Here is a 69,824-nt window from a genome sequence, read left to right as displayed (position 1 = left end):
GAGATCCCCCTGCCGCAGCCGCCCAAGTGCTGAGATCACAGGTAGGGCACCACAGCCAACTACAATTCTGAGTTTGAATCCTGTCCCATTGACTATCTTGGAGGCTTCTGGAAATACAGTTTAACCCTTTCCAAACCTCAGCTTTCTCATTGTGAAGTGGGACTGGGGCTCACCTCACAGGACTGGGGTAGGGACAAAGAGGCTGTGGGAGATATGGAGAAAACTTAGTTACCATTGCCTCTTCTTGCTTGCTCCCCTTTTCTTCCCAGCCCCCCTACTACAGGATGAGGCCCCTCGTGTTGTCTCACAGTTTGGCCAGCAGTAAGAGGTCACAGACTTAGCCTGTCACTCTTACTAGAGCAGAGGAAACCGAGGACAAAGAATGCGGATAAATTGTCCCAAGTCATACACTATATCAGACAGGCAGAAGGATGGAGAGAAAGGAGTTCAGGTGAGCAGGCAGGGAGGCCATGCTTGGCTCTGCTAGTCTCCAACCGGGTGACCCTAGACAAGTCACTTCCCTCCGCGAGTGGCTCTTTTCACATTTCTAAACCCAGAATTCTAGCCGTTGTCTCACAAGGTGGCTCTGAGGACAGACAAAAAACAGGTGGGCAGTTACTCAGTCCCCTGCCCCTGTTCCTCTCCCAGGAACCAATGCAATGGAACCAGCAGGAGATCAGCAAGGCTACTCCAGGGTGAACTGGGGCTTAGCTCAGCAGAAAAGCACTTCCCAGACAGCCCTGGGCGCCCTTCGCAATGCAACCGGAACAAAATGACAAGACACAAACAACAGCCAGGTGAGGTGGTGGGATCCTCTAAACCCAGCTCAGAGGACGACTGAGAGGGCTAGCCTGAGCTACAGAGAACTGAAGAACAGCCTGGGCCATACAGTGAAACCCTGTCTCAAAAACCCCAGCTAAATAAAAATTTCAGACTGCTCTGTAGTGCCTCCCTCCCTCCTCCCTTCGCAGCAGCCAGGTCGTAAGTCCCCTGCCTCTGCACCAGATCTCTTCCCTCATCCTGACTTGCTCGTGTGTGTGTGTGTGTGTGTGTGTGTGTGTGTGTGTGTGGTGTGTATGAAGTTTCCTGACAACTCCACTAAAGCCAGCCTGCAGATGGTACCGGCCCCTGTGAGAGGAAAGGGTCTAGTAGGTCTAAGAGTCGAGCTGGAGCGAGGTGGGAGAGCAGAGTGTATGTACCGTGAGGTGTACACATCTTCTACCGCCGAGGTTCTGTCAGAGACCAAGTGCGGTGACGGCGCTTGGGAAAAGGGGCTGATGCCGACGCCTGAAGACTGCGCAGCCAAGGCAAGGACGGACACCTGTCAGATGACCCTGCCAGCGGGACTGGGCCGCAAGTCCCCTCCAGGGGTGCATTAGCGTGCGCTCCCTCCACTTACCTGCTCGTAGTTGTCCTCGCAGTAGTTGGCCACCCGCAGCAGGGCGCTGTGGTTGCCCCGAAGAGCCTCCCGGCCCGTGGGGATATCAAACTCCTGCAGCTGCTGCAGCTCAGCCATGGCTCGGGCCTCGGTGGGGTTCCCTGGGGAGCCTGCTGGTTTTGAGCCTCACCCTGGCCCTGATTGGCCGCTCTGCCTTCCCTCCCTCTCACTGCTTTTGGTTTCCTCTGCGTGAGAGACCCAAACCTGCCTGCAAAGGGTAGGCATGCTCATTCCGGGACTAGAGGAAGTCAGACCCCGGGTCCCCGGCCTGGGCCTCCCTGTCCTCCTGCTCAGGAGAAGAGGGAAGCCACGGGTCTGTTTTGGGGGCTCAGCCTCCCAATCTCACCAGGCAAAGGAAGCCAAGGTCAGGGCATCTGTGATTGCTCCCTGGTCCTGGAGAGGAAGCTAGCCGATGGGGGGATGGGGTAATAGAGACAGGAGGAAGGGGCTGGCCTGCTATGGGGGGGGGTGGATTTTCCACTCATGGAAGAGGGGAGGAAAGGGCAGAGGGTGGGGGCTTCCTTGGGAAGCTTGGGGATGAGTCACCAAGGGATGGGGGAGTGGAGGGTGGATGGGCTATGGAGATAAGTCACACAGCAGTACAGCAACAATGGAAAACAGCCCATGCAGCAGCAAGAAGTATCAGGGTTAGACACCAGGAAGACATGTCTAGAGTTCCTGGAGTACTGTGGGCAAGCTTGTGAAGGGTCAGGTAGGAAGTCCTGTGACCCATGTTTGTGCCTGATGTGGGTAAGAGAAGATGAAATGGACCCAATGAGAAGTATGAGGGACTCAGATGAGCGACAGGGAGACCCTGGATGTGGGATGACACCATTCTAGATGGATGTGTGGGGTCTGAGGCATCACTGGTGGACAGAGTGCTGAGCGGGGCTTGTTGTATTAACAAGGCGTTGGATGGGTTGATGTTCTGTTCTTGGGGCGCCCAGCTGTGAGTGGGACTTGATCCTGAGGCAAAGATGGCCTCCTACAGCCGCTCCCCCTCCCAGTTTGTCATCCTCCCGGCAGAAGAGGAACCCTCACACTGACCACATTGGTTCCTTAACATTCCCTCAAGAGATCCCTTGCTATTGGACAAATGTCAGCCAGAGCAGGAGCTCGGCTTTGATAAACGTCACAGTAGTCAGGTAGCCCTGGGAGAGGCAGAGGGGGAAGAGCAGGTTGTTGGTGAGTGTTGGGAGCTGAAGACAAGGGAGTCCCGCACGCATGCCAGGGAGGGCTTGAGGCCGAGAAGACAGGACATGGCATGAGGGTGATACAGCCTCTGGATTCAAACAGTGGGCATTGGACGTGAGGGTATGTTTTTACGGAGCGAATGAAGACTGAGCCCACAGACCCTTGTAAGGTGTAATTATGGAACCCCCTAATGGAAGACACAGAGCTTCTGGATCCCTTTGGGGAGAAACAGGCTTGGAGCAGGCTCTGTGATGGAGAAAGACAGGCAAGGGGAGCATGCGGAGGGAGGCTGTGAGGCGGGCATGGTGCATGGTGTGGCGGGAGTCACCAAAGGAGAGCCGCTGATGTGGTCCAGGGCCTACAATGGAGTGGTCTGTTTTTCACTCGGTGGGTGGAACGCCAGTGCAGTGTCTGCGGAGGAAGAGTGAAGAACTGGGCGGATCAGGACTTACCACCCCAGCCCATGATCAGCTTAGGCATTAGCGATTAGGCTTTGCTGACCATCTGCTTTATCTGAAGATTTTCAGCTGATGAGGCACTAGGAGTTTCAAACACCATCGTGTCTGGTCCTGGACTGGTGATTTGGAGAGAGTGCTAACAGGTAAGGAGGCTTTGGGGGCACCGGTCTGGGAGCTAGTCTTAGTTAACTAAGGTTAAGCACCAGGCTGGTTCTCCTGGTTACCATGGCGCGATGATGGTAATGATACCATTGTCAGAAATAAAAATAGGAAATGTGCTCTGTCCAGTATGTACCAGACAGTATGACAATGTTTCCCATGTATTATTTTCTCATTTATTCCATGTGTGTGAGTGTTTTGCCTGCATGTATATATGTGTATCCCATGCATGCCTTGTTCTTACAGAGGTCAGAAGCGGGAGTTGGATCCCCTGGAACTAAGGTTATGGATGGTTGTGAGCCACCAGGTGGGTGCTGGGAATTGAATCCTTGTCCTCTGCGATGGCAAGAAGTGCTCTAAGATGCCGAGCCATCTCTCCAGCAACTGCCATGCAGTTTTCTTAGTTCTCACGGGCATAGGGGGGTTAGGGATGTAGATTGATTGATAAGATTCTTGCCTAGCATGCTCGAAGCCGGGTTCCATTCTCAGCAGCACACACTCCAAGTACTGTGGTGCTTGCCTATAATCCCAGAACTCAGGAGGTAAAGGCAGAAGAATCAGGAGTTCAAAGTCAGCCTCAGCTACATAGAGAGTTTGAGGCCAGCCTGGGCTACATGAGATGCTGTCTCAAAAGAATAAAAGCAGCATTACTATTATGTACTCATTTGTTGCTGGGGAAACTAAGATTCAGAAAAGCCAAGTGACTTGTCTTAGGTCATACAAGGAGAGAGCAGCAGAACTTGGGGTCACAGCTGGCCTCTCGTTGACCCATAGTCTTAATACGAGGCATACTGACAGTCCCTTGTCAGAACCTAGAGACTAAGCATCACCCGTTCAACTCTTCATCCCAAATTTCCCCACTCAAACTCCATTTTCCCCTTCCTTTTCTGTTTCCTCCTTAGAAAGGTTCTTTTCCAAGGGCAAAGACTGAGCTATCCCTATCTGACTGGTCACTTCTTCTAAGCCTTTGTTTAGACAGAACAAAGGGTGGAGGGAAATGTTAGCCAATGAGGGGCCTTGTTTGGGGGGTGTGGTCAGGAAGAGTGGCACTGGAGCCTGGAGGGGAAGTGCTGGTGACTGTCTGATCCTGTCAGGGCTCAGCTCTCCCTCTAGGGCAGGATGGCCCAGGATCTCAGTGAGAAAGAGCTGCTGAGGATGGAGGTGGAGCAGCTGAAGAAGGAAGTGAAGAACCCTCGCGATCCGGTGAGCCTCCCGCCACGCCTTCTCTCCGCTTCTTTCTCTTTCTGTTGGGAATTCAGAGGAGACACTAGGCCCAGGACTTATCTCTGTACTAGAAGACAGCTGGGGTCCCCCTCACATTCCTGGGCACAGAGGAGAGGCTGAGAGCTCTGGGGAGCCCAGTGTGTTCCGCCCTGTCTCCAGGCTGTGCTGGCCATGCATCCCGTCCAGGGACTCGTCCTCCTGCCCGCCTCTCTCTGCCCCCTTCTTCCTCTTTGACCTCAGCCCTACCATACCATTTTTCTAAGATTGCCAAGTCGTAGATTGTGAGACACACACAAGAGTTGTGACCCTGTTTTGTCATCTTACAGATTTCCAAGACAGGAAAGGAAATCAAGGATTACGTTCAGGCCCAAGCAGGGGCTGACCCTCTTCTCCAAGGCGTCCCAGAAGACAAGAATCCCTTCAAGGAGAGAGGCACTTGTGTGATAAGCTGATGGCCCAGAACACCCGCCCCCCTTTCTTCCTGTCCCTCCTCAGCCAGGCCCTAGTGTGCTGGGATACCCAGGCGACCAACGTTTACCTCCTCTTAGACTTAAAATGAGTAAAGATGCTGAAGAAAAAAATATACACGGAGTCCATTCTCAATCCTGCTTCCCACCCTGTCCTCCAACTGCCTTCTCCACCTTCCTGCCTTTGCTTATGGTAGGGCAAGGGATAGAGGGACACCGGGAGGGGCCGCCACTGGGCGGTGTGGCCAGGAAGAATGTAGAGTTGGAGGTATGGAGGATGACACCACCTGGAGAAAGTTTCACAGCTGAGCAGGTGGCCGGCACTGCCCTGAGACCCCAGAGGGCATGCGCGCCTCCTAGAAGGGCCCCACCCTTGACCTTTCTTCTCTTCCTCCCATGTAGTTTGGGCTAAAGATTGGGATGAGGGCTCCCCTGCCCCATGCCCTATCCCAATATCCTCTTCCTAGTTATTTAGACCACAGCATGGAGGAGAAGCTCAGATGGCTGAGTGCTTGCCTGGCATGCAGGAGACCCAGGGTTCTATCCCCAGCACCACATAAATCGGGCCTGGCACCTTGTCTGGTGTCAGCACTATGGAGTTCGAGGCAGGAAGATCAGAAATTCAAGGTCATACTTACTACATCAGAAGTTTGAAGCCATTCTAGGCTAGATAGGACCCTGTCTCAAAAAAGGAAACAAAATAAGAAGCAAAACAAAAAACTGCATTAGCTGGGGTGGCCTGAAGACAGAGAGATGTTTTGGAGGGTCTTGATTACATGGTTTATTTAATGTATTGAGTATTTGTTATGTTTTAGTGTGTTAGGTAATACAGCCAGAAGCATGAGCAAGACTAGTTGGTTCTTATTTTCATGGGATTTGGCAGAGAAAACCCGAAGAACTTGCAGAGACAAGGGCCATGCAGAAACACACAGCAGATGCAGGTTCAGGGCAGTGAAGAAGGTCAAGGTGACCACTAACAAGAGGGCGTAGCATAAAAGGGGTGATGCAAAGAGAGATCGTGGTAAAGACTTGAAAGGTCTTTGTGTGTGTGTGTGTGTGTGTGTGAGAGAGAGAGAGAGAGAGAGAGAGAGAGAGAGACAGAGACAGAGACAGAGACAGAGAAACAGAGAGACAGAGAGAGAGAGAGAGAGAGAGAGAACTCAGTGGTTAACAGTGAGTGCTTTTCTTGAAGAGGACTGATGCTTCCGGCCTCCAGGGATGAGCATGTACACACACAAACACACACACACAATATTAAAAATAACACATATACACAATTAAAAATAGATAGTAAGTAAAATATAAAGAAAAGGTTTAGAAGTATTGCTTCCGTGATTTAGGCATAGTGGCACATGCCTATAGTCTCAAGAACAGGGAAGCCGAGGAAAGAAGATCACAAGTTCAAGTCCAGCATGGGCTACATAGTACACTCCGGGCTAGCCTGAGCTACTCAGGGAAACCCTGTCTAAAAAGAAAGGAAATGTCTTCTTTCCCTTAGGGGTAAACAGAAGCCAAGGAAGGTATCTAAGCAGCCAAGGGATTGGCTCAATTAACACAAGATCAGCCAGGTCCTGCTCAGGCCTGAGAATATAATCACGGCACAACTCTGAGGCCTTATTAGCCAAGAGCTCTTGTATGAAAGAATCATAGACAAGCATTCATGGTACAGAATACTCCTTGAAATATAAGAGAGGTTTGTGGGATGCTACAGGAACCCCAAGAAGGGCTCCCTAATCCAGCTGAATGGGCACACTGAGTCCTGGGAGAGAGGATGGAAAGGGTCCCCAGGTGGAACTAATTCCCAGGAGAACTGAGTGCAGGCTTATGCTATGAGTAGATGAAGGTGATACTCCTGGGGAGAAGGAAACTGAAACAGAGGCACAGAAAGGAGAGAGAAAAGAACCATGGTTTGGTGCCTAGCATGATGGCATGAATTCCAACACTGGGAAAATTGATGTAGCTTGGTTTGAGGCCAGCTTGGGACACCTAGTGAGACTCTGACTCAAAAATTGTGTGTGTGTGTGTGTGTGTGTGTGTGTGTGTGTGTGTGTGAAGAGACACCATGACCAAGGCAACTCTTATAAAAAAAAAAAAGTAAGCCTTTAATTGGGGGCTTGCTTAGAGTTTCAGAGGTTAGTCCGTTATTATCATGGTGGGGAGCAGAGCTGCATGCATGGTGCTGGAGCAGCAGCTAAGAACTTTGTATTATGATACATGGGCAGTAGGCAAAGAGAGATTGGGCCTGGTGTGGACTTTTGAAACCTCAAACCCTACCCCGAGTGACACACTTCCTCCAATAAGGCTACACTTATTCCAACAAGGCCACGCCTCTTAATCCTTCTAATCCTTTCAAACAGTTCCACTCTCTGGTGACTAAGCATTCAAATATGGGAGCCTATGGGCTATTCTCATTCAAAAATTTTTTGGTGTTATGGTCTGCTTTCTTTTGAGACAGGATCTCACTATGTAGCTCTAGCTGACCTGGAACTTGCTATTTAGACCAAGTTGGCCTCAAACTCACAGAGACCTATCTGTTTCTGTCTCCTGAGTGCTGAGACTAAAGGCATGCACCCCCATGCCCAGCTGAACTGTGTTTTTAAAGTTTAGATGTATATGTTTTATGTATATGAGTATTTTGCTTGCATGTATGTGTATGTACCATGTAAATATCTATTGCCTGCCGAGGTCAGAAGAAAGCATCAGATTCCCTGGTATCAGGGTTATAGACTCGTGTGAGCCACCGTGTTGGTACGGGCACCAGCATGTGTCCTCTGCAAGAGCAGCAAGTGCTTTAACTGCTGTACCATCTCTTTAGCCCCAAGAACTATATTTTAAATAGACCAGCAGTTAGGTGTGAGCTGAATGCCAAGAGGAAGCCCCAGGTCCTTAGGATCCCCACTAGAGGTGGATTGCACGATCAGGAAGGTCTGATTTGTTGGGCTACACAACTTTACCTGCCGAGAGTGACTTACTGACTTTTTTTCTCTTGTTTGTTTGTTTACTTACTGGTGACCGAATCTTGCACAGTACCCCAGGCTGACCTTGAACTCACAGCCTCCACCTCCCAGTGCTCGCGACAGGTGAGAACCACCACACCTAGTAGAAATTTGTTCTTGATAAGATCAAAAGTGGAAAGAGAAGGTTGGAGAGGAAAGTAAGAGGTGATTGTTCCTTCAAGGGACAGGTGAAATAAACAACAGTGACCATAAGTAGGAGGGGGGTGGCCTGGAGAGTTTCTTTGGGAAATAACGTTTATAGATCTTGACATCTGATTGGTGGGAAGGAGAGCATGTATTTGTGAATGGCAGCTGCATTAGTCCAGGTGAGCTAAAGGAACGGAACCAATAGACCATGTATACACAATATAAGGGGATTTGCTAGATTGGCTTACAGGATAAAGGCTGGGCAATTCCAACAGTGTCCATCTGTATGGTAGAGAGGCTGAGAACTTTGTAGCTACTTGGTCCACAAAAGTTGGATGCCTCATTGCTGGAAGACCCGGAAGCTGTCTGGAGAGTCACTAGTTTTCATTTAGTCCACGCTGGAAGGCAGAAGAAGCTGGCGTTCAATGTTAGCAGAGGATGGCGTTGGCAGTAGACAATCCTCAGAAGGAAGAAACCAAGGCAGGCTTTTTCCTTAGACATCTTTATCCCTGGGCCACCATTTAGAAAGTGTTAGTTGCTCTGAGGGCAAATCATTCACCCAGTTAATACTGAACACTCTGCCAGAAACACCCCAAGGTGTGTCTCCAAGGAGATTCTACACCCCTCCAAGCTAAGAGGCAAAACCAAACATCAGGGACTGGGCAGAGGGTCCTGTGATTTTTTTAAGACATGTGCTGCTGAGGGTGGTGGCGCATGCACGCCTTTAACCCCACCACTCAGGGTCTCAGCGGCAGTGGCAAACGGATCCAGGACCATTCCAGGACAGCCAGGACTATTGCACAGAGAAATCCTGTCTCAAAAAAATAAACAGCAAAAACGAGCGTGTATACTACTACTCTTACTGAGAACCCAAGTTCAGATCCTAGCACCTCCATGAGGCAGTTAGCTCATAACCACCAGCTCTGGCTCCAGGAGATCTGAGATTCTCAATCTCTCTCTCTCCTCTCTCTCCAGATTAATATAGCTCTAGCTGTTCTAGAATTCACTAAGTAAACCAAGCTGGCCTTGAACTCACAGAGATACCCCTGCCTCTTCAGTGCTGGGATTAAAGGTGTGCCACCATGCCTGCCTGATTCTTATTTTAAAGAATAAGGAAGGGCTGGATAGATGGCTTTCTGGTTTAGAGCACTTACTGCTCTTTCAAAGAGCCCATGCAATTCTAGCACCCACATGCTGGCTCACAACTGTTTGTAACTCGGATTCCAGGAGACCTGACATTATTGGGCTAGGTTTTTTTGTTTTTAAATGATGTATTTATCTTTATTTTGTGTACACTGATGTTTTGCCTGCAAGTCTGTCTGTCTGTATGATAGTGTTGTATCTTCTGCATCTGGAATTAGACAGTTGTGAGCCGCCAAGTAGGTGCTGGGAATTGAACCCAGTAGCTAGGGTTTTGATCCCAGCAATAACTCTAACCCTTTTTGGCTGAGATTCCAGATGGAGGAATCATTTCTTTAGCTCGCCTTCGTTCAGACCCTCATGCCCCACATGCCCTCAGGAGGCTGTACTTACCTAACCACTCCGAGGTACATTAACAGTTACAGGATCCCCTGAACCCTAAGTCCTTGACCCAACACTCTTTTCTATCTGGGGTTTGTCTGCTTGCTCTCCCTCTCTCTCTCTCTCTCTCCCTCCCTCCCTCCCTCCCTCTCTCTCTCTCTCTCTCTCTTCTTCTTCTTTTCTTCTCCTCCTCCTTTGTTTTGTTTGTTTGTTTGTTTCAAGACAATGTTTCTCTGTGTATCCCTGGTTGTCCTGGAATTAACACTGTCAACCAGGTTGGCTTCAAACGCACAGAGATTTGTCTGCCTCTGCCTCCTGAGTGCTGGGATTAAAGGTGTGTGCCACCACTGGCCTGGCTTGTTTTACTGAGATATTCTCACTAGGTAGCCCAGGTTATGCGTAAACACCAGATCCTCCTGCCCCAGCTTCTTGAATGTGGGATTGACTACAAGTGTACACACTATAGCCAACTTCTGCTTCCATAATACCATAATGAATATCAGCTGTCTGAGCACAAAACGCAGCTTCCACTCAGAGGAAGTATGGTGCTGGGTTCTGGCAACAGCACTCCTTCCTCTTGAGCCCAAGCCTCATGTGAGCAGGTTAAGAGAACAAGAATGGGCTTGGGGGGGGTGCACACCTTTGATCCCAGCACTTGGGAGACAGAAACAGGCGGATGTCTGTGAGTTCGAGGCCAGCCTGGTCTACAGAGCTAGTTCCAAGACAGGCTCTAAAGTTACAGAGAAACCCTGTCTCAAAAAAAAAAAAAAAAAAAAAAAAAAAAAAAAAAAAAGGGAGAGGGGGAGATGGCTCATCAGTAAAGCGCTCCCTCTGCAAGTACAAAGCCATGTTTTTAAGAAGGCAGGCAGGAGAAAGCAAGGCATGAGGTGGCATGGTAGCCCATGCCTTTAGTTCCAGCAACCAGGAGGCAGAAGGCCAGCCTGGTCCACATAGTGAATTCCAGGACAGCCAGGGCTTGATAGTGAGACCCTGTCTCAGAGAGGGAGTAGGGTTGGGGAGGCAGAGACAAGTGGACCTGTACTGACTTGCTGACTGCTGAATTCTAAACCAGTGTGAGACCCTGTCTCAAAAAAGAAGAGAAAAAGATGAAAGACATTTGGCTTACACACAGAAAGAGAATGATCATGATCTTTTTTTTTCTTTTTTTGGTTTTTCGAGACAGGGTTTCTCTGTGGCTTTGGAGCCTGTCCTGGAACTAGCTCTTGTAGACCAGGCTGGCCTTGAATTCACAGAGATCCACCTGCCTCTGCCTCCCGAGTGCTGGGATTAAAGGCGGGTGCCACCACTGCCTGGCTGAGCATAACCATTTTGTGAGCGGGTCTCTGGTGGCATTTACACCACCCTTCCCATCTCGAGCTCATAGATCTCCAAGGGTTGGACCCCTGAAATGAGAGCCCTGAGAGGTACCATTGGTTCTTCAGAGTGCACCAGGCAGTTTTCCCAATGGAACCTAGGTTAGGTTTGGTTTGGTTTTGATTTTTGAAACAGCCCTGGCTGTTCTGGAACTCACTCTGTAGACCAGGCTGGCCCTTGAACTCACAGAAATTCGCCTGCCTCTGCTTCCCAAGTGCTGGGATTAAAGGCGTGCACCACCACCCCCTTACGCCCCCAGCACAGTTTCCCCTCCCTCTACTCCTTCCAGTTCCCACCCCACCTTGATGGTTTCATTTTGAAATATCATTGGATTTTTATAAAAGTTGCAGAATTGCGAAAACAGAATTCCCCTATGACCTTACCCAAGTTGCCCAATTGTAATCTCTTATATGACCATGGCATTTATTAAAATGAAGAAATTAAGAAATGGGTGTGGTGGTACAAGCCTGTAACCCAGCATTCGTGAGAAAGAGGCAGGAGAATTACCAACAAATTCCAGGCCAGCACATTCTATACACAGTGAGTCTCAGGCAAGCCAGGGCTACACAGTGAGACACTGTCTCAAACAGACAAACAATAGGGGCTGAGAAAAGGGACTTCAATGAGTCAAGATACCGGCTGCCAAGCTTAACAACCTCAGTTGGATCCCCAGGAGCTGGAAGAAGAGAATCAACACTTGAGAGCTTTGCTCTGACATCCACAGAAAGGCCTTGAAATGAGTGCACACACACCACACAACACAAACAACCAAAAACTAAGAAAGCATTAGTACAATGCTATTAAGTAAACTCAAGACCTCGCTTGGATTTCTCCAGGGTTTTCACTAACGTCAGCTCCAGGATTCATCTTAAGTTTATTGCCTTTCTTTTTAACTGGGAAGAGTTATTATTATTATTATTATTATTTTGTTAAAGACAGCATGGTCTAAGACATCATGGCTGTCTAGAAGTCTCTCCATGATCCACAGGTATTGGAGAATACAACCCAACCCCTAAGTCATTGCCTATTTTAGCGGGACAAGCCACTAGAGACCCATCTAATGTCTTCAATCTCTGGGCTCACCGCAAAGGGTCTAACCTCAATATCTTATTAGATCTATTCATCTTCAGCTGCTATGCTCCATGACCTTGACCACCTGACCAAAACCTTAATCAAGTCCCAGGCCACCCTGAGAATGGCGGCCCGGAGAAAGGAAAAGCAGTATGATGCAGCCAGTCTCCGAGCAGTGTGGTTAGGAGATGCGCATGCATCTTTCTCTGAGAGTCCCCTAGGCATCTACTCTCACCCTCTGTGCCCTAGTCATATCATTAAGGCTGGTAGCTATCTTCCTGAGGGGAGGAGATTGCTCAAGAGGGCTGTGAATGTTTGAAAGAAGAAGGCCAGAAATGGAGTTTGGAGGCACCCAGAAAACTCGCCCAGGCCAGAGGAGGAGGGGCAGTGAAGGGGTCAGAGAAGCAAGAGTGCTCCACGAGAGTGCTCCACGAGAGTGCTCCACGAGAGTGCTCCGCAGAGACCAGGTGATTGCAGTTCAGAGGGTTCTGGGCTGGGGAGAAGGCATACTCTTGTTTTCTTTTTGAGACAGGATCTAATGTATCCTGAGTTGGTCTCTAAGTCACTAAGAAGCAGAGAATGGCCTTTAATTTCTGATCGTGTTGATCCTCCTTCCTCAGCTCCTCAAGTGTTAAGATTATAGGTTTGTAACAGGCCGTGGGCCGTGCTAATTCCTAACTACACTAACTCACCATGACTGTAAAACTCTCAAGCACTCCTCTGAAAAGGTTTTGTTCCCTCCCTCTGCCACACCCTAAGTTAAAGACCCTTTGCCTTAGGCTAGCCACCCAAGACTCCAGCTTCCTGGGGAGCTCTCCTGCCCAAGGCTTTCCCTGTCTCTAGTGCACTCTCTATATTGTTTCCTTCTCTTAAAGCCCTTCTTCTTTACTCTGGTGATTTTTTTGTTTGTTTTTTTCTAAACAAGGTTTCTGTATAGCCCTGGTTGCCCTGGAGCTTGCTTTATAGGGCAGGATACCCAGGAACGCAACTCAGAGACCCGCCTGCCTCTGCCTCCCAAGTGCTGGAATTAAAGGCATGCGCCGCCATGCCTGTCTTGTTTAGAATTTGAGCCAGCTTTGTCAGTACTTATCCCAAGTTGTTCTGAAACTTGTTATATAGTCTAGACTGGTCTCTAACTCACTGTCCTCCTGCCTCAGCCTTCCAGGGGTCAGGATTAGGGTTTCAATTTTAATATTTCCGTCAAAATTGCAGTCCCGACCTGTGAGATGATCCAGCAGATTAAAGTCCTTGCTGCACAGGCCTGATTGCCCAAGTTCAATCCCCCAAACCCATGGTGGAAGGAGAGAAGCGACGCCTGAGAGCTGTCCTCTAACCTCTGCCAGAGCTCCTCCTTACGCATGCACGCACACGGCATGCCCCCACCCTTACGCATGCACGCACACGGCATGCCCCCACATGATAATATACAGTGAGGTTTTTTTTTTTTTCTTTCAATTTTACATGTGTAAATGTCTTGCTTATATGTACTGTGTTCGGTGTCTGTTGCCTGAGGAGGCCAGAAGAGGGTATTGAATTCTCTGGAACTGAAGTTACAATAGATGGTTGTTAGTTTCTTTTGGGGGTGCTGGGAATAGAACCTGGGTCATCCTCTGCAAGAGCAGCAAGCCCTCTTAACTGATGTTTCTCCAGCTCCAATTAAATGGTTTTGGCGCCCTCTCCCTCTTCCTCTCCCCTCCCCCTCCCCCTCCCTCTCCTCCCTCTCTCCCTCTCCCTCTCTCTCCTCTTGACTACTGGAGGGCAGGGGTCAAACCTCGCTTTATCTCATTGACCTCAGAGGATGCTGGCACACAGCATGAAAGGAGTCTGTGTTCTGCAATTCACAGGTTTACTGTGTGCCAGACAATGTTGTAAGAGCTGCACACAATTATCTTTTTCCGCAAATGGAAACCAAGACAGGTAAGGGACTGCCTTGGGAAGGTAGGCTCCCAAAAGCAACTCTGCTGGTGCCAGGGTGCTGCCCTTCTGCTGGTGACTCAAGGGGACAACATGCTCCAGAAGGTAGTCTGTAGCACCCTTCAGAAAATAAGAGTCCATCCTCTCTCTCTAATTGGGAAGAAAATCTTGAGAAGGGGACTTCCCAGACTCCTGTGAGAAAGAGACGGTTTTCCCCAAAGCTCCAGAGGCTAGGAGAGAGGAGGATGGAGTCAGAGAACTGGAGAAAAAGAACAGAAAAAGACTGATGGGGAATGCTAGTCAAAACCAATGTTTTAAAAACAACATACACTGGGATCGGAGAGCTTGCTCCGTGGTTTAAGAGTACGTGCTACTGTTGACTGTCGAGGATCTAAGTTCAATTCCCAGCACCTGTATCAGGTGGCTCATAACCACCTGTAATTCCAGTTCCAGGGAGCTGATGCCCTCTGGCCCCTAAAGGGCACTTTCATACAAGTACACATAAACTCATATAGGTATCACACATAAATAAAATAAATGATTAAATCTTAAACATAAAACACCTAGAAAAATGTCAGAATGTTTGCTTACATGTTAAGGGTAAGTATCTTTCTTTGGCTTGCTTGTTTTTTTCCTGAGACAGGTAGGGCCAGTCTGACCTTGAGTTCACTACAGAATCTCCACCCCACCCCACCCCACCCCAGGGCTGGAGTAGCAAGCAGGCAGCACCACCCCTGGGTCATCTCTATCTCTTTAAATTAGATTTACTCATTTTATCTTATGTATAAATGTTTTGCCTGCATGCATGCCTGTGCACCTCATGAATGCTTGGTGCACCTAGGTGGGTCAGAAGAGGGCATTGATGTGGGTGCTGGGAATCGAACCCAGATCCCCTGAAAGAGGAACGGGTACTCTTAACCACTGAGCCATCTTTCCAGTCCAGGTCCCAAATAACCACACATAAAATTCTTTTTGTTTGTTTGTTTTGTTTTTTCTAGAACAGGGTTTTTTTCTGTGTAGCTTTGGAACCTGTCCTGGAACTAACTCTGTAGACCAGGCTGGCTTTAAACTCACAGAGATCCGCCTGTCTCTGCCTCCCGAGTGCCTGAGATTTAAAGGCGTGCACCACGACTGCCCTGTACATGCAGACTTCTAATTATGAAAGCCTGGCCTATAGCTTAGGTTTGTTTCTAACTAGCTCTTATAGTTTAAATTAACCCATTTCTATTAATCTATCTGCTGCCACAAGGATCATGGCTGTTACCTCTCCTGTATGTCTTGCTTGTTCTGTACCTGGTTGACAACTCCTCGTGATTCCTCCCTTCTTCCCAGGGTCCTCTCTGCCCCCAAAATCCTGCCTAACTACTGGCCATTCAGTTTTTTTTATTAAGCCGATCACAATGACAATCCTTACGTAGTGTAATCAAATACCTCACAACATTTCCTTTTCTTTCTTTTTTGGTTTTTTGAGACAGGGTTTCCCTGTATAAACCAGGCTAGCCTTGAAGTCATAGAAATCCTCCTGCTTCTGCCTCCCAAGTGCTGGGATTAAAAGCGTGTGTCACCATTGCCCAGCTCAGATCATGTTTTTTAAACTTATATTTCAGTGTGTGTGTGTACTAGTTTATGAGGCCAAAAGATGTTATCCGACTGACAGTCTTAGTACCAATGAAAAAACAAACAACAAAAAACAGGATGGGGGGTGGGTACCCTGGAAACCCAGATTTGAAAGCTCTCTGAACAGCAAAGCTCTGAGGTGGAAGTGAGGATTCACTGTAGACGGAAGCCGAGAAAGCCTGACTCTGTGCATAGCTCCATCTCTAAGTACCCTGGACCATCTCCAGGCACCAGAAGTCCTGTTGATGGACAGCACCAAATGCTAGATGTTTTTCCTAATTGCTCCCCCTGACTTCCACCCATAAATTCTCATTCTCTGCCTCTGCCACGAGCCAGACTAGAAAAATACATTAAAGAGCTGTCTGTGCTAAGTTTTCCCTCCTTGCGCTAGTGTTTGAGCTTCTAGAACGCTGCTATCCTTGGTTGTCTTTTTAGAAGTTAGCATTGTTGAACATAGCAGAAGAGCGGGCAGAGACAAGGAAACTCTTCTCCCTCTCCCCTCGCTCTCTCACATCACGTGCGTGCGCGTGTTCCTGATGAGCTGGGTGGAGGTGACCGTGTGTCAAGGTGTGTGTGGAGGTCAGAGGACAACCTCGGGACTCAGTTCTCTCTCTCCTCTGCAGCCAGGGTAGAACTCAGGTCACCAGGCTCGGATGGTAATGACTCCACTCACGAGCCAGCTCTCTGGCCTCTTTCTTTCTCTGACAGAATATCATGAAGTTCTAGGCAGTCTCGACCTTGCTGTATAGTTTGGGATGACCTGAACTTCTGATCTTGCTGTTCCTACCTTTCCAGTACTGGGATTACAGGCAAGTGACGATACACCTTGCTGGGGTTTTCCTGTTTGTTTTACGAATTCTCAAAACCCTGACAGACAGAAGGTACCGCTGATATTCTTTTACCAAAGGGGCTTAGAACATTCAAATGGATCACCCAGATATATCTAGCCAATATCAATGCGTTTATCCAGGTCTTTGTATGACAACCAGATGTAAACTGGTCTTGAAAATGCAGCCTCTTGTCTAGTAAAAGCAAACCAGATTGCTGGATAGGTTTTTGTTTTAGACAAAGTCTTTTAAAATTATTTATTTGTTCGTTTATTATTATTAAGTTAGTTATTCTGAGACAGGGCGTTTCTACATATCCCTGCTCTCCTGGAACTCACCACGCAGACCGGCATTGTCTTCCGGTGGTTGTGTGGTATCCAATTGAGTTCTTTAATGATCTGCCACATCTTCTGATACGTATTAGCTGTTTTTGGGTTTCCAAAGCGAGGGCCCCCCTCAACTCTTAGGCAATTTTCCTCTTGATTTTGCGGTTTAAAAATGTGTGTGGGTGTGGATGTGAATGTGGAAGCCATTCACATGAGGTTAGTCTCAGGGGCAGTTCCTCAGGCATCTTTTCACAGGTTCTCTTGTTGGCTGGCCAGCGAGCCCCAGAGACCCTCCTGTCTCTGCGTCCCCAGGAGGGCACTATAAACAAGTGCCACTGGGTCCATCTTCTGACGTGTGTTTCGGGGACGGAACTCAGGTCCTCACTGTTGCATGCAAACCCTTTTCCAGCTGAGCCATCTCTCTAGCCCACGGTTTTGCTGTTTTTCTGCAGGCAGTTTTCTTACAGGTTTTTTTTATAATTTATATTTAGTTATTTAGATTTATCACTTACGCATTACACATACAAATCCCTGTTCTGTGGCTACCTTTTTTCTCTCATTATGCCAGGCCATTGAGTGTCTTGCATACTTTACCCCTGAGCAAAACACCCAGAATGTCCTCTTTCTTACTGGTATCTTCTGATAAGGGCACAGAGTAGCACGCTCATCTTGGGAAGTATAACACTCTTGTGTCTTTAATTAAGGCTTTGTTTGAACTGAGAGATGTTCGTATTCCCCTATGTTGCCACCCAAGGCTTCACTGCCTTCTCCAATTAACGTGGGATTTACGGCTATGCTTGGTGTACATTAGAGAGGAATCCGATTTCATATTTTTCCATAGAAACACAATGGCCAATGTCAAGTAGGTCCTTTTCCCTACTCTGATGTACCAATTATTATTATTATTTACATTTTCTTTTGGTAACACCGTTGTTATATATATATATTTCTTCAGTGTACAGTTGGCAAGCAGGTTAATTCTCTGATGGCACAAGTCCTTCCTCCTCTCGCGCCTAGATAATTTTTGAGGCTGAGATGGCTCATTCAAACTGATCCATTCAGGCGTCTTAAAGAGTGCGTGGGTCGGGTCGGGAAAAGGCGTACTGAGAATTAATAGGAAAGCCAAACGAGGCTCCTTTTTGTTTCTATGGCATCCTCCCAAGGGTGGGAACTTAATAGCCACCGTGCCAATCACTCTGTAGGGAGACCATAATGCGTCAGCAGGCTCCCTCGTCACTTACCCTACAGGGAAAAACATCTCGAAATCTAGGTATGAATCCAAAGAAGATAACAACCAATGCACTATTGCCTTTTCCCGCAGGTCCCACGCACACGCGCGCAATGCTGCAGAATTCCTATCCTGCGCTTGGAAAAACCACCCCGTGGACGGTGAGAAACGGTTCCTGACAAATGTCTAATTGAAAAACGAACCTCGCTAGTGTAGCAGCGCTAAACCAAGAACAAAACAAAACACGGTCTCTGACCCCAAAAGCTTTACCCCTCCGGGTACCACTCGCTTGTGGCCAATCAGAGGTCCCCTGGAGTCATTTGCCCGCCCCTTAGCCCTGTCCGGCCACTTCATTCGCAGCTCACAAAGCAATCCCGCCGCGCGTTCTGCCACAGTAGCCAATAAGCGATATACGGGGCGGGGCCTCCGGATGCACCGAGTGAGGCCGTACCCCGCCAGAAGCGCCTCGGGAGCCTTCGGGTTCTTTCGGTTTTCCCTTCAGGGTAAAGTTCTGTTTAGTCTTCCATCAACACATTTACTTTTCCGCCTGACTCGGCGCGCGTGCGCAGTGCCACCCGGCCCAGGCTGCTCCTGAAATGTAAGCGTGTTGAACCCGGGGAGGGAAGCTGGACGGCCGTCCTGCAGGTCAGTGCATCCTCAGCCCAGCCTCGAGCAGGTCGCTATTTCCTGCAGGCCCCAAAACAGGGATTCGAAGGCCAAAAATGATGTCCAGTGAGGTCCCACCGAGATTTGAACTCGGATCGCTGGATTCAAAGTCCAGAGTGCTAACCATTACACCATGGGACCCGCTGGCGGCTTTAGGCGCCCGGCAGCCTTCTCAAGCCACATGACGTTGGGCAACTTTTCCTAAGCTTCGCTACAGTTGATTTGGGACCCTGGCCCAGGGCCACCATGGCGGGCGGACGCGGAACCACCGAGATTCCCGTGTCCCTACGAGTTCCAAACGTTCCTGGGCCCCGAGGCGTCACTGCTTCCGGTGCTTCTCCAGGGGTCCCGGCCCTCGCCCGCAAGTCCTGGGAGACGGCGAGTTGTCGGGTCGGAGCGAGTCTGGAGAAAGCAGGCGCCCCGGACTCCGGGCAGGAGGCTCGGCTCGCTCACGCAGCCTGCGTTGTCTAATGTGTTTCTATTAGGAGGCGTGCGGCGTGGACGCTCTGGCCCAGCGGGGAAGGACGCGGACTGGCACGTGGTGGCACGGCCGTTCAAACCCCGGACGCACTGGGAGGCTGAGCCCGGGCTACCGGAGAGGTCCCCCAAGCTGGGGGCCGCAGCCCCCGGCGCGCGCCAAGTTGCCGGGGCGCTTCCAGTCCTGCACTTCCGCGTGCGCTTCTAAAGCCCGGGCTGCCGAACCTTCCAGAATTTGGATCCTTAGAAAGATCCATCCAGTCGGATCTTTAACAACAGACACCCCCCACCCCCCCACCCCCCAAAAAAGACACTTCTCCGGGCTGTCTCGCGTTTCACTGACTCGAAATGTGTTTCTGCAGGACAGTCGAGCAGTAGTTTACGCGTAATTTGACTCAGCAATTTCACCATCCGGACGTTATCCTACCGGGCATCCATCAGTACCAGGATTTGCGTTCAAGAAGGTTCCTGACTATATATTTATTATAAATACAGTGAGAATTGACAAAATAAACAATGGAGATTCCCTAAGTGCTCCACAAGCGTTTAAGAAATAACTGTGTGCCGGGCACAGGAGTCCGTGTTCTCTCTGATAAGCACTAAGGAACCAGCAATGTTAAACACACAGGGTTGTTTATCTCTTCAATGAGAGTGATGTATAACCTATTTCCACCTAGCAGCCTGGCGACCTTTATCATTAGTGTGTTTTTCTCAATCTGTAGAAACAAGTTTTGTCTGTTTGTTTTTGTTTTTTCAAGACAGGGTTTGTTGTGTAACAGCCCTGGCTGTCCTGGCATTCACGCCACCATAGACCAGTCTGCTTCCCAAGTGCTGGGAGTAAGGGCCTTCACCGCTATAGAAACTGTCTTTACGGAAGATGTCACATGTACTTTACAAAGAGTTTCAGTGTAGTTGTGTCTTAAACTTTGCTGTGCACACATTTTTGAGTTAATTGTGCACCTAGGATTAAGTTAATTATCACCAGGAAAGTTTTCACCAAATTGTGCTGTGCTTAAACGTGCCTACAATAAACTCCTTGGTGTCAGACTCTCAAAGTTTGAACCAGCACTGGGTTACTGAGTTGTGTTAAATTGTACTACCTTCCTGCCTCCTGTGGATCATTACTCTGCTGGCCTTGATGGGGACACACACACTGCAGACTTGTATTGAGACGAAAGGCAAACCAAACAAATACTTAAGATGCCATCCATGTATGTGTAAACAGAAGAGTTACACACTAGGGCAATCTATTTGCTGTGTGACCTTGTATCAGTCAGGGGCCCCTAGACCAACAATGTATATAATGAATATTTGTGTACGTATACATACACTCACACATATGTAAAGGGGATTTATAGAATGACTTGCAGCCTTTGGTCCAGCTACTCCAACAGTGGCTGACTGAAATGAGTTCATTGGTCAGAAGCAATACTGTGTGGAATACCATGACAGTGGATAAGGCACTCTGTAAGTCCATGGATGGTGGTTTTGACAGAAGCATTACATGCAGGAAAGGCAAACCCATAACCAAATAAGTGTCTACTCTGGTACGTGTGGATCCAATGTAGTCAACCTGCCACCAGGTCACTAGCTGTATGTACTCCTGGGGAGTGGTGCCATATCTGAGGCTTGCCGCTGGTCTCTGTCATTGGCAGACCTGGCACTCAGCCGGATCTGTAGCCAGGTCAGCTTTAGTGAGTAGACGCTTCCAGCAGAAGGTGTGGTCCAGATTAAAGGCGTGTCTTCACGCATCAAGACCTGGATTAGAAGTGGATCTTCCTACTTCAAATTAAGCAAAAATCCCTCACAGGTGTGCCCTCCATTTTTGGATCTCAGTTAATTTCAGATTTATTCACGTTGACAAACACGGGCATGTCTTACTTTCTTAAGGAATCCAGTGTTTTGCAAGTCAGTGACAGCTGAACTGTGCCCCAAGGCAGACACACTTACTCTCCAGGCTCAGGATGTGTGTGTGTGTGTCTGTCTGTCCATCTGTCTGTCTTTATTTAGCTTGGTCAGATGGACTTAGGATCCAGAGACAGACACACAAAGCAAAAACTTTAGAATTGGATCCAATTCTGGCCCTGACAGCCATCGACCTCAGTGCAGTAAGGCACTGTGCTGTATCCACTGGCCCCCCCAAGTGACCTGTCGAGCAAACTGACCTTGCTGGCTTCCTGGTTGGCTCAGTCCCCGGGCGTCTTGACGACCTTCCTGTGCCTGTTTTGTCCACCCACTTGAGTGCTGTGAGTTATCCACTATCCTGCTAAGTACCTCTTCGGTATAATGTATGATTTTCTTCACCCCTGCATGTCATCAAGAACATGGTTAGCCCAAGTCCAAAAAGCTCTGTTGGTGACAGTTGGACAGCTTGTCTCTGAGGAGTGAATGCATAAAAACTTTTCCAGCTGGGTGGTGGTGGCACGTGCCTTTAATCCCAGCACTTAGGAGGCAGAGACAAGCAGATCTCTGAATTGGAGGCCAGCCTGGTCTACAGGGGGAGTTTCAGGGCAGCCAGGGCTATACAGAGAAGCCCTGTCTTAAAAAAATAAGTAAATGGAAAAGAATAAAGCTTTAACTCTTGCATATTATCAGAAGACACACTAAAGATTGTCCATTTTGAGAAATAAATCAATACAGGCCTTTAATCTCAGTTCTCTGGGAGGACAGGCAGGATGATCTCTGTTCCAGGACAGCTAGAACTACATAGAGACCTGCTCCCTGCGTTCCCCCGCCAAAGTTTCTGACTCATACAGGACAGCCTGGTCTACAAATAGACAGAACCAAACAGTGAAACCCTATCTCAAAGAGAGAGAGAGAGAGAGAGAGAGAGAGAGAGAGAGAGAGAGAGGAAAAAAGGAAAAAGGAATATAAAATCGTCAGGGAATTTAGAGGGGAAGTTTAATGTGCTACTGGTACATTTTAGGTGGTAGTAGAGAGCTAAAACGTTTATTTTCAGTAAAATTATGAATAGGGAATGGACTGTTTAAGTCAGCACACCACTTCTTTTTTCCCAGCATGCACAGAGGCTACTAGGTAACCAGGCAATCTACTTAAACAATCAGGGAGAAGCTGGTGGCTCTTGATCAGATAGCAGGTAGCCAGATGCTGAGGTTCACAGGCCTAGGTCTGGAGTTTTGCTCTAGGCAGTAGAAACAAAGAAGGAACCCAGGCCTCTAAATTATCAGCTCCAGGGTATGCTGTTATCAGCAGTTCTGTTCACCTGCCTTGTGGGGTAAAACCAGAGCAGCAGCTTGGGCAGGTAGTAATTCTATGTCCTTGGAGATCTGTGAATATTTTAAATGCTCTATGCCTGGACCCTAAACACTGACCAAATGCCTGCTGCTAAAGATAGTTGCTGGAAGGCAGATCTCTGCGCTTACCTAGGAGAGAGGAATGAAGGCCTGGCAGTGGAAAACTGTTCTGAACTGGGGAATTAATTCCCAAATATGTAGCAGAGAGGGAGTTAGCTGTGCCAAAAATGTACAGCAAAGGACAGCCACTTTATTCACAAAACAATGACGCCAAAAAGTCTTGCTTTTTGGTTTAGCCCTTATCAGATCCCTTGTTTCTGATAAGTTGCTCTTGAAAAGATGCTGAGTGAGCAATTACTGTATAATGTTGTGGCTAATAGCAGTCTTGACTGTTTCTCTTCTGGAGAGAAACAGTCTCTCCAGGATCTTCTCGATCTTGAAGAAGAGAAGAGATTTGAACATGCTGATGATAACCCCAATTAGATTTTGGAGCAATTAGGATTTCAGATTTTTAATTTACAGATGTTCAACCTTGTATTATTATCCAGCAGAATCAAAATTTTAGCTCATGATACAACTGAGATGTGCGGGAATTGCACATCTCTTATTTTATATTTACTATAACTTATCGCCTCTTTCTTCTTCAGACCCTTGTCCTTGTTAAAACCGGTTCTGACCGGTCCAAACCGAATAAAACCTGTTCAGAATGGTTCAAACCAGATTAAACCGGTTGAGACCGGTTCAAACCGGATTATAAATCAGATAAGACGGTTCAAACTGCTTCTGACCGGTTAAAACCGGATCAGACCGGTTCAAACCGGTTCAGGCCGGTTGAAACTGGTTCAGACTGGTTGAAACCGGATCAGACCAGTTCAAACCGGTTCAGGCCAGCTCAAACCGGTTCTGACCGGCTCAAACTGGTTCAAACCGGTTCAGACCAGCTCAAACCGGATATTAAACTGGTTCTGACCAGTTCAACCAGGTCCGACCGGTTTCGACCAGTTTTGAAACAGGTTTCAAACCGGTTCAGACCAGCTCAAACCGGATATAAACCGGTTCTGACCAGCTCAAACCGGTTCACACCAGTAGAAACCGGATCAGACCGGTTCAGGCGGGCTCAAACCGGTTCTGACCGGTTCAAACCAGTCCAGACCAGCTCAAACTGGTTCACACCGGTTCCGACCGGTCACTACCGGTTCAAACCGGTTCAGGCGAGCACAAACTGGTTCAGACCGGTTCCGACCGGTTCAAACTGGCTCAAACTGGTTCGGAACGGGTCCAACCTGATCAAACCAGTTCCGACCAGTTGAAACAGGTTCAAACTGGTTCAAACCGGATTAAACCGGTTCAGACCGGTTGAAACCGGATCAGACCGGTTCGAACCGGTTCTGACCGGCTCAAACTGGTTCAAACCGGTCCAGACCGGCTCAAACTGGTTCAAACCGGTCCAGACCGGCTCAAACCAGTTCTGACCAGTTCAAACCGGTCGAAACTGGATCAGACCGGTTCAAACCGGTTCAGGCCGGCTGAAACCAGTTCTGACCGGTTCGGACTGGCTCAAACTGGTCCGGAACAGTTCCAACCTGATCAAACCGGTTCCGACCAGTTGAAGCAGGTTCAAACTGGTTCAGACCTTTCAAACCGGATTAAACCGGTTCTGACCAGTTCAAACCGGTTCAGACCGGCTGAAACCGGATCAGACCGGTTCAGACCAGCTGAAACCAGATCAGACCGGTTCGAACCGGTTCTGACCGGCTCAAACTGATTCAAACTGGTCCAGACTGGCTCAAACCGGTCGAAACCAGTTCTGACCGGTTCAAACTGGTTCAGGCCGGCTGAAACCGGTTCTGACCGGTTCAGACCGGCTCAAACTGGCTCAAACTGGTTCGGAACGGTTCCAACCTGATCAAACCGGTTCCGACCGGTTGAAACAGGTTCAAACTGGTTCTGACCAGTTCAAACCGGATTAAACCGGTTCTGACCAGCTCAAACCGGTTCACACCAGTAGAAACCGGATCAGACCGGTTCAAACCGGTTCAGACCGGTTGAGGCCGGGTTCAGACTGGTTCGAACCGGTTCAGACCGCTCGAAACCGGTTCAGACCGGTTCAGGCCGGCTCAAACCGGTTCTGACCGGCTCAAACCAGTTCTGACCGGCTCAAACTGGTTCAAACCGGTCCAGACCGGCTCAAACCAGATTAAACTGGTTCTGACCAGTTCAGACCGGTTCCGACCAGATCAAACCGGTTCCGACCAGTTGAAACAAGTTCAAACTGGTTCAGACCGGTTCAAACCGGATTAAACCGGCTCTGACCGGTTCAAACCGGTTCAGGCCGGCTGAAACCGGATCAGACCGGTTCTGACCGCCTCCCTCTCAAACTGGTTCGAACGGTCCTAGACCGGCTCAAACCGGATTAAACTGGTTCTGACCAGTTCAGACCGGTTTCCGGCCGGATCAAACCGGTTCCGACCAGTTGAAACAGGTTCAAACTGGTTCAGACCGGTTAAAACCGGATTCAACCGGTTCTGACCAGTTCCAACAGGTTCAAAACCGGTTCAGACCGGCTAGAGCCGGCTCCAAACCGGTTCTGACAGGCTCAAACCGGTTTAAACTGGTTCAGACGGCTCAAACCGGACCTAAACAGGTTTCTGACCAGTTCCAACAGGTTCAAACCGGATCAAACCGGTCCCAAACCGGTTCAGGACCGGTTCAAAACGGATCAAACAGGTTCTGACCAGTTCACGCTAGAGTAAGCCAGTTCAGGCCGATTCAAACCGGTTCTGGCCGGTTCAAACCGGATTAAACCGGTTTCACCGGTTCAAACCAGTTCAGACCAGCTCAAACCGGTTCTGATCGGTTCGAGCCGGGTCTGACCGGTTCAAACCGGCACAAACCGGTTCATGCTGACTGGTTCAAACTGGATTTAAACTGGTTCTGACTAGTTCAAACCGGTTCTGACCGGATTATAAACCACCTCAGACCAGTTCTGACTGGTTCAAACCGGATTAAGCCTGCTCAGACTGGTTCTGACCGGTTCAAACCGGATTAAACCAGTTCAGACCAGCTCAAACCGGATTAAACTGGTTCAGACTGTTTCTGACTGGCTCAAACCTGATTAAACCGGTGCAGACCGGTTCAAACCAGTTCTGGCTGGCTCTAACCGAATTAAACCAGTCCAGACCGAGCTTGCCTGGGGTTACAGACCATCAGTCTTGCCTTGCTTTGCATGCCCGGCCCCCTTCATTCTCCCCTTTGGTGTTTGGTTATATATATTATTTATTATATATATAAAGTGTATATAATATTCTGTCTTTGTGTATGTCTGCAGGCCAGAGGAGGGCACCAGACCCCTTTGCAGATGGTTGTGAGCCACCATGTGGTTGCTGGGAATTGAACTCAGGACCTTTGGAAGAGCAGGCAGTGCTCTTAACCTCTGAGCCATCTCTCCAGCCCCTGATGTTTGGTTTTCTATGGACCAACCCTGAGCAATAATTACCTCAGGAAGTAAAAAAAAAAGAAAGTGTGTCAGAGTGTCCAAAATTTGACTCAAGGATAAATTGGAGTAAATGTAAATTTATAATTAGCATTATATTCATGATTTAGAAGTTATTTTTATTCTAGAATATTCTATATTTCACATTTGTTTTAATATTCCATTAAATAAAAATACAGAAATTATAATAAACAAGTATCCTATTTTAAGTCAAGGTTTCAACGTTTAAAATCAAGTCGGAAATGGTTGGCTCCCACCTGATGTTGCAGCACTGACAGGTGGAGGCAGGAGGATTGCCATGACCTAGAGAGTGAGTTCTAGGCCAGGCCATCTCAACAAAGTAAGATCGGAATAACTTGGTTAACATTTATGCATTCAGTCATCCAATCATTTATTATTTTAAATTTTTTTTGTCTTGTGTGCATATGTGTGCCCGAGTGTATGCACGTGCCCCATGTGTGTGCAGGAGCTTTGGGGGTCAGAAGAGGTTTCCAATCCCCTGGAACTGGAGTTACTGGAGTTAGAGACAGTCGTGAGTATTCACGTGGTGCTGGGAAACCAAACTGAGGTCCTCTGCAAGAGCAGGGAATCACTCTTAAAGCACTGAGATCTCTCCAGCCCCCTATTCATTCATTCATTCATTCATTCAAAGACAAGGCTTTCATGTGGCCCAGGCTGGCCTTAATCCTCTTACCTCCACCTCTTGAGTTCTGGTATTACAACTGTGCACCAAAACACCTGGCTTTGTATAACATTATTTTAATTCGACTGATTGAAAAATTAAGTGATTGCATTCCCAGCAACCACATGTGGCTTCCCAACCATCTGTAATGAGATCAGGCGCCCTCTTCTGGCCCTCAGGCATGCATTGCAGGCAGAACACTATACATAATAAAAAATAAAATCTTTAAAAAAAGTTTTCTTGTCTATGGAACAATGCCCACCATCGTGTTAGTAGCTGCTTGTGATTAGCTGAAGCTGAGTTTTGTTTTCATCTGACATAGGAATGTACCAGAAATGGCTCAAGTTAAAGTTTTACCTGCGTGTGGGGGCGATGCAAGTGTATGGCTGTCTACCTTTACAGCTGATTTGCTCAAGAACCTTTCAGGTCAATATTCTTTATATATACAAAACAGTTTTTTATTGATTCTCTTTGGAAATGTCATATCATGCACCCTAATCCCACTTGCCTCCTCGTCCCTCCATATCCTTCCCCCACCCCACAACTTTCTCCCCAACCCCCAAACAAATTACAAACAAAACAACACAAACAAAATGCCCACCTCACTCACTCCTCTTTCCAACACATCCCAGTGGGTGCTTTGGTGTGTCGGGCAGCATATACCCTTTCATCCAGTCAGCCCCACCCACAAAAGAGTCATTGCCTCTGGCACACCCTCATCACTAAATCCTCTCGGATATCCTGCTGTTGCTCCGAGTCATGGAGATTCCACATGACAAGTCCCTTCATGTCACAGATGCGGTCTTAGGGTGGGCCAACCCAAGGCCCAGGACATGGGTCTGGATGATACCTGAGCAGGTTGGCCTGGGCCACTGGGACCGCCCACCTCAGGTGAAGGGCAGGACCAGCTCTCCTAGGCCTATGCTATCCTGGTCAGCACATGGTGTGGGGTGGGGCAGGGCCAGCTCTCCTGCTGCAGTGTCCAGGGAGGGGCAGGTCAGTTATCCTGCAGGGTCAGTGAGGGGCAGCGCCAGCTCAACCTGGCCCTTGGATTTTGACACACATGGTTCCTATAACCCCCTGTGGGAAGAAGGGCCATGGACACCATCACAGACACCCCCCTCCAAACTGCCCCAGGAACGTGGACCCAGACATGGCCCTTGTGGCAGCACAGGCCCTTGGACACCAACATGGTCTCAGGTGGCTGTCCAGACCCTGGGTATCCATACAACTCTTGGTGGCAACAGGGGTCACAGACACCAACTCAACCCCGAGTGCTGTTATTAAAGGTGTATGCTGTTATCTACTTTTATTTTTACATTTATTTATGGTATGAGGGAAGGGGGCGGGGCAGACGCCCATGGAAGTCAGTGGACAATTATGTCAGAGTCATTTCTCCCCTTCTGCCATGTGGGTCTCAAGGACTCAAACTCAGGTTGTCAGTCTCCGCAGCAAGTGCTCCACCCACTGAGCCATCCCGATGCCTTTAGCAGCCCTTCCCTTGATGGGGGGGTATCAATCAACATCTCTCTCATCACAAGGCTCAGATGAGTGAAGTGAGTGGTTCACTGTGCAGGCACTTCGTGCATGGGAGGGCATCCCGTGCTCATTAACTGTTAGGTCATCTCCGCTGCCCTGACCAGGGACGGCCCATTTCTAATGCCTCTGAACTGAAAGACGCAGTGACTGAGCTATCCACATCTCCTCACTCCAGCTCCCTGCACCTCTCATCAGGTGTCTCTCTTTGGTGTCCTTAGGGGCCAGTCCTACAATTTTTGTTGCCCATATCCAATCCGTTTTGTTTATTAAATTTCCAGTTCCTTGCATCTTTAAGTGGAACACTGAAGATGGTTCTTGAAGTAGTGGAGAGCTAGCTTGAATTGGACCTGAGCGTTGGTGTTGGCCCGGTATGTGCTGTAAGACTTCTCCATGGCGGCCATCTCTGGATCCTTGTCCGGTGACCGTGATTGATGCTGTACAGTCACCTCTGGGCACGAGCCCACCAACAGGCTCCCCAGCCCATCAATGAAGAACTCTGCCAAGAGAGGAGGATGGGAGACAAAGGGAGCTGCAGTCAGCCAGCCAGGCTTTCCCACCCACGCTTGAGGAGGGCACCTGGTTCCTAACCATAGGGAAGCTGGGCACCGTGTGGAGCCACACACTCGGCTCCAGGGATTCCCAGGGTTGGAAGAAGAAAGAGATAACCTGGTTTCTCAGTTAGGAGTGTGGGCAGAGGTTCCACGGGGTTCCATTAAATGGTCCTGTGGGCTCTGGAGTGGAAGGGGGAAGGAGGGCGCAGTCGCCAGGTGCAGTTTTAGGTGACAACAACTTTCTGGGAGAATGGGAGGCAGGGTCGGCAAAAGTAAAGGACAGCCTTGGGAAAAAGGAAGTGGGGTGTCTCAAATGGGCAGAGGCAGCCTAGGGGAGACCCTGAGAGGTGAGGGACGCAGAGACCGTGAGTTCCATAGTCTGGGGCGAAAGGGGAAGGAGATCCCTGGTGCAGCGAGAAGGGCTTTCCAAGGAGAACCCCCTCCTCCACTCCCTGCACCACCCCTTCCAAGCCTCCCACCTGAGTGAGCCACTCGTTGCAGGCGGGGATCAAAACCAACTCTTCGGAGTTGTTCTGTGTGAGCCAAGAAGAAGTTTACAACGCCGCTGGTCACCACGCATTTGGGGAAGCCATCAAGGGCCTGGAAATGTCCCTGCCTCTGGTGAAGACAGTCCCCGTTCTCACTCTGTTCCAACAACAGCCTGAACTGGAATGAATTTCCCTGCACGCTGCCGCCCACCTAGTCAGCAAACAGAAGCCGGGGTCTGAGCAGGGTCAGGAAGCATCCTTCTAGGAAGGACTCCCTCCAATAGAATAGATGGTGTACTCTATGGATCTCACCTCCAAAGGACCTTCAGTGGCTCTGCCATGTGACCACAGCTCTTCTCATACTGCTGCTGGGTCCTTTGGATCACTGAATCCCCATCTCCACACGCAGGCATGCACACATATATACACACTTGCTTTGTAGCTGAGGCTGGCCATCAACTCCCATCATACTGCTTCCACCTCCCACGGGGATCACAGGCATGCGCCATCACACACAGCTAATATTTTTATTTAGGGTTTATTGTTGTTGTCTTTGAGATAGGATCTTACTCTGTAGATGAGGCTAGCCTCGAACTCACAGAGATCCTCCTGCCTCTGCCTCCCAGTATTGGGATTAAAGGCGTGCACTACCATGCCCAATTGTATTTTTATATTTAAAACAAGTGTTGTGGTGGGTGGAGAGAGCTTGGAGATTAAGAGCACTTGTTCTTGCAGAGGATCTGAGTTCTGTTCCTATCCAGCACCCACATGGCCGCTCCCACCCATCTGTAACTCCAGTTCCAGGGGGTCCAACACCCTCTTCTGGCCTTTGTGGGTACCAGGCATGCTCATGGTGCACAGATATAGATGCAGGCAAAACAACTCTACACATAAAATAAAAATAAATAAATCTTTAAAAATAATTAAAATGTCATGACCGAACAAGAAGACCGTTCCCTTAAACCTCATGCAGTCCAAGAAAGGAATCAGAAATGACGCATGAACATGCGCTTTTACAAACAGAACAGTTGGGAGGGTCTTTTGTGTGGGGCACAAAATTTGCTCAGAGACCACTGAGTAGTTGCTCTTATATTTCTGGTTGTGAGCCGAGCCTTTAAGGGCTGAGCCATCCCCTGGCTGTGAGCCCCTCTCCTGCCTCACCCTGACTCTGCACTCCCACTCTCCCCCCCCTCCCCCCGCCCTCCTCATGACTGCACGGCGGCCATCTTACCACGTCCAGTTCCGTTTTCTCCAGGACATCCACCAGGACCTCAATCTTGGTCTTGTTGTCGAAGAGAAAGTCGTCATCCACCCAGAGGACATACTTAGTCGTCACCTGTGAGATGGCCAGGTTCCTACCAGCAAACCAGCCCTGCGGGTGGCATGGGGTTCGGATCAGCAATTGCCACCTGGGGGTGGGACTTTCTGAATTCCTGCCAGCCAGGCTGCCTCCCACCACGGGGGAAGTTGGAATCTGTGGGGATTCCGTAGGTCATAGGTCAGACAAGGCTGACACCTGCTGGGGCCAAGGGTGCCTCGGAGAAAGAGCGGGACAGTGACTTCCTGGATTCAGAGACTGAGACAAAGAGTGGGGAGACCCCTTTGGTCCAGGGGCCTCTGGGAATAGATTTTTCACCTTTTTCACCTTAGTTCTCTTCTATCTCCTGGGAGATGCTGGTTTGGGGAGCATCTGCTATCAGTGGTATCCTTCCCTTTTCTATCCTTGGGGGAAGATGGGAGGGAAAAGGGGAGGAGAGTAAGCAGGCCAGGTGAGGGGGAGAGCCTAGCTTGAGCTCAGTCATAGGGAACAAAAGTCTGCTGTTTCCCTCAACACCACAATCAGATGCCAGCTCCTGTAAGTCACTCATAAGAACCCTGTCAATTTTACACCAAATCGGCATGAAGATGGAATAAACTAACAGTTCATTAATGTGGAAAATGAGATTGCTCCAGTTTCCCTCTGCACCTGAACAGCAGGAGCCCAGACCCCTCTTCCCACAGGACTCTGCTCCCTAGAGAAGACCACGGAAGCAGCTGAATCTGGGGTCCTCCTGTTCTGGGAGCTAGGTACACCCAGTGTGAGGGGAACATACCTTCCCGAAGGGCATGGAGTAATACTCCACGTAGTCATCTTTAATTTTCAGGGGCACCTTGCTGTCATCAGCCACAATCACAGTTAAATCCGGGTAATATTTTCGAATACTCTGCAGCAGGATCATAAGCTTGTGGGGACGGAGGAAAGTCTTGGTGGCAATGGTCACCAGGTTCCTGAGCTTCCTCTCTAGAGAAAAATTTAAAAGTGGATGCTGGAACCTGATGCTGGATTTGCTCTCTGCAGATGGATTTTGTTTTGTTTTCTGCTGGGCCAGGGACTGAACCCAGAGTCTCATGCATGCTAAGCAAGTGTTCAACTACTGAGCTACACTCCAGTCATCTGATGGCTTCTTTCTCCTCTGACTGGTCAGAGTTGGGAACCTCAGGCATTCTGTACACAGGGCGTGCTTAATTAGAATTTGTCAGCTGCACTGGGAAATAAAGACGTTATAATGTATAATGGCGTTCTTTCTTCAGACCTCCAGCTCCCAAATAATGACACAGAGACTTTTTATTAATTATGAAAGCTTGGCCTTAGCTTAGGCTGTTCCCAACTAGTATAACTTAAATTAACCTGTTCCTTTTCACCTACATTCTGCCACATGGCTTGTTACCTCGCCCCAGGCTTGGACATCCAACTTCCCCTGCAAACAGCTGGTGAGTCCCCCGCCACTCTGATTCTTCCCCCAAGTTCCTTTCCCTAGAAGTCCTGCCTATCCCCTCCTGCTTAGCTGTCTGCCATTCAGCTCTTTATCAAACCAATCAGAAGGTGTCTTATGCAGGTGAGGTAAAATGGCGCCACACAGGCCAGGCGGTGGTGGCACACACCTTTAATCCCAGCACTCGGGAGGCAGAGACAGGCAGAACTCTGTGAGTCCAAGGCCAGCCTGGTCTACAGACAGGCTCCAGGACAGGGTCCAAAGCTACAGAGATACTAATCACTAGGAATTCCGACTCACACCTGCAATCCCAGGATTCAGAGGCAGAGACTGGAGGATGGCGAGGTCCAGACCAGCCTTGACTATGTAACAATACCCAATCTCACAAAACAAAGAGCAGAATCACTAAAAGAATGAATGTTTACAGATGCAACATTTAAAAAAAAATCAGGGCTGGAATGATGGTTTGGTGGACAAAGCACCTGTTGTACAAACATGAGTTTGTGAGTTCAAATCCCCAGCATCTGTGTACTGCGAGGTTCTATAGCCACATCTGTAACTCCAGTGTTCCTGAGGTGAGATGGGGGTGGAGACAGGAGAGTCTCTGGGAGGCTGAGGGCCAGGTGATTTGGTGAATGCAAGTAGCGAACCAAAAAAGAGAGCCTACCTCAAAGAAGGTGGAAGGCAAGGACAGCACCTGAGATTGTTCTCTCAACTTCATACTCCCACTCTGGTATGAGTGCACTGCATCACACACAAACACACACAATCTCTAATTGCCTGCCATCTCACCACTAACAAGGCTGAGTCCAGAAGATGACCAGGCTAGCCTGGAACACGGAAGGAAGGGGTGAAACTATGACTCCATTGGTGGAGCACCTGCCTGACACACCCAAAGTTCTGGGTCTGATCCCTCGTAAGTGAGCGTGGTGGCGCAGGTACAAGATTCCAGCCCTTGGGGAAATGAGGCAGGGCGCTCAGAAGTTCAGTAATTCTCTTTCTCAACTATATCCACAGTTTGAGCTCACCATGGGCCACATGAGACCTTGTCTCAAAAAAGGGTGGCGTTCTTAAGAGCACACACTGTTCTTGTAGGGGACCAGAATTTGGTTCCCAGCATCCATGTCGGGTGGATCACAACCACCTACACCTCCAGCTCTAAGGCGATTCAACCTCTGGCCTTTGTGGGCACCCATACACAAGAGCATGTGTGCACACACACAATTAAAAATAATAAAAAATGAATTATAAAGAAAAAGTGTCTTCTGTCTTAGGTACTTTTCTATGTGAAGAGACACCATGACCAGGGCAGCTTACACATGAATCATTTAGTTGAGGGCTTGCAGTTTCGGAAGGTGAGCCCATGACTGTGGTGGCTTGAATGTAATGGCCCCATAAGCTTATAAGGAGTGGCACTATTGAGAGGTGTGTCTTTGTTGGAGAAAGTGTGTCGCTGTGGGGTGGGCTTTGAGATCTCATATATTTGAGATCTCATATATGCTCAAGCTGTGTCTACTATCTCAGTTCACTTCCTGTTGCCTGCACAAGATGTAGAATTCTCAGCTGCCTCTCCAGCACCATGTCTGCCTGAATGCTGCCATGTCCCACCATGATGGTATGGACTGAACCTCTGAACTGTAAGCCAGCCAATTAAATGTTTTCCTTTATAAGAGTTGCTGTGGTCATGGTGTCTCTACACTGCAATAGAAACCCTAAGACAATGACCGTAATAACCGAGAGTGAGACAGCAAGCAGGCAGGCATGGCACTTTAGAGTCACTGAGAGCTTACATCTCATTCACAAGTGGAAGCAGAAAAAGCAAGTCTGGGTCTGGCATGGACTTTTGAAGCCTCAAGGCCCACCCTCAGGGACACACCTCCTCCAACAAGGCCACACCTCCTAATCCTTCCTAAACAGTTCCACCAACTGGGGACCAGGCTTTCAAATACATGAGTCCATGGGAGCCCTTGTCATTCCAAGCACCACACCCTCTGAACTTCACTGAGCCTGATGCAATCCTAGACCCCCAAGGACAAGAGCCTTACCTGGTCCAGGGTCATACAACTTGGGTACATTAGGTTGGTTGATGGTCACTGGAAACCTGGCCACTGAGGACTTGGACTCCAAACTCACTGGAAGGAAAAAAGAGGTAAGAGCCTGGGCAGTGTGGAATCTGACAAGATTCTGCTGCCCTGAGGAAGCCAAGGAGGCCAGCAGCTGCAGGGGAGTCCTGGTTGGGAGGAGACTGAGGACCCATGCAGCAGGCTGGGCATCTTGGCTCCTGCCTGTGCATTCCTGGCACAGCCTGCTATAAGGACAGCTGCTGGAACAGGCTGGAGAGTCAAGGATCTGGATTAAGTTTGATTAACCATGGCCTATCTGAAATAAGTTCCTCCCCCAGCTTCTCCGGTGACAAAAACCAGGACAGTTATACCCACTGCACCAAATGGCACAGAGGCATTTTCTGAAGGGAAATGCTTTAAAATCCGGAGGTGGAGAGAATGCGCCCTGCAGCTATGGAGAATAACCTGGGACATCTAATCCTCCCAATCCCAACTCCCAAGTGCTGGGGTTTTAGGCATGGCACCCCATGCCCGATTTTATGTGGTGCTGGGGATTGAACCCAGGGTTATGTGTGTGCAGGGCAAGTAAGTCTTCTACCAACTAAGCAAAGCTGTTACTTGTTCATATTGCATTTCCCCCTGCTACTGTGCTATGTCCGCTACTTAAAAAATAAAAAAAAGATACTTTTAACTGACGCAAATAGAAACAGAGGTTGTCTTGAGGGTGGCAAGATTTGTTCTCTCAGTAGTTCTGCAATGGTGGGATGTGGAGAGGGACGGGGAACTGGGCACATTCTCTCTTTCCGTGAGTGTTCAGGACAAAATATCCATGCACAGGCTGGTTGGGCTGGGGCCTCTTCCACAGAAGCTGAGGCAGCTTCAGAAGTTGCAAAGAGGTCACCAAAATGGGGCTGGAGAGATGGCTGCTCTTCCAAATGTCCTGAGTTCAATTTCTAGCAGCCATCTATGATGAGATCTGCTGCCCTCTTCTGGGTGTGCAAACATACATGCAGGCAAATGTAGTATAAATTAAATAAATAAATAAATAAACAAACAAATAAATAAATAATCAGCAGGTAAAGTTGCTTGTGCCAAATCTGGTGACCCGGGCTTGCTCCCTAGGACTCATGCAGTGGAAGGAGACACCAGCTCCTGCAAGGTGTCCTCTGACTTTCTCTGACTTCCATGTGGCCTCTATGATGTGTCCATGCCCCCAATAAACAACTGAATGGAATTTAAATAAATAAATATAAAAGCTGCAGAGAATGACTAACAGAACTAGATAAGGCTAGCCAGGTATAGGGATGCCTGTCATCCTAGCATTATGCAGGCTGAGGTAGAGGAATTGATTATTTGAGACTAGCCTGGGATATGCAACAAGATTCTCCCTCTTAGACAGATAAAATAAAATATAAGCTTAGTGTGGTGGTACACACAGGGAAAGACAGTCTGGAGTTCAAGACCAACCAGCCACAACTACATAAGAGTTTGGGATATCCTGGGCTACATGAGAGCCTGTCTCAAGAAACAGCAGGACTAGTGATGTCCTGGCAGTCCTGGCTTCGATCCCCAGCATCTCATAAACCTTACTTGGAGGTGCATGCCTATCATCCCAGCATGCAGACGTTCAGAGTCTGATGTTAGCCTGAGATCTCTGAGACCATGTGTCAAGCAAAACAAAATACAGAAAGAATCAGATGGTGCTAAGGTTTGGTTCACATAGCATAGGTATAGGCCACTGTGGTGACACTGTGGGGAGCTGGGGTCTGATGGGAAGTCCCTGTGGCCTTTAAGGTAACAGCAGGGCCTACTTCCCATTGCTTCTGTTTCTGTTCACTTCTTTTTTTTTTTTTTTTTTTTTTTTTGGTTTTTCGAGACAGTTTCTCTGTGGCTTTTGGAACCTGTCCTGGAACTAGCTCTTGTAGACCAGGCTGGCCTCGAACTCACAGAGATCCATCTGCCTCTGCTTCCCGAGTGCTGGGATTAAAGGCGTGCGCCAACACTGCCCGGCTCTGTTCACTTCTTAGCTGTGAGCCGAGAGGCTCTTCTCTATCATACAGCCCTGCCATACTACGCTGCCTCACCCCTGGCAAAAGGGTTCGCCAGGGACGGAAGCCTCCAAACCTGGGGCCGGAGGAACCCTTTCCTCCTCGTTGTTACCTCAGGTGACAGGACGCTGACTTGGCGCCTGCCCTGTGCGAGATGAGCAGTGTCAAGGACGATTCTCAAGTCCCTCCATGGCGTCAGTGGCAACAGGGGGACACTACTGGGTGCTGCTGGGTGCTGTAAACAGGAAGGGGAGTAACTAGGCTTTCCAGCCAGCCGTGTTCTGTGTTATCCCCCATGGGTTTCTCCACTCTGGGTGCTCTGTGTGTCTAGGCTTGGAATCTGGTGCACAGGGAGAATATCTGCAATTGGAAGAGAGGCTCTCACCCATGTCCACCTTGCGGAGCTGGTACACCGTGCTGGTGTACGTCACATGCTGAAGGATGAATTTCAGGAGTGTCCGGTCACCGGTGGAAATGGTCAGCCGCTTCTGGCCTCTGCCCTGTACCACACTGTTTGGGACGTCGGCAAGGGTGTTTAGTGTCCCCAGAGAAGCTCTCAGGGTGACCTGGGGGTGGCATTAAGAGTGCTCATATTATTGTGCAGCTGTTGGTTACCTCTATCCATCTCTTCGTCCTGTCCAGTGAAACTTTATACCCATCAGACTGTAACTCCTTAGTCTCAACCCTGAAGTCCAAAATTTCATTTGCAGGAAAGGCAAGTACCCAGGACGGCCAGCAGGGGGCAGAGCACCCAGAGTGGAGAAATTCATCAGAGGATGGCACAGAACACGGCTGGCTGGAAAGGAGTAGACTCTTCAGCTAAGGCTCTCTTCCTCACACCCAACACCTAGAGACTCATGGATTTAAAGGACTCATTCCTGCAAACCTCTTTATCTTTGGGTTTATGGAACACTGCTCTTCAAGAGTCTTCTTCTAGGTTATTTCTTCCTCCTCCTCCTCCCTCTGAGGTCTCAATATGTTGCCCGGTAGCTCTAAAGATTGCTCTGCCTCCTGCCACTTCGTCCCTAGCAGCTGGAACTACAGACGGGGGCCACTTTGCCTTGCTCCCCTGCTACCGTTACTGATGTCTGTTTGTCAGTCACTCTTCTTCCCCCTCCGTCTGACATCCAATAGTTTTCCAGGACTTGGTTCTGAGTCTTTTTCTCTTATTGTAGCACAGTTCCCTGCCCGAGGATTTTTATCCATCATCAAACAGAAACCATCAATTTTCAAGTGGTTTCAAAGTGTTTATCTCAGCACAGTTTGGTGGCATGGGTCTTCAGTCCCAGGCTCTGATGTCTGTGAGACTAAAGAATCCTGGTCTGCAGAGCGAATTCCAGGCCAGTCAGGGTGAGGTAGTGACTGACCTTGTCTCAAAAAGGGGCGGGGGGCTGGAGAGATGGCTCAGAGGTTAAGAGCATTGCCTGCTCTTCCAAAGGTCCTGAGTTCAATTCCCAGCAACCACATGGTGGCTCACAACCATCTGTAATGAGATCTGGTGCCCTCTTCTGGCCTTCAGGCATACATGCAGAAAGAATATTTATACATAATAAATACATAAATACATACACACATACATACATACATACATACATACAAAATGTCTGTGTCTGACTCATCCTGCTGCCTTCACCGTTTGCCCTGTGTGGTGGTTTGAATAGGACCGGCTCCCAAAGGTTCATATGTTTGAATACTTAGTCCTCAGTTGGTGGAACTGTTTGGGACGGATTAGGAGGTGTGTCGGTGCTGAAGGAGGTGTGTCACAGAGGCTGGCTTTGAGACTTCAAACGTCTCCTTCCATCCCCAGTGTGCTCTCTGCCTCTTGCCTTCGGTCTGAGATGCAGCTCTCAGCTGTTCCCGCCACCGTGTTTTCTTCCCCATCATGGACTCTAACCCTCTGGAACTGTAATCCCAATTAAAAAGCTTTTATAGCCGGGCAGTGGTGGCACACACCTTAAATCCCAGTGCTTGGGAGGCAGAGGCAGGCAGCTCTCTGATTTTGAGGCCAGCCTGGTCTACAGGGTGAGTTCCAGGATAATCAGAGATACACACAGAGAAACCCTGTCTTGAAACAAACAAACAAACAAAAAGCTTCTGTAAGTTGCTTTGGTCATGGTGTTTTATAACAGCAACAGAAAAGAAACAAAGACAGAAATTGGTACCAGATTCATGGGATATTGCTGTGACAGACCTGATCATATTTTTGGAGCAATGTGGGAGATTTGGGGACATTAGACTAAGAAAGTGGTTAAGTGCTATAAGCTGAGCTTAATGGGCCATTCTAGTAGGATCTTGAAAGACAGCAATGCTGGCAGCTATGCGGACTATGGAGGTTTCAGAGGGGAACAATATCAGCAACCGGGTTAGACATCATCCTTGTGATAATTTGGTAAAATCTCCTTTCGCTTTCATCCTAAGAACTTGCCTGAAGCTAAGTCTAAATGTAACGGACTAATTTCTTCTGCAGGGGAAATTTCAAGACAGCCTGTTGTTGACTCTGCCATGTGGTTCTTAGTAACCACTCTTAAGCAGGCCTACAATGAGGATGAGCATGGGGGGCAAAAAGAAATACAAAGTGTACAGTTTACAGAGAAAAAGAGCAAGGCAGCAAGCAGCGTCCTTCCTTCCGTGGCTTCTGCTTCCCAGGTTCCTGCTTTCTGTCCCTGCCTTGACTGTGGTGATGCACTGTGATGTGGAACCTAAGCTCAAACAAGACCTTTTCTCCCCAAGATGCTTTTGGTTGTGGTGTTTAGCACAGCAATACAAACCCTAGCCAAGACACCCTGCTGGGAAGGCTCGCATGCAGCTCAGACTTAGTATAGTAAAAACTAAACCACTGAGCTGGAGAGATAGGTCAGCTGTACAATCATGGGGACCAGAATATGGGGTCCAGTGCCCATATAACAAGACGGGCGTTCTGCGAAAGCCTGTAACTCCAGCTCTGAGAGATCAGACGGCTTTTCTGGCCTCCGTGCGTATGTGCACGTGAGCATGCACACTAACACACACACACGAAATACTAGCCAGGCATGGTGACTTAGGTTCAATTCTCAGCACAAATCAAACAAACAAGACCTGGCTAAATTGTTCCGTTACTAATAGAAACCGCTGTTGTAATGCCATCACCCCCTCATCCTGGTGTAGAAGGCACTAGCTTCCATTCCAGCTCTCAGGTGCCCAGAGTGGCTTGTTTGTTTGTTTGTTTTTCGAGACAGGGTTTCTCTGTGTAGCCTTGGCTGTACTAGACCTCCGAGTGCTGGGATTAAAGGTGTGGGCTAACACACACACACACACACACACACACACACACACATACACACACATGCACGCACGCCCGCACGTTAAGGCCATTCCTGCTGTGCTACACTCCTTTCACCTGCAGCCCGCCTGGGAGCAAGTCCTGCCCATTAGCTCCACCTGAAGATGGGGGGAGGGCAGCAGGCCTCTCTCCGTGCCCACAGCTTTTTTCTCTGATTGCCTGCAATAGCCAGGTATCTTTGTAGGAAACCCAATGGGTTATGTCACTCCTACTGAAAACTCCAGCCAATCAACAGATAATTCTCTGAGAAGCAAGTCTGTAGGCCACGAGGCAAGGAAGCATGCAGCCATGCCCACACCAGAACCAGGCACGGAGAAGCACGTGATGGGAGTGGCTAGAGGCGTGGCTCAGGGGCGGAGCATTTGCCCTGCGCCTGTAAGGGCCCGGATTCCATCCCTAGTGCGCTCATGAAGAATCAATCAGTGATGAGAAAAATGACAAGGATAGGATGGGAGGGCATGTACGGGGGACAGAGGAGGCCTCTGGGAACACAGAGCAGCTCATTCACCCCCCACACACACCCACACCCTCCATTCAGTCTGTGGGGTTGGAGGATGCAGATCTCACCGCTGAGCTGAGAAGGCACAGTGGGTAAGAATACTCCTTGTATAAGTATCAGAACCTAAATTCTGAGTGCCCAGTTCCCACATAAAAAAGTCAGGCAACCCCAGTAACAGAAGATGGGTCACAGGGACGTGCTGGCTGTGAGCTCCCCCAGAGTCTCAAGGCCCTAGCGGAGGACGATGTGCTTCTCTGGCCTCCATACGTTTCTCTGTGTACGTATGTCTGCACACACGCTCCAAGCCTCGTGTCCCAGGACCCGTTTGCAGGTTCTGCACCTGCATCTGTCACCCATCAGACATCCCGTCCTAACCTCAACCCAGAGCTACACTGAGAGGAGAGGGAAGCAGGGCATCCCGCGCTTTTTTTTTTTCGAGACAGGGTTTCTCTGCGTTTCTCTGCAGCTTTAGAGCCTGTCCTGGAGCTAGCTCTTGTAGACCAGGCTGGTCTCGAACTCACAGAGATCTGCCTGCCTCTGCCTCCCGAGTGCTGGGATTAAAGGCGTGCGCCACCACCGCTTTTGTTGCCAGAGGTCACACAGGCAGCAGCTTCCTTCTCCTAAAGCAAAAACAGGCACGGCGGTTCTGAGCTTTGTGTAGCTTTGGAAGCCCTCCCCGCGGCCACTCCAGTGACTGCAACGCCCCTGCACAATGCCCCCATGTCCCACTTTGTATTCGTGTGGATACACGACAGGGGCTGGCTGAAGACTGAGACGGGTCATCGTTGTGAGACAGTTGCCAAAATTGCTGGGATGGGAACTCTTACCTCATAGACCGAGGCTTCTGGCCCTTCATACTGGAGGCCTAAAAGACACAGGAAAGACAAGAAAAAAAAATATCTGTGAGGACACTGACAGGGGACACTGACAGAGGACACTGACTCTCCCTCGTACACCCCTCTACCTCCGACTCCAGCATATCTGGAGATCCCACTAGTGTCATTCTCTATCCGACAGTTGGCCTGCACAGCCCCCATTCCCAAGGCTGTGCGAGGGCTCCACGGTCCCAAACCCACATGGGTCCTAGGCTTTCAGCGCCCGTCCTCAGCTTTGGGTTCTGTGAACTCAAACAGCCCCTTCCAGATGCCCCTGCTAGCGAAGGGGAAGCAACAGTGGAGACAATGAATGACCCTTAGGTGGATCTGGGAATAGTCGTCATCTCAGAGACAGAAGCACAACTTGCCAGGACGTGGGAGGGAAGATGTGATGACTAAAGTCAATTACCAACCTGACAGAATCTCGAATCCCGTGGGAGAAGGGCATCTGGGCCTGTGTGTGAGGTCAGGAGCAGACCCGCCCACTGTGGGTGGCACCATTCCCTAGGCAGGGGATTACGGGTTGTGGGAATGGATAAGCCCAACACTAATGTGCATGTGTCTGATGCCCTCTTCTACTGACGGCTAGCTTCAAGCTCCTGATGCCTTGATTTCCCCACATTGACAGTCTGTAAACTGGAACTATTATGTAAGATAAACCTTCCCCACTGACTTGATATTGTCAGGGTATTTTAGCAAAGCAACGGGGAAATAGACTAAGACAAGGGAGTGAGTGGTAAATGGGTATAAGATTTCAGTGTGTGTAGGGTATGTATTGCAGGTAGGGTGCTTGCCTAGCATGCACAAGGCCTTGGGTTTGACCCTCAGCCCCACACAACCCTGGGTATGGTGGGTGTGGTACACTCCCAGTACTAAGGTAGTAGAGGAAGGACGGTCAGGAGTTCAAGGCCATTGGCTTCTACAGTGACGGCAAGGATTTGGAGGCTCAGGAGACTCTGTCTCATACACAAACATGTACCTGAGCACAGTGCTCAGCCCTAAAGGAGACGACTCTACCCTGTCCCCTCTGAGAATCAGGAAACATCAGAGAAGCGTGGATAAGAAACCCGAGGGTCAGAAGGTGGGGAGCAGTGCCGTAGAAAGCCATAGAAAGCCGTAGAAAGCTGTCCTCTGGATATGCTGTGGCCTTTTCTGTCGTGAACTCACAGCACAAGACCAGGCCCATTGTGGAGGGAGGAAGAGCTCATGAGGCCACACCCCTGCGAGAGGCGATGTCGGCAGTCAAAGGCTAGAGAAGGGGAGAGTTTCCTCAGCGGTATAGCTGCTAGTAAGCTGCTGGCCCCACACTCATGCAAGCAAGCCTAATAAAACTCATTGGATCATATGTACTTATTTTTAATTTTTTAATTAGATATTTTTAATTTTATATGTGTGAGTGTATTTTGTCTACATGTGTGTATATGAAGGATTTTTGGCTGTTTGTTTTGGTGTTGGTTTTTTGAGACAAGGTTTCTCTGTGGAGCTCTGGCTGTCCTGGATCTTGCTCTGTAGACCAGGCTGACCTGAAACTCACGGAGATCCACCTGCCTCTGCCACCCGGGTGCTGGGACTAAAGGCATGGGCCACCACTATCCAGTTTGTCAGGATATTTTATCTGAGTAACAGGAAAAACAAATGAACAAACGAGCAAACAATGAAACGACACCCTCCAAGGTTTCCAAACTCTCTGCAGGGGGCACCACTTACTCCCTGAAACTACCAAGTGCACCAGGGCATTTAATATTATTCCATTAAGAGTAAAAACACAGAGCAAACAGGCTGGAGAGATGGCTCGGCAGTTAAGAGCACTTGCGACACAATCCAAGGACCTGAATGCAGGTCCCAGCTGAATATTAATTCTACACACGCCTGTTATCCTAGATCTGAGGGGCGCAGAGACAGGAGGACTACTGGGACTTGCTGACTTCCAGCCTAGCAGAGAATTATGAACTCCAGAAAACCTGCCTCAAGAGGAAACGGCAAAAGCAACAGGGGTACCAGTCACGGTCTTCTGGTCTCCATATGCATCTACATGTATTCACATACGTGTATACTCACACAGACACGCATAGATGCGTAAATAACAGATATTTTCAAACAAACAAACAAACAACACTACATGTACTGGCTTTTTGGGAACCTATTCTCTTTGGGTGGATACCTTGATCAGCCCAGATATAGGGAGGAGGCTCTTGGGCCTTCCCCAAAGTAATGTGCCTTACCCTCTCTGAGGATTGGATGGGGGTGGGGTGGGAGGGTATGTGGAGGGAATGGGAAGAGCCGAGGGAGTGGGAACTTGGATTGGTATGTATAATGAGAAAAGATAGTTTGTTTCTTTTTTAAAAAAATAAATTTAAAAAATCTTTAAAAATAAACAAATATAAAATAAATAGATATTATTATTAATTATTATTATTGGTTTTTCGAGACAGGGTTTCCCTGTAGTTCCTAGAGCCTGTCCTGGAACTAGCTCTTGTAGACCAGGCTGGCCTCGAACTCACAAATCCTCCTGCCTCTGCCTCCCGAATACACTGTGATCATTATGAAAGCCCCCATTGTTCCCCTTTATGCTTCCCCAAATACGTCTTTCCACCCCTGCACAACCTTATTCTAGACATAGAGTTCAGCATTTTTGCAGGCTTAGCTAAAATCGAGCTGGACACAGCCTGCTCTGGCAGCCCCCCCCCCTTTTTTTTTTTTTTTTTTTTTTGCGATGACAAAGTTAAAAAGTAACAGACATGGACACAATGCTTTAAGGACAATATTCAGAGCCAAACAATCCTTTCATGTCTGCAAGATACGCTTTTATACAGTTCCCTTTTGTACAAGAGGGCAAGAGGGTCCCATGTCTCAATCTCTCTGTCAAGGGCAGACGCTGACAAAGCTTTCCCCCTCTCACTAGACCACACTCCTCCCAGCAATCCAAGCTCCTGTGTATGGTAACGATGGCTCTCTCCACCCCAGGTCTCACTGCATTTTCCCATTGGAACATTCTAGATCTTATCACTGCTTCTACTACATGCGTGGTGTCCAGGGAACTTCCTCTTGACAGCTGGCACTATGTATCCCCGTGCCTTTTCCCTATTTTCTGTGTGCATGCCCTACTCTCCCTTCCAGAACTGTGAGACCTGGTCAATGTTCCAAGTGTTGCTTTCTCGTATGTACCTCACTATCGCCATTGAGTCAGAAAAGTTCCAGGATTGGGAGTTGTAGTTAGTGATTCCAGAGAAAAGATTTAAGAGGTATCAATCCCCTGCTGGATCTTAAGGGAAAATAACTGAAAAGGAACAGAATTTCCAGGGGAACTACAGCGGCTGCATGTGTTACTGGCAGAACGAAACTAAAAACCACCCAAAGAATCAGCAACATAGCAAGAGAGGAGCCTGCAGATTCCTACACTGCCCCGTGGACCGCTGGTCCTTGCCACGTGAGAGTCCGGTTCCACGGGTGCCTTGCCCTGGGGAAGCCCACTGGACAGATCCGAGACTAGGCTGCAGGGCTCGCAACAAGGTTTAGCTGCCACTGGGCCAAGGAGGCTGCTTCTCGCTCCCCTTGTTCTGTCTGGAAGGCTGGACCACGGATTTGGCGTCTGCATGCCTTCTGTCCCGGGCACTCACTCTCATCTCACCTGTTAGCGGTGTGACTTTGGATAATTCAGGTCTTGCTCATGGAGACTTGCTGGATCTCAGGTGCCACTGTCACCCAGCTAAACAAGGTCTTTCCCATGGCTCGTGGTGGGAGCTGTTTGCCTCTAGATGCCAAGAGAGCCCATAGCAGGGGAGGAATCCATGAGATGGCCCAGCGTCCACCCACCACTTCTGTGGAGGAAATGCATGGATTGCCTGCCGTCTCCTGGCATCTCTGTACTTGGCTTTGAAACATCAGGTGATGCTGAAGCAGAGGGATGCTTAAAGACCCCGTGAAGGGCTGCTCTTGTTTTTGCTTTGTCTTTATTGCTTTATTTGCATTTAATTTTGGGTGTTTGGTACTGGGGTGTGGGGTTAAAACAGCCTCAATGTGTCTCTGAGGCTGGCTTCAAATTTCTGGTCCTCCTGCCTCAGGCTCCTGACTTTTGTGTGATTACTGGTGTGTATCACCACACTGAGCTTGGAAAAAAAATTTGTTATTTTATTTTACATTTTTAAATTTTTTATTTTGTGCATAGAGGTGGGGGGGCATGCACGCCACGGCTCACGTGGGAGGAAAAGAAGAGCCTGAGGAAGCAGCTTTCTACCATGTAGGTCCTAAGTACAGACCTCAGGTGGCAGCCCTGGCACAAGCACCTTAACCTGCCAAGCCTGCCCTAGAAGGGATCTGAACAGACAAAACTCTTTTCAGAACACCCTCCCTGGAGATGGGTTCATCAAGACGCTCTTGATGCTAGAGAACCTTTGAAAGTCAATTATCCCCTAAGATGCCCCCGAGGCCCACAAAATTCCAACTTCCATATTATCTTAGAGCCACAGGGAATCCACAGCTACAAAGAGAGACTCCGGGTTGTGGAACCAGGGAGTCTAGCACAGAACAAAATCCCACCAAGCCTCCTGCATTGTGCCAAGCGCACAAGGGCACACCTTTTGCTTAAGGAGAGCAGAGCATTGTCTGCAGCCTCTCAGGATGCAGATGTACTCACCTGGGATGAGAACTGTGTGCAGGGGCATCACCTCCACTCCATGCACTGGGTATCCAAAGGGGAGATTGGGTGGCGCCAGCAGAGGCGGTGGGCGGGGCAGCCCTTTTCTTCAGGAGACAGCAACACGAGAGTTAGTGTACGGCAAAACACATTAAAAAAAATTACTCTCATAATCAATAGGATCAAGTGAAATTATCACCCGCACACACACACACACACACACACACACACACACACATGATTCAAAGTAATAAAAAGTAAATCCTGATGAAAGAACAGTTTCATCCCTGACAGGCCAGTTCTATCTGGCTGCTTCCTGAGGTGGAATATATCTATGCCTGAAACAAGTACCATAGATAATACAAGCAGGAATAGAGGTTCACGTTCAGCCACGGCCCACTAGCCCTGCATAAGAAGCCTTTCTCCAAAGCCTCTCGGCTTCTAGTTACTTTTAAAGGGGCTGTCGTAAGCAACGCCATCTTGTTGGTCTGAGACAGGTCTAACGTGAAGCCCAGGCTGGCCTTCAGCTTACAGTCCTCCTGCTTCAGCTTCCCACACCCTAGGATGGCAGTTGAGTACCGACCATGCCAGCATATACAAAATGCCTCCACGAAAAGCCAGCCAGAACTCACTTTAATGCCCTCTTCAACCAGCAATCCTGGTATCAATGCCCTGTGACTGCAAAGGAGGGACTGGGGCTGTGCCTCGCAGGCAGAGCATCTGCCAGCACCTGCAAGGATCTGGGTCTGAAGCCCAGCACCACAGGGAAAGAATTGGGGGCGGGGCATGGAGTGCTTGCCTAGCTAACAGGAGGTCCTAAGTTCAGTCCCCAGTACTGTCAAAAGTCAAGAAGTGACACATTTTGCACAGAGCTGGCAGACAGTATGCTCCCAGCACATCAAGTTGCATTCTATGCTGGCCTTGGCACCTAGTGCCACCACCGTGACTGAGCAATGTGGAACAAGCTTTGTTCCTTTTTCTCTGTTTTATTGAAATGTTTTATGCACACAAACCCCTCCAAATCTTCCTTGGAGGACTCTACTCTCTATTGTCTTCCTCTCTTTATTCCCAACAGTTCCTCCCAGGGGCCCATCAAGAGGGCAAGGTCCAAATTTTGTTTCTTAGGGTCCCTCGCTCCCTCAAATACTCAGAATGGGTGTTTGTTCTCCCCAGAGACCTGAGGGACCCCACAGCCTGCATCACCTCCTCTGAAAGTGTTCAAATTCCGCCTGTCTCCTGGCATTCACAGCTGGGAGGTCGCTCTGGTTATAGGCACCCTGAAAATTGTATTTTCTTTTCAGCTGGCCGGAATCACAGTCACACTGATTTTTTGGGAAGAGCCTAAAACAAGCAAAAGAAGCGTATACATGGATGGCTGATGGGAGGGAGGGGACCTTAGCCCTAATCCTGTGTGACACCCTGAAAATCTCTTCCCACACGGCTCTCCTAACTGGGTTTACACCCTGGAACCACCCACGAGTGACCCCTTGCAGAGACAGATTGAAGGAGGTCGGAGGGAGGATGAGGAGGACTGAAGAGCCCCCCCCCCTTTCTTTCTTCTTTTCCTTCTCCCTTTTATGACAAGATCTTGTCTATTTGGCACAGACTGGCCTTGAACCCATGGCAAACATCCTGCCTCAGTCTCCTGAGTGCACAACGGCCCTCTCTTGAATTATCCCCTCCTCCACCTAGCTTCTGTCAACCCAAGAACCACAGGCTTCAGTTGGCAATAAGTCCCACCAGGGCAGACACCAAGAGGCAGCATCTTCCCCATGAGATTGTATGGTTTCTGGATGTCGTGGAGGATATAGCCCGGATCCCACAGACCATGCCTGGTCTCTGAGAGTCACTTTGGCAATCAGCAGCTGTTCAGAACAGCCCATGAGGCCTAGGGCTCCACAGAAACACTGGAAAGAGACATCAAGGGAGACAACAAAAGAGTCCAGGGCGCCCAGAGTCTCACCAGATGCCACTGTAGGTAAAGAGGTTCCTCAGGTGCTTCTCAGGTAGAAGCTTCAGCACCTGGCCATCCAGCGCAGGCTTCGGGATCTCTGGCTCGAATGTGCTGAACACTGCTTGCAGGGGCACACTTCGGAACATGAACAGAACAACGGCAAGTCCCAGGACCATGAGCAATAGCTTGAGGAGCCACAGAGTTCTGGAGCTGGCAGGACACACACAGAACACACAGAAAAAGCAAAATACATTTTAAAAATGTTTGGTTTTAAGGAGCCAGGAAGACAGGTTAGTCAGCAAAGCCACACATGGGGACCTGAGTTCAGACTCCGGGACCCACGTCAAGTCTCCGGGACCCACGTCAGAAGCGGGGGACGGCCTGGTAGACAGCTTGGTAGGTAAGATGCCTGCTGTACAAGCTTGAGGACTCCATTCCCAGAACCCACAGGGGAAGGACCGGAGCAGCTCCTCTGACATCCACACCTGAGCCGCAGCATTTGCACATATACATTCACACGCATACTCAATAATATTAATATTAACTCGTTTTATTTTGTTTGACAGGATCTCACCATATAGCCCTGACTGGCCTGGAGTTCATTGTGTAGATCATTCTGGCCTTGAATACATAGACGTCTGCCTGCCTCTGCTTCTCATGCTGGGACTAAAAGGGTGTGCCACCATTCTTGAATTAATAATTAATTTTTTTAAAGTTGGGTATGTTGGTACATGCTTGTAATTCCAAAATAATCTGGAAAACAATGGGGGATATTGGGGGCTCACTGGCAAGCCAGTCTAGCAAGCTTAATGGTGAGCTCCAGGCCAATGAGAGGCTCTCTTAAAGAAGATGAAAAGTGGCTGGGTGGTGGTGGCGCACGCCTTTAATCCCAGCACTCGGTTGACAGAGGAAGGCAGATCTGTGAGTTCGAGGCCAGCCTGGTCTACAAAGTGAATTCTGAGACAGCCATGTGAAAAGTGTTTCTAAGGAAAACTCAGAATCAGAGAAGGAGGAAGTAACAACAGAAGGACCCAGGAAAAATTCCAAATTACGGGATGAGCAAAATAATCTCAAAGGGGGCGGGGGTGGGGCAGGGGTGGGGGGCGGGGGAGGCACGGGAGCTCACGCATCAGCTTCGTGTGTGTCCAGGTGATTAACTGATTTGCAGAACCATCGGAAGCGGGCTCACTTGGCCTCGTGGTTTCAGAAGTTCAGTCAGTCATGCAAAGGGGGCCCAAAGAGGTTCCTCAAGCAGCAGCAAAACAGGAAGTTGGGAAAGGGGAAAGCCAGAACTCTGGTTTTCTCATTTTTTACTTTTTGTTGCCCCAAGCCCTAGGGACAGTACCAGCTACATCAGAGGAGGTCTTGTTTGTGTTGTGACCCTCTTCCAAGGGAGAAGGAGACCCTCCGGCCTGATCCTCCCTGGAAATACCTCCACAAACTAATTCATTTAGGGTTTTTGTTTGATTGGGTTTTGGTTGTGTTTGTGTGTGTGTGTCTGTGTGTGTGTGTGTGTGTGTGTAGTTTTTCAAGACAGGGTTTCTCTGTGTAGCCCTGGCTGTTCAGAAACTCAGGCTACAGACAAGTTGGCCTTGAACTCAGAGATCTTGCCCTGCCTCCCAGAGTGCTGGGAGGACTGGGATTAAGGATGTGCCTGGCTTAGGTAGGATTTTATTGCCACGAATAGATGCCAGGACCACAGCAACTCTTAAGAAAGAAAACACTTCGCCGGGTGGTGGTGGCACACACCTCTAATCCCAGCACTCGGGAGGCAGAGGCAGGTGGATCTCTGTGAGTTCGATCTCTGGTCTACAAGAGCTAGTTCCAGGACAGGCACCAAAGCTACAGAGAAACCCAGTCTCAAAAAACAAAAACAAAAGCATTTCATTTGGAAAAGAGCCCCTACCCCTACGTATTCACAGTTTGAGCACCTTGTGCACCTGGAAGTGGACCGACTGCTGCCTGGAAACCTTTCCCCAGATCGGACTGTGTTTTCAGGATGCTGCCGATGAACCGCCTGCCAGTAGACTCCCGAAGTCTGACCCAAGCTGACAAGTCAGTCTGCGCGGGGTTTTCATTCTCATTCCTGAGGTTTGCTTCCCCGTCTGACACATGTAGAGACCTTTCCTTATGAGATCTCCATTTTGTTTTGGTCAGTGTTGTGTTGGTGTGAAGAGACGCCATGACCACGGTAAGCCTTTTAAGAGAAAGCATTTAACTGAGGGCTGACTTAGGGTGCCGGGGGTTGGTCCATTATCATCACGGCAGGAAGCATGGCGGCATGCAGGCAGGTACTGGAGTAGCAGCTGACAACCTAATTCACTGCCTGCCATTGGCGTGGGCTCTTGAGAGCTCAGAGGCTACCCCCAGTGACACACTTCCTCCAGCAAGGTCACACCTCCTAATCTTTTGAAATAGAGCCACTCTCTGGTGACCAAGTATTCAAATATATGAGCCTATGGGGGCATCTCTATGTAGCACTGGTCATCCCAGAATTCTCTCTGTAGACCAGGTTAGCCTTGAACTCACAGAGATCTGCCTCTCTCTGCCTCCTGGGTGCTGGGAGCAAAGGTGTACACCACCACTGCTCTGCTAAATTTTTTATTTTTATTTTATCTTCTATGTATGGGTATTTTGCCCGCATGTATGTCTGTGTACCACATGCATTATCTTACGCCCATAGAGGCCAGGAGAAGGTGAGTAGAGTTACATACAGTTGTGAGTCAGTCTCTCTGAGTAACAGCTCTGTCTGCCCTGGAATTCTCTTTGCAGAAGAGGCTGTCCTGGAACTCACAGAGATCTGCCTGCCTCTGCCTCCCTAGTGCTGGGATTAAGGCGTGAGCCACCACACCCAGCTCTTCATCGATTTCTTAGCCTCTTAAAAACTATTAATTCTTTATTTCACGTGGGGAGATACATCAGTGTGCATGTGCCATGGAACATATGTGGAAACAACTTTGGGGAGTGGCTTATCTTTTTCTACCATGCGGGACTCAGGGATTGAACTCAGTTTGTTTCTCTTAAGTAGCAAGAACCGTCACATGTTGAGCCGTCTTCATGGCCCACAGACTTTCCTTTTTAAATAAACAGGCCGACCTCAAACTTATTGTCTGGCTAGAGCTGATCCTCATTTCCTCATCCTTCTACCCCCACCCCCCCACCCAAGTGCTGCTTTAAACTGAAATTCTGCAACCTGTACTTTGGTAATGCTATGGATTGATCCCACGGCCTCGTGTATGTCTGGCGAGCACCCTACCACTGAGTTACGCTTTCATCCCCAAGTTCTTAGACTTCTGATTCCCTAAAACATCTTACAGTATAATCATTAGCAGAGGCTGTTCTAGTAGAAGATTATAAATAAAGATTTAATTTTTACTGGGTGAGTGCAAAGATTTTGTCCTTCTGAAACAGAGCAGCCTGTGTGCGTCCATGGAGGGGGGTTGAAATATTCATGAGTCTGCTCTTCTGGTGGGACTGTATCTATGAAACATCCAAGAAAGGTCCAGAATGTAACTTATAAAGTCCATGCCAAAATAAGGAGCCAGGTGGCCGTGCATGTGTGTGTGGGTGTGTGTGTGACACTGTGTCCCTCCGGTTCCTATGCCACTGACACAGTTGGCTTTTGAAATGAGCAGAAAAACTGGCAACAGCAGAAGCCTGCGCCCTGGATAGTGCTTCCTCTTGTTCCTCCACAGGAAGGTAATTTATCATTATTACTGTTATTACGTTTTCCAACTTTGTATAACTTTTATTACATTTTCCCTTTGACAAGTTCGTGCACGTATAAGGAGCATTCTGATTACTGTAATTCTCCCTCTCTGATCCCCTCCCCGCTGTCATGTCTGTGTCTGTGCACACCGCAGAAATCAGCACGATCTGCCTTTTGCTTTAGAAACCCGTCTTTAAGACTTTTTTAAAAAATTGTGTGTGTATGTGTGTGTGTATATGTGTGTGTGTATATATGTGTGTGTGTGTGTGTGTGTGTGTCTATGAGTGTCTGTGAATGTGGGTGCCTGCAGAGTCCGGATGAGGGTACCGGAATCCCCTGGAGCTGGAGTTAACAGGCAGTTGTGAGCCACCCACCATGGGTACTTGGAACCGGACTTGTCTTCTGCCAAAGCAGCATGGGCTTTTGATCGCTGAACCATCTCTCCAGCCCCTAACAGGATTTTTGTGCCCTTTGTCACCAACGTCCTCTCCTGAGTCATGACTGCGCAGAAACACCTGTAGTGGCAGAGACGGAATGTTGAAATGTATACCACAACTTTTAAAAAATACCTGCTTAGTGAACGACATTTCTGAAGTGAAGCCGGTGTCTTAGTTAGGGTTACTACTCCTATGCTAAAAACCAAAAGCAAGCTGGGCAGGGAAGGGTTTATCTGGTCCATAATTCCCTATCTCTGTCCATCTTCAAAGAAAGTCAGGACAGAAACTCAAACAGAACAGGAACCTGGAGGCAGGAGCTGATGCAGAGGCCGTGGAGAGGTGCTGCTTACTGGCTTGCTCCACATGGCTCGCTCAGCCTGCTTTCATATAGAACCCGGAGCTACCGGCCCAGGGATGGCCCCACCCAAACTAGACTGGGCCCATCAACATCATCATTAATTAAGTAAACGCCTTACAGGTTTTCCTGTAAATGCCTGATTATTTATTTATTTACAAATTTCGTTTGTTTTTTGAGACAGGGTTTCTCTGAGTAGCCCTGGCTGTCCTGGAACTCACTCTGTACACCAGCCTGGCCTCCAAGTTGGAGATCCTCCTGCTTCTGCTTCCTGAGTGCTGGGCTAGACCACACAGTGCACACAGTCATATCAGTGATGGTGGTTTAAAAAGTGGATCCTCCCCTCTTCCACTCACACATAAAATCTGTGTGGGGATATAAGAGGGCACTAAGACAACAGGGAAAATAGCAAACAATAGTAATAATTAAAGCGACTCTCCCTGGAAGCAGTCTGAGGTAACCTGTGAGACTTGGTCATTCTCCCTCCAGGTGTGATGGCAAATTTAATCCCAGCACTCCCAAAGCAGAGGCAGAAAGATCTCTGTGAGTTTCTGGCCAGCAGAGCAGAATTAGTGAGACCCCCCCCCCACACACACACCTCAAAAATTTTTTTAAAAAGGGGGGTGAAGAAAGGAAAAGAAAGGGAAAGAAAGTCACTACTACTTTTCCATTTTGAGACAATGTCTTCTTATGTAGCCCTGGCTGGCCTGGAACTCTCTTTGTATATCATGGCTAGCCTCGAATTCACAGAGAATGGCCTGCGTCTGCCTCCCAGAGTGCCAGTATTAAAGGCGTCCGTACTCCACTTGGGGTGCCCGTCTGTAAAACTGGTTCCACCGTCAAGGACACTGTGACACGACACTCTTCCTCTGGACATATTCTGGAGCAGAGGTTCTTTGGCTGGTAGTGTTGCTGTTGATAGTTCTAAGTAGAAGGCGCCCAAGGATGCTCACAGGACCATCTGCTGGGAGGGCAGCCATTACGTCCTGCTCTTGCTCAGTGGCAAAAGTGTGATCCTGGGAGATTCTAGAGCACATAGGATAGCTGGCAGAATGGAAATGGGGCTCCATGGGACTCCACAGTGCGGCTCCCATCCGGGCATCATCTACAATAGGGTGCAACCTTGTACTGATACAGTTGCGATCCCCCGTGCTCCTCAAGTAACCCCTCATTCCTGCTCTGTCTGTAAGTGCCCCACACTCATCAGTCTGTCTGGCTGGGCTTTGGCGGCATCACACTTCCATCTGTCATTGGTGTGTATAGGTGTGCTACGTGGGGTGAAGAGACATTTGCTCACAAAGTCCCAGAAGGAAACAAGTATGCACAATCACAAAACCACCAAGAGTCTGACACAGAAAATGACAGCCACTCCGGCATTAAAATGGAAACGTGGGGCACACATACACGCATGCGGGAGGCATGTATACACATAAGCAGAAAGTAATCTTTTTTTTTTTTTTTTTTTTTTTTGGTTTTTCGAGACAGGGTTTCCCTGTAGTTTCTAGAGCCTGTCCTGGAACTAGCTCTTGTAGACCAGGCTGGCCTCGAACTCAGAGATCCGCCTGCCTCTGCCTCCCAAGTGCTGGGATTAAAGGCGTGCGCCACCACCGCCCGCATAAAGTAATCTTTAAGAAAACAGACAACACAGCTGAGCTTCAAGGCCAGGTACAGATTCCTAGGACAGCGAACCCACCCATCCAGGCTGTGTTAAGCTGTGTTCCCTACGGACAGAACTCAGGGGCAGACTGACCCATACAGGAGCTCCCCTGCTTCATGAAGTTGATCCTCACTGCCCTAAGCCAGAAGGTGATGGACGTGGAGGTCCCAAAATGCAGATTTCTACCTCGGCCAAAGGTCAGAGAGTTTGGAACTTTCCCCTAATTCCTTCAGGTTTACTGTGCCTCAAATAAAGGCAGTGAGAGAGCTCTGCCTGCTCAAGGTTAATTGTCAACAGGTGTGACTAATTGCTAGCCCTTGTGCTCCTGGAATAGAGCTGTTCCCACCTCAGACATAAGTCTAAGGATCCAACTAAGTTCCGGGTCCCTTTATGAAAATGAGTTAAGATTCCACCCAGGGAGTGGTCTGCGTAGAGAAATGTTTTGGTTCAGTGTGTGACTTGTTTCGTTCTAGCAACAGAATGTTTCACTATGAATGTAGCCCGTGACCTTCAATTGGTCTGTTCACTTTAATGCGGTCTTTTGTCTTACTCCTACCTTTCGGGGTCAGGGGTATTTTAAGCAGTTGGAAATTAAACGTGGGAGAATTTTCAGTACTCACTGGAACTCCCTCCTGATACTATCTTATGTCTCCCAGCTTTATTAGTTTCACTTGTGTCTTAATATTCTTTACTATATTTATAAATCCCCATGCCCTTACCCTGGAAAAGGGTATTTTTGTCGAGGCTGGTCCCCTACGGGAAGAAAAGAAGCCCTCAAAGAATGAAAACTTACAATGTGGGATTCGCTGCAGCATGGAATAAACTGTAAAAACAAACAAACAAACCCCCATTTTCACTGTGTGCTTAAATCTGTGTTAAGATGTTTTCCTAATAAGTTCCATCTCTACTTTGAAAACAAATTCTATGGGGTCCCAAGTAGGAATGTTTGCTCTGCAAGCCGGACGACTTGTGTTCAACCCTGTAACCCATGTAAAAAGTCACATGCCACGGCTCGCACCTCTAACTCCAGGGCTTCCAAAGCAAGATGGGAAGTGGAGACAGGGGATTCAGTAGAAGGTACAAGGGCCTCTCTGTTCTTCCCCCTTCTCCCCTTCCCTTTCATAACCCACTAATAAATATCCAACTTCACTCTGCATGGCATGCCTATCCATCTAGGTCTCTCACCCGCCATGCGGCTTCCTGCCTGGGATCCGGCTGCCTTCGTGGCCCGCCATGGTCTCAGGACCCGCTGCCCACCGACTGCCACCACTCAGGGACCTGCAGTGTTTTAGTTAAACCATTACACAACTGACCTGGAGTATTCTGTGCAGCAACAGAAACAGGAGATGCCCTGCCTCAAAAACTAGGTGGAAAGCTGTCCCGAGATGGTGTGTGCACACCCTGGAGCGTGCAGGCCTGTGTACACATGCACACACACTCAAACACACAACTAATAGATTAAAAAAAAATTAAGTCCTATAGAGAAGGGAGCATTTACCTGGAGGTCAAGGGAGTCTGGTTAGTAGACTCAGGTGGGCTTGGTATTGGTGTAAACACCAGCGCTCCTAACGCCAGAGGTCAGCACTGGGTCACGTCTCACACTAGTTCACAGACAACAGGTGAGTGTGGAAGTGAAAGAAGCCTATTGCACAGCAAGGGAAAGAGACAGAAACAGACGTGAGAGGATCCTGACCTGCATGCAAAGGATCTGGGGCTTGGGTCAGGGTTAGAGCTGCTTGGCATGAAGAGTCCCAAGACTTGGTTGCCCTTGTCCAGTTGTTTGGGGCTCAGAAAGGGGTTTTAAAGGCAGGAAAAGTCAGCCAACAAGGTCAGCAGTCTGCTTATGGTTTTTCCAGGAACCAGGATGGTTTTTTTAGTAACCGGGATGTGGTTATCAAGTGGTTGCATCAAAGACAAGCTAACTCCTCCGCTCACTGTGGTAACAGGTCTTCCAAAGTAGCTCCTGCTGGTCTGCGCCTCGAGTTAGCCACAGTTTTGTGTAGTCCTTTCTCACTTTGGCTTTTCTGATCAGCAAACACGCACATAACCTTTGCAATTTCTGCAATTAGGTAGTAAAAGTCACGGTGGTTTTGGTCTTGGTGGCAGTCTCACGGGATTTGCTCTGAGGAGGAATTCCTTAGGTCTCAAACCCAAGACTGAAAGACTGAGGTGCCTGCTTAACACATCAAAGCAGACACTGGAATCCAGGTCTCCCAGCATTCCTTAGTTCCTACCTGTTGCATGGCCCTCCAGGAGGGCATACCCCACTTCCTACCATAAATTTCTCTAGTCCAGGGGCTGGGATGCCCTTCTCTATATAATTCAACCATTTGGATTACTCTTTCATCTACCCCTTACCCTCCTGGTCTCTTTGTCTGGCTCCCTTCTTCTCTCCCCTCCTCTTTCTGCTCTGCTATGGAATAATCCTTCTGTACACAGTGTTAATAAACAAGCTGACTGGCCAGTAGCTGAACAGGATAAAGTTAAGCGGGGAAAGTCAAACTGAGAACAAGTTGGACATACAAAATGGGATGGAGATAAAAAGCCATGAGCCTCGGGGCAGCACATAGATTAATAGTAATGAGTTAAGTTGTAAGAGCTAGTTAATAACAAGCCTGAGCTATTGGCTGAGCATCTATCATTTATATTAAGTCTCCAAGTCAGTTATTTGGGAAGCGGTGATTGGGACAGAAAAACTCCACCTACAAATGGCACCCATTGTCTGCCATAGATCCACATAAGACCTGAAGAGGCTTTTAAAAAGGTTCTAAATACATAAAAATGGAGTTAAACTCAGCTTCCTACTCTCGTGTCTCTCATGCTGGCCATGGTACAGAGACACATCTCCTGGCAGCTGCCAGTACACCGTGAGCTAAACTGCACAGTAGGTTGCTGCAGTCTCTCACATAGGCAGCAGTACAGAGAGGACTTCAGGCTTAAGCTGTCGATGCAAGCTCTGACAGCATGCTACATGGCAGGTTTTGAGTTTTTGCTTATACAGACATAAAAGGTTACAGATATGTGTGAATATACGTTGCTATGGTTGGTTTAATAAACAAGCTGACTGACCAATAGCTGAACAGGATAAAGTTAAGTGGGAAAGGCAAACTGGTGATGATGGGATGAGGAAGGGCGGAGTCAGAGGAGTTGCCAGCCAGGCAGAGAACGGGAGTTGGACACACAAAATGGGACAGAGGTAAAAGCCACAAGCCTCAGGGCATCACATAGATTAATAGAAATGGGTTAAGCTATAAGAGCTAGTTAGTAACAAGCCTGAGCTATTGGCAGTGCATTTATGATTTATATTAAGTCTCTGAGTCAGTTATTTGGGAGCAGGTGGCTGGGACAGGAAAACCACCTACATCCCTTCCCTCACATGGCTTAGTCTGGTCATGGTCACTCTGGATTCTCCCAAATGTCTCTGCCTCTGGCCATGCGCTCCCCTTTTATCTACAATTAACTTTCTACTCCACCATTTCTAGGAGCAGTCATGTCCTTCCTTTTTTATTTCTTCTTTTCACTCTTCTATGTGGGGACCTGGCAGAGTCCCACCCGAAGAGGATCTACAACCTCTAGCCAAAGGGCACAGGAATCAGCTAGGAAGTGGATACTGGAGCCTTACTCAAGCCTTAGACTAATTACAGTGAATGTTTTCATTAAAATATGTTTAAATCCGAGTGTGTCAGGGCATACCTGTAATCCCAGAACTCAAGAGGCCGAGGAAGGAGAGTTTGAGGCTTGCCAAGGATAGGAAGCAAATTCCGGGCCAGCCTAGGCTACATAGAAAAATAAATAAATGTTCTGAGAACATTTAGGTTTATGATTGATTGGTTGATTGATTATATTGATTGTGACACTGGAATTCACCCCGCCCCCCAGCTCTGACAAGTTTGGTAAATTTGTAGGTATCTTTAAAGGGTCTTGGCTTTAGTTCACAATTTGTCAAGCAACAGTATATACCCCAAGTAAACAACAGCTTTTGGGGGTTTGTTGTTGCTGCTTTGTATGTTCTGTTGTTTTTAGTCTGAGACAGGGACCCCCTATGTTGCTCTGGCTGTTCTAAAACTCTCTATGTAGCCCAGGCTAACCTTAGACTCACAGAGGTCTTCCTGTCTCTGCCTTCTGAGTGTTCGGATTAGAGAAGTGTGTCACCACGCCTGGCTTGGTGTGTGTGTGTGTGTGTGTGCACATATGTGTGTGTGCATGCACAGGCACAGTGGCGTGATGGGGTGGGGCATACACATCAGGCAAGTGTATCAGAGGACAGCTTTATGCGGTTGGTTCTCTCTCTACACCTTTCTGTGGTTCCTGGGATCAAACTTAGGTCTGCAGGCTTACAGTGCAAGTGCCTTAGCCCACTGAGCCATCCCACAGGCTCTTTTGTTGCATTTAATTTGGGGAATTTTTAATTTTCGCACAAAGAGGCTTTTATCCCAGAAAGGTATGACTTTCTGTGCCGTTGCTTACTGCTGTATTTTAATGACATTCAGGAGCTTCGGGTGAGCACTGTAGCTTTGAAAACAATGTGGAATTTCATTTGAAGAACTCACAGCTGCGTAACTGGGTCCCAGCACCTACCTGGGATGTTAGGTCTGGGATGTTCAGTGTTAGGTCTCAGGCTGTCCATATATCCAGAAATAAGCTCAGCCTGGACTATAGGATTCTGGTTGTTAGGTAAAAGTCAACATTGCTCAGGAACTTATGAAACCTCTTCCCTGGTGTGACTACTTCCCTACAAGCAGATGTGAAAGAGCAATGAGTTCTGAAGATGAAACCTAAGGTTTTAACTGATGCTTAAGACTGAAAATACCATGAGGCAGAAGGACCAGGCCAGCCTGGGCTACAAAGCGAGTTTGAACTCCCAGAGTTACATAAACTGTGTCTCAAAGAACAAACAAAAGGTGCCGCAGCCACACACCTTTAATCCCAGGAAGACACAGGCAGATCTTAGAGTTCGAGGCCAGCCTGGTCTACAGAGCTAGTTCTAGGATAGCCAGGAGAGACCCTGTCTCGAAAAACCAAATAGCAACAACAAATGAACAAAAAGTTAAAATGTCAAAACAGAGCCAACTACCAAGTATAATATGGTGTGTGTATGTGTTTCTTGGTGGTAGGTTTTTGGTTTGGACTTTGTTTTAGGTGTGGGGTGAAGCTGTGGCTCAGTAGTAGAGCATACACTGAATATTCCGGAAGTGCTGGGGGTCAACACCCAGCACCACCAAAAACTTCCTGGGAAGTGTAATATTTTATTAAGTCTGAATTAAACATCTTAGCTCACCAAGTCCCCCTGCCTTGGTACTATAAAGCATGAACTCAGGCCCTCGTGCAAACTGGACAAGGACTCTACCACTGAGCTACATCCCTGGCCTTCGTTAATTCTTTACTGCATACACATCTCACACACTCTGAAAATCTTCAGAAAGTCTAACTTTTTGGCTGCTCTAAAATGAAAGAAAAACTGGTAAGAAGGCACAGCTGGTAAAACCACTTGCCATGGGAACCTGGTGACCTGAGTTTGACCTCTGAACCCACATAAAAAGCTGAATGCAGCCAGGGTAGTTGAGGAGGTGTATGCCTTTAATCCCAGCACTCGGGCGACAGAGGCAGGCAAATCTCTGAGTTTGAGACCAGCCTGATCTACAGAGTGAGTTCCAGAACAGCCAGGGATGCACAGAAAAACCCTGTCTTGAAAAACAAATAATAATCAGCCAGCATAAACTGACTATAGTGGTGGTACATGCTTTCAATCCTAGTACTACAGAGGTGAGAGGATCCAGCATTCAGGTCATCTTTGGCTACTCAGTGAGTTCAAAGCCAACCTGGGTTACATGAAACCGCATCTCAGAATTAGAAAGGAAGGAAGGCAGCAAAGTGGGGGAGAAGGAGCTGGCAGGATGGCTAAGCAGGTCCACTTTTAAAGGTGCTTGCTACCCTGATGACATGAATTTGACCCCACGCAACCAACAAGGTAGAAGAAAGATGTCCCCTTTATGCATGCCCTGCAGACAAAAGCCATCCTCAGAAAGGCACAAGCTCGAGGCCAGCCTGGTCTACAAGAGCTACAGAGAAACCCTGTCTCGGGGCAGGGGTGGGGGGAAGAAATGCACAAGCTCACTGAAGTTAGGATGAGTCATTAAAAGAGCTGTGTTACCGGGTGGTGATGGCGCACACCTTTAATTGAGGCACTTGGGAGGCAGAGGCAGGAGGATCTCTGTGAGTTCAAGAACAGCCTTGGTTTACAGAGCTAGTTCCAGGGCTACACAGAAAACCTCCCACCCCCCAAAAAGAAAAGAAATGCGTTATACAAGGTCCAAGGGAGGAACATGTAATGTTGGGATAAAAGTCTTTGCCCAGGGCATCTGATTTGATGCTGACGTCAAATATACTACAGTTACCACTTCTCCAAGAAGCTGGGACTTTTATTTTTCTAGGACCTAGTCGGACACCCAGCACATAATAGGAACCATGCAACGTCTGGATAAGTTTTAAGATTTTTTTTGTTTTGTTTTGTTTTTTTTGGGGGGTTTTTTTGTTTTTTTTTTTGTTTGTTTGTTTTTGTTTGTTTTTTCAAGACAGGGTTTCTCTGCAGCTTTTTTAGAGCCTGTCCTGGACCTAGCTCTTGTAGACCAGGCTGGCCTCGAACTCACAGAGATCCACCTGCCTCTGCCTCCCGAGTGCTGGGATTAAAGGCGTGCGCCACCACCGCCCGGCAAGATTTTTTTTTTTTTTTTTTTTTTTTTTTTTGGTTTTTCAAGACAGGGTTTCTCTGCAGCTTTTTTAGAGCCTGTCCTGGAACTAGCTCTTGTAGACCAGGCTGGCCTCGAACTCACAGAGATCCGCCTGCCTCTGCCTCCCGAGTGCTGGGATTAAAGGCGTGCGCCACCACCGCCCGGCAAGATTTTTTTTTTAAAGTGTGTGTGTGTGTGTGTGTGTGTGTGTGCGCGCGTGCGCGCGCGTGTATAATTGTGTTGGTTTCGGACCTTTTAGAGCTAAAGTCACAAGTGCTTAGTGTAGGGTAAAAGGGCCAGTCAAAGAAACCCACCGTGGCTCTGAAATCCAAGCCAGTGAAAGAAATATTTTAGCCCTGAACCCAGAACCAAAGAAACACACCGTGCCTGAAACCAGTGCCAAATAAACACATGTTGGCCATAGAAGTGGAAGCAATATGCCCTGGCCCTAAAATTAAGGTCAAAAGGTTTAAAAGGGCCAGTGAAAGAAACATACTTCGCTGGGGAAACGCTCCCATGCCAGAGCAGAGCTGTTACATTGGGAAGCCTTTCCCTGGAGCAGGGCTGTGAGCTTCTACGCGGTATTCCTTGGCTCCCGACTGCCAGAATACTTTCCCATCCGAGCTGCAAGGCTTACCCTTAGGGCCGCTAGACGTTAGTGCTGGGAATCAACACAGGGCCTCTGCAAGAGCCCTGTTTTTTTAACGACTGAATCAACTCTCCAGCTTCCGACAATTATCAAATGAAATTCTTGAATATGTCCCAAAAAATCAAAATCCACTGAATCGAGCTAAACTCCAGTCAGCTCCTGCCAGCATGGCCCTTGGACAGCTTTCTCCCTCGTTTCCCCAGCTGTAACAAAGTGGAGAGTTCACTCTTCCCAGGCATTGTTAGGAACTCTTCTGGGAGATTAGAGGACACAGCTGACACACCCCAAATGTATGCTGCACAGGGGAACAGTGACGCCCCATGTTGGTCTCCTTTATCCTCCCCTGGGCATCAGGCTTTTCTGTCCACTTACAGAGAAATATAACCCTGGAGCCCACGCCTAAATGCTCCTTAGGGTACAGAATGAACTGGACTTTTAACCCCCTTTGGAGACAGGGTCGCATGTAGCCCAGGCTGGCCTCAAACTCATAATGTAGCAAAAAAGAAAAATGCTGGTGAGCTGCTGGAATTGCTACAGATGGGCACCATCACACTGGCTTTGGAAATGAATGTAAAAGTTAACACGCATTCAGTGTGGTTTATGGGACAGTAATCGCTCCCTGAGTTGGTAGGGTGTGTTGAAGGGAACGATCCCTTTTTAGAGGCTAAAAGAGATGCTGGTTTCCCCAGGAACACGCTGGCCAGCATCAAGCAGTAGAAACAGAGAAACAGCAAACAGCATGGATTAATATTGTAGATCTAAGAGGCAAAATTCTAGCTTTTCATAAGTGAAAGAAAAACGAAGTTTGACAAAATGTGCCAACCTCAAATCCACCGGCATGGTTCCTGTTGTCTGATTCTATGGAAGGAGCCTCAGCATCTCTGCTTCTTCCCTCAGGCAGGAAGTTAGGGAGAATGTTGAAGGACCCTGGAATTCCTGAAGTCCTCAGCAGTGCGCAGGATACACGAAAGCTCTGCCTTCCTCCCCTCACTCCCTGCATCCTTTGTGGAACAAGTGTGTGCTTTAAAAAGGATGGCTCAGAGGTTAAGAGCACTGGCTGCTTTTTCAGAGGTTCTGAGTTCAATTCCCAGCAACCACACAGTGGCTCACAAACATCAGTAATGAGATCTGGTGCCCTCTTAGGGCAGAACACTGTATACATAATAAATAGATAGATAGATAGATAGATAGATAGATAGATAGATAGATAGATAGATAGATCTTTAAATTTAAAAAAGGAAAGAAAGCAAAAGAAATGATCCCGGGTACTGGTGCATAGCAGGCAAGCACCATACCACTGCATAGCACCCTCCTCGGCCCATCTTAAAGTTTTGAGACAGGACCCCTCCATCTAGCCTCAAAATTGTGGGCCTCTGCCTTTCAAGTAGTTGGGATTGCGCCCAAGGCTTCTGGAGTGTCAGGCAAGTACACCGTCAACTGAGCTACATCCCCCTTAACTGACTTTGTGTTTAGGGGAAAAATACAGAGAAAATAACCTTTGGGGTGTGTGTGTGAAAACAACGCACAACATTCATTTCTAAGTCACATTTGTTGTTCTTTTTTCTTGAGACAGGCTTTCTCTGCACATTCCTGGCCATCCTGAAACTCATTCTATAAATCAGGCTAAGCTCGAATTTATAAACACCCGCTTCCTTCTATCTCCCGAGTGCTGGAATTAAAAGCCTGCGCCACCACCGCCAGGACACAACCTAATCCTGCTATGTACTTTGTAAAAATTAATCGAACACGTCGTCCAAATACATTTTCCCCCCGCGTTCACTATTAAGTCAACCTTTTCAGCCTTTTCGGCGGCCTGCGGTGCAGTGGTGCAGACTCATTAAGGTACATACAGCTCAACACCTCACCCCAGACCCAACATTCTGAAACCGTTGGGTCTGCGAGGGCGGCTATGGAACTCTCTGTAAAGGACTCGGGGACCAAGGCTCCCGAGTTTGCCTTTATAAACCCGCATCCTACCGCTGGATCCCGGAACTCAATCAGGTAGGCGCCTAGTCTCTGCTCAGCGCTTCAGGGTTTCTAGCTGTGCGGCCGGCACCCCGAAGGCACGACCCCACGCTCAGACGTGCCCGCGGCGTGTTCTTGTGGAACAACCTCCAAGTCAGATTTTCTCACGGGAAAACTGGTTCCACGTTTGCGCGGGCGCAGCCGCCGAGACAGGGGACTGGTGGGGGGAGGGGGGGTCTCCATCCCAGGTTGCACGCGCCGTGCGCGAGGGATGCTGCCGCCCACTCGAGAACTCCCAGGGCTCCACCCGCACCTGTTCCTCCCCAGCCTTGCGCGCCCGTGTTCCTCGGGCCGGGGACACTCACTAGCTGGAAGTCATCGCCGATTGCTCCGGCCACCTCTCTGCCGACTGCCCAGGGCGGGTCCCGACCGGAGCTGAAGGAAAAAACTGCGGGACCGTACCCGCCCACATCCCACAGCTCCCGCCCAGGTGCTGGACCTAGCCTCGTGTCCCAGCTGCGCTCCAACAGTTTTGTCATTGTTTGGGTTGGTCCATTGTGACTGTGAGGCGACAGGGTCTCATGCTCCGGGAACTAGACGGTCCTTGCAGCGACCACCACCCCAGCCTTTCCTACTAGAAGAGTAGCGAGCTCAGTTCTTTATAAACTACAATATCTCCCAAGGACAATGCTGAGGCTTGCTGTAGATGAAAAAATTGAGGCAAGGTGGGGGTAACCAAACTGTAAGCAGAGTAACCCGACCTCAACTCACTTTGGGTGTATTTTATGTCCCTTAGGTCAGGGCTAAAAATGCAAGCCACCTCTGCTTACCCCCAAGTCAGACCACTACAACTCCTTGGTGAGCTGGTCTTCGGGAAATTGCGTGGATTCAGCATTCCCCCCCCCCCCAAACTCCAGGGGATAGACTAGAACTACGTGAAGTTGGGCAAAAAGTCCCAGTTCTTTTCCCCTCAGAAGCTCCAGAATCGTCCTGCCCGCTGCGGGGCGGATCCTCGCACGGCTTGGTTAACCTGCGTGCGTGGTGCTGGAGAGTTCTAACGCGCTCCCCCTCCCCCGCGCTTCTCCCCAAATTAGTCCTCTTTCGCTGCCTCCTCGGCTCATCAAGCATTTCTGTCCACCCTACAGAGGAAGTCTCGTAGCCCACTCCTAGATCTCCTGGTCACCTCAGCCCCTTCCTGCCCTTTCACAGTTCAAATTTCAGCTCGCCCTAATTCGGCCTTTGCTCTACATCCACCTTTCCCCCAACACTCAACCACAAATTGTCCTAAGACCCCAGGAAAGCAAGGAAAGTAAAGCCGCAGTGGCGGGTCCAGTCCCTCTTGCAAGGACCTATCCGACCACATGATGCCTTTGTGCTTGGTTTGTTTCTTTTTTTTTTTTTTTTTTTAAAGCGAATTTCTCACGAAATTGTTCCGCATTTGCATTTGTGAAACCCTTTTCGAAGACGTTGGGGGTGGTTTTCCTTGGGCCCTTCTCTAATGGGATTGTACTGTTTTTACGCTGACCCAGCCAAGTTGCATGCCCACGACTAGTTTCGCTGAGACAGGATAGACAGGATCGCACGGGCCCTCTGTGAAAGGGCGGTATGCTTTTCATACCGTGCCGCATCGCAAAAAGGAAGTAAGGTTAAAAGCAATACAGTCCTAAGTATGCAAAACTTGAGGAGATCTGGTCAGTCGTCCTCGTCAACTTAGACCACGAAAGCCAGAACTGCCAAATACGGGCTGCCCATGCATGCTTCTGCATTGTTAGTGCATGAATTTCATTCAAATTTCAAGTAAGCAAAACCAGGTGCCCACGGTGGAGTACACCCTCGCACTTGGATGGTAGAGGCATGAGAACCAGAATTCGAGCTCTCTCTTCTTAGTTACAGGTCAAAATACAGCCCACAGGAAAAAAAAATACAGTTTTTGCCAGCGGCACACCTGACAGGATTACTGTAGAATATATAACTCAAAAAACGAACAAAATATTTTTTTTCTCATTTCAAGTCCACCGTAGGTTTTAGGGTTTTTTTTGTTTGTTTGTTTGCTTGTTTGTTTGTTTTGGTTTTTGGTTGTTTTTTTTCCCCTCTTTTTGTGGTGGATATGAATTCAACTTTCTGGATGTTGACAGGTGTCAGGTCAGGACAAATGACTCTGTGGTGCCTATTAGCACGCCAAAGTGCATGCTGGTCCCTAAGGCTTCCTCCGTTTCACAACTACCTGTGGTTCTTCTCAGCTTTTCTCCCCCTACCCCCTATCCTAAACGTCTCCATTGCATGGATTCCCTCCCTCACTTTCTCAGTCCCTTATAACCCCGCCATTTTGGCTCTGTATGCTCTTGGCTCTTGGCTTCTCTTTTGTCTTTCTCTCTTGGCCCCTTCTCTTGCTCCTTTTCTCTCGGTCGCCCCCACCCACCCACCAAGTCCAGTCTGCCGTCTACATTTGATTTACTAATCTGTCCCGCACTCTGGACTCTTCCAAGTGCCTCTGGCTGTACTCTCCCTCGAAGCTACAATAAAAACCTTCCTCTCAACCATACCTTGGAATGGTCTTGTCCTCACTTTATATATCTGCTGCTGAAACCTCCCAGTGGGGCATAAATAAAGCCCTTGTCAAGAGGCCCCTGCCTCCTAGCTGAACCTGCTGCTGATTCTACTCTCCCAAGGTATTTGTGGATCCTTTGTTTCTGCTGGCTTCTGTCATCCTCCGTATTTGACTCCAAATTCTAGAGTTTGCCTCTTCAGCGGCTTCTTCCCTTGACCTGCTTATGCTTCTCCACTGTGATGCCAGGCTCTGGGAGCCTGCTACAACCTCCTGGAACCTGGGATGTGGAACAGGTACAGTCACTGCCTCCACCAGCTCTCTCTCATCTCCTGGGTGAGTGTCAGCCTGGAGCTGTCTGCTTTGTCTCTCTGTGGGCTTGCTGGCTGTGAGAGCCTTCCATTGCTTTGAAAGCCACACAGGTGTGTTAGGGTTGGTCCTTACCCCCTCCAGGTTCCACATTATGTAGAAAGGGACACCTCTCCTCTGTGATTGGGGACATTTCTCTCCAACAAGTCTCTGAACCTGCTTGAGGATGCCCCAAATTGAACAGGACATTTACCCTTCTCTCCCCACACCACCCCAGACCTGTCGTACTTCCCACAGGGTCTCAGCTCCTCCGTGGAGCTAACTCACCTCCTTCTAGGAGCTGCCGGCTCTGTCTCTTCCTTGCGCCCTCCTGGTCCTCTACCTTACTGGAATCCTCCCTGTGGTGAAATTCCTGCGTGTGACCCTTGTCCCCCTTGTCTCTCAGCTCTCTTCTGGAGTTGGAGCCTTCCCTCTGGATGAGTTCTGTGTGCAAACCTTTCTCTTTTCATCCCTGGACTCAGTGATTACAATAAAGCCACGATGTCTTCACCACACATGGTTTGGCCCCATACAGATCCAGGGCCACAAAATGAAACAACACCCAATTTTCAGATTCTTAGACTAACAACTTCTGCCACTGCACAAGCAAATGATCCCCAAAGTCTCTTATTTCTTAGGTTTTTTTTTTCTTTCCTTTTTTATTTTATTTATTTATTTTGGCTTTTCAAGACAGAATTTTTCTGTATAGTCTAGGCTGTCCTGGAACTCACTCTGTTGATACAGCTTGCCTCAAACTCACAGAGATTCAACTGCCTCTCCCTCCCAAGTGCTAGGATTAAAGAAAGACAAGGGTCATCACCACCTGGCTACTTTCCACTTTTATCTTTTTTTTTATTTCTTTTTATCTTTTATTTCTTTTGTCTCTGCTGTCATAAAGAAATCCCTTAAGACTATTGTGTAAACTCTTTATCTCAGGCTTTGTAAATTCACTTAATAAGGTTTAAAAATCAGTAAATATGTATAACAAAAGTTAATTTAAAAGTTATAACGAAGAATTGGCGGTGCACTCTTTTAGTCCCAGCACTCAAGGGGCAGAGGCAGGCAGATCTCTCTGAGTTCGAGACCAGCCTGGTTTACAGAGCAAGTTCCAGAACAGTCAGGACTACAAAGAGGAACCCTGCCTCAAAAAAAGAAAGAAAGAAAAAGAAAAGGAAAGTTAACAAAAGGTTAATACTTAAAAAAATCTCTGTCTAAAATAATCTAAATTTACTACTGCATCTGCAGCTTGGATTTAACCCCATTCAGAAAACAGCTGTTTTTAAATAGCGGCCATGTGGCTTGCCTCGGTCCTAGCTGATGGCTACATCAGAGTGGAAGTAGCCACGTGGCTGGTGGCCACATCAGAGTGGAAACAGCCACGTGGCTGGCAGCCACTTTTACTAATGTGAAAAGGAAGTGCATGCCAGGTAACTTCACCACCATTTTGATACCAACTAAGGCAGCACCCATAACACTTTGTCGTCCCGCTGAGTCCTCTGCTTATCCTTGTGCCTCTTTTTAGACTAAGGAGGCCACAGCAGGTCTCTGAGATATTTTGGATTAGGATGGATTTCGCATGACAATTTTTGTCTTAAGAGTAAAACCTTGTTTGCTTTGGTTTTTCGAGGCAGGGTTTCTCTGTAGTTTTGGAGCCTGTCCTGGAACTAGCTCTTGCAGACCAGGCTGGCCTCGAACTCACAGCGGATCTGCCTGCCTCTGCCCGGCTAGAGTAAAACGTTTAGATAAGGAACAGCATGTTTGATGAATAAGGTATTTTTGATAAATAATGTTTATAAATTCCCAAGATTATAAGATTATTTAGATTAACAAAAGCTGACTGTCTTAGTCATTGTTCTAGTGCTGTGAAGAGACACCATGGCAACTCTTATAAAGAAAAATATTTCACTGGGGCTGGCTTACAGGTTCAGAGGTTTAGTCCATTATTAGGGTGGTGACTATCAGGGCAACACGCAGGCAGACAAGGTGCAGGAGAGGTAGCTGAGAGTTCTACATCTGGATCCACAGGCAGGAGAGAAAGAGAGAGCCACTGGGCCTGGCTTGGGCTTCTGAAACCTCAAAGCCCACCCACAGTGACACACATCCGCCAACAAGGCCACACCTCCTAATAGTGCCACTCCCTTTATGGCCATTTTCTTTCAAACCACCACCACCAAGTTACTTTGGTCACAGCATTTCATCATAGCGACAGTAACCCTAACTAGGACAGGAGGGTAATGATACGTATGTGATATGGAAGTGGAGGGGTAATGGAAACTGGAGTGGAAAGGTTTAAGTGGGGATGGGAGCTAGGGAGACAGGAGAGAAGAAGGGTTACAGGGGAAAGTCAATTAAAACTAAGTTGTTGAAAGGGAGACTGCTAGTTAGTTCCTGGCCGCTTAGCCCTGAAATAATCACAAAGAAACTGTATTAATTAAATCACTGCCTGGCCCATTAGCTCTAGCTTCTTATTGGCTAACTCTTACATATTAATTTAACCCATTTCTATTAATCTGTGTATTGCCATGCAGCTGTGGCCTACCGGGAAAAGTTCTGGCATCTATCTCTAGCAGGGCTACATGGCTTCCTCTGACTCCGCCTCCTTTCTCCCAGCATTCAGTTTAGTTTTCCCGCCTAGCTCCATTCCCCTATCGCTCTGCTATAGGCCCAAAGCAGTTCCTTTACTAACCAGTGATATTCACAGCATACATAAGGGAATCCCACATCACTAAGTATGTATGGAAATGCCATCAGGAAACAGACTACTTAGCTAATTAAAATAGAAAAAAATTAAAACAAGAATTTTCAAAGTGATCTACAACCTTGGTTCCAGTGAATTCCAAGCTCCTCAGCCAACAAAATGCCAACCAGAGGGGTCTCAAGTAACATATAATTTTTCTACTCCAAATGGGAAGATGGGTATTACGTGGTCTTTGACAAGACCAACCAGTAAAGTAGCACTGACCGTGAAGGAGTAGAAAGTAAAGAAATACTGGAACTTTCTCTGGGGTGGATACGGCCTCTTCCATCCCTTTGAGTCAGGCTGGAAAAGACTGAGTCTGGGGGCTGGAGAGATGGCTCAAAGGTGAAGCAGCACTTGCTGCTCCTGCAGAGGGCCAGAGCTCGGGTCCCACATGGTAGCTCAAAATCCGTTTACTCCAGTTGCAAGAGATCTGGTGCCCTTTTATGATGACTGCAGGTACTCGATATGCACCTAACACATAGGTATACAGGCATGCTACACATACACACATATGTTATATATGTATAAAATTAGTATATCTATATTTATCCAGAGCCTGTAACTGGTTATATGGCTGTAACCAGTCTGCCAGGTATGAGGATATTTTGCAAGAAACTTGTGTCCTCTGCTTTGGCTATCAGAATACTGAAACAATGTACCCAAGACATTGGGATTGGCTTAGCAACCTTGAGCTGTGAGAAGCAGAGACATTGGGATTGGCTTAGCAACCTTGAGCTGTGAGAAGCAGAGACATTGGGATTGGATTAGCAACCTTGAGCTGTGAGAAGCAGAGACACTGGGATTGGATTAGCAACCTTGAGCTGTGAGAAGCAGAGACACTTGATCTCTTTGTCCCTCTCCTCAAAGTGACCACATTGAGCAAATCTCCTTTTTCAGCTTTTCACTATGAGTTTTGCTCTTTGAACTGGCTTATTGAGGATGTGCCACGGTGCCTGACTTGTTAGGGAACAGACTTGGATTTTAACTCCTATAGCATGGCTGGGTCAGACTACTGTGGTAGCAATGAGCCAGGACTTGCTTGCATACACAAATGCTGGCTCTACTGCCTTCCACACCCCCAACACCCTATCTAAATATCTAAATCCAGCCCTTCTCGAGACTTGGAGTGGGGAAGGGGTTCACTCAGTCATGTCTCCTGTGGCACTGCAGTGCTGTGATTTGTGGTTGGGCCTCGGGGGGCATAGAAATGCTCATCTTCCTTTATTTGTCTGAGCATGGATGGCAATGGGATGTGTGTTGGGGTGAACCCTGTAGTGTGTAGCGTGAGTTGGTTGAAGAAAGAAGGCACTGCAAGATAAAATTTTAAGGCCCAGCCTCTTTTGATGGACTGAACCCCAAACAGCCGTACAAAGGCGTTTTTTTATTGAAAGTTACACAAATTATTTCCTCATACCAAGATCCCTGATCTAATTTAC

General features: G+C 48.4%; 3 protein-coding genes, 1 long non-coding RNA gene and 1 other non-coding gene across 12 annotated transcripts in view; 2 read left to right on the top strand and 3 right to left on the bottom strand.

The window, feature by feature from the left end:
* Abi3 (ABI family member 3) overlaps positions 1 to 1,839 on the bottom strand; it is a 9,835-nt gene extending 7,996 nt beyond the window's left edge. The window contains exons 1-2 of one of the 4 annotated variants that reach the window (XM_038327221.1): positions 1,785 to 1,839; positions 1,400 to 1,646 (exon numbers count right to left, since the gene is read on the bottom strand). In XM_038327221.1, the coding sequence (XP_038183149.1) occupies positions 1,400 to 1,516 (117 nt within the window). In that variant the 5' untranslated portion in view covers positions 1,517 to 1,646; positions 1,785 to 1,839. Of the gene's footprint in view, positions 1 to 1,399 lie in introns of all 4 variants that reach the window. The other 3 variants (XM_038327222.1, XM_042054978.1, XM_038327223.1) reach the window with 3 other exon arrangements.
* Gngt2 (G protein subunit gamma transducin 2) lies at positions 1,622 to 5,034 on the top strand. Of its 5 annotated transcripts, none has more exons than XM_038327230.1 (4): positions 1,622 to 1,655; positions 3,152 to 3,233; positions 4,351 to 4,452; positions 4,800 to 5,034. In XM_038327230.1, the coding sequence occupies exons 3-4, from the start codon at positions 4,369 to 4,371 to the stop codon at positions 4,923 to 4,925; spliced, it is 210 nt and encodes a 69-aa protein (XP_038183158.1). In that variant the 5' UTR covers positions 1,622 to 1,655; positions 3,152 to 3,233; positions 4,351 to 4,368; the 3' UTR covers positions 4,926 to 5,034. The 5 variants fall into 5 exon arrangements, with proteins under 5 accessions (XP_038183158.1, XP_038183159.1, XP_038183155.1 ...); XM_038327227.1 differs by lacking the exon at positions 1,622 to 1,655 and adding an exon at positions 1,682 to 1,802; XM_038327229.1 differs by lacking the exon at positions 1,622 to 1,655 and adding an exon at positions 1,682 to 1,802 and having other exon boundaries at positions 4,344 to 4,452.
* A 13,411-nt stretch (positions 5,035 to 18,445) lies between these two features.
* LOC119813259 lies at positions 18,446 to 20,180 on the top strand. Its single transcript, XR_005285165.1, has 2 exons — positions 18,446 to 18,606; positions 19,113 to 20,180. It is a non-coding gene; the product is annotated as an uncharacterized LOC119813259 (long non-coding RNA).
* Trnaq-uug lies at positions 18,697 to 18,768 on the bottom strand. The gene has a single exon. It is a non-coding gene; the product is annotated as a tRNA-Gln (tRNA).
* An 8,182-nt stretch (positions 20,181 to 28,362) lies between the features above and the next one.
* Positions 28,363 to 47,416, bottom strand: B4galnt2 (beta-1,4-N-acetyl-galactosaminyltransferase 2). The gene is made up of 10 exons (XM_038328361.1): positions 47,265 to 47,416; positions 46,505 to 46,642; positions 45,302 to 45,408; positions 40,621 to 40,658; positions 36,361 to 36,541; positions 33,910 to 33,996; positions 31,205 to 31,392; positions 30,343 to 30,483; positions 29,103 to 29,322; positions 28,363 to 28,568 (listed from the first exon to the last, which is right to left on the bottom strand). The coding sequence occupies exons 1-10, from the start codon at positions 47,399 to 47,401 to the stop codon at positions 28,363 to 28,365; spliced, it is 1,443 nt and encodes a 480-aa protein (XP_038184289.1). The 5' UTR covers positions 47,402 to 47,416.
* Positions 47,417 to 69,824: the final 22,408 nt, after the last annotated feature.

Source organism: Arvicola amphibius, chromosome 4 (genome assembly GCF_903992535.2).
Source record: "Arvicola amphibius chromosome 4, mArvAmp1.2, whole genome shotgun sequence".
Taxonomy (NCBI): domain Eukaryota; kingdom Metazoa; phylum Chordata; class Mammalia; order Rodentia; family Cricetidae; genus Arvicola; species Arvicola amphibius.
This window is presented reverse-complemented; position numbering and strand designations above follow the sequence as displayed.

Bases quoted from the DNA above. Each gene is read 5' to 3' on its own strand.
- Gngt2 (XM_038327230.1), top strand. From the start codon at position 4,369: ATGGCCCAGGATCTCAGTGAGAAAGAGCTGCTGAGGATGGAGGTGGAG. The intron at 4,453-4,799 runs GTGAGCCTCCCG...GTCATCTTACAG, and splicing joins TGAAGAACCCTCGCGATCCG to ATTTCCAAGACAGGAAAGGA.
- B4galnt2 (XM_038328361.1), bottom strand. From the start codon at position 47,401: ATGTTCCGAAGTGTGCCCCTGCAAGCAGTGTTCAGCACATTCGAGCCA. The intron at 31,393-33,909 runs GTAAGGCTCTTG...ATTTTTCTCTAG, and splicing joins GTTGTATGACCCTGGACCAG to AGAGGAAGCTCAGGAACCTG. The intron at 30,484-31,204 runs GTATGTTCCCCT...TGCCACCCGCAG, and splicing joins ACTCCATGCCCTTCGGGAAG to GGCTGGTTTGCTGGTAGGAA.